This window comes from Melozone crissalis, unplaced genomic scaffold (assembly GCF_028551555.1).
Source record: "Melozone crissalis strain CALT ecotype California unplaced genomic scaffold, PUWL_Pcris_2 ptg000006l_1, whole genome shotgun sequence".
NCBI classification, from domain to species: Eukaryota; Metazoa; Chordata; class Aves; order Passeriformes; family Passerellidae; genus Melozone; species Melozone crissalis.
The window spans coordinates 36,426,994-36,495,394 of record NW_026535784.1 but is presented as its reverse complement, the minus strand read 5'-3'; the positions used below and the strand labels follow the sequence as shown (position 1 = coordinate 36,495,394).

General features: G+C 38.5%; 3 protein-coding genes across 3 annotated transcripts; 1 reads left to right on the top strand and 2 right to left on the bottom strand.

Moving 5' to 3' along the window:
- Positions 1 to 10,292: 10,292 nt before the first annotated feature.
- On the bottom strand, positions 10,293 to 27,023 carry ASIC5 (acid sensing ion channel subunit family member 5). Its single transcript, XM_054295814.1, has 10 exons — positions 26,984 to 27,023; positions 24,598 to 24,904; positions 22,058 to 22,289; positions 20,808 to 20,927; positions 19,732 to 19,881; positions 19,011 to 19,158; positions 17,433 to 17,489; positions 15,174 to 15,342; positions 11,726 to 11,817; positions 10,293 to 11,099 (listed from the first exon to the last, which is right to left on the bottom strand). Exons 1-10 carry the CDS (start codon positions 27,021 to 27,023, stop codon positions 10,900 to 10,902), a joined length of 1,515 nt encoding a protein of 504 aa, XP_054151789.1. The 3' UTR covers positions 10,293 to 10,899.
- A 29-nt stretch (positions 27,024 to 27,052) lies between these two features.
- Positions 27,053 to 46,290, top strand: TDO2 (tryptophan 2,3-dioxygenase). Its single transcript, XM_054295347.1, has 14 exons — positions 27,053 to 27,091; positions 30,176 to 30,273; positions 35,412 to 35,471; positions 35,841 to 35,946; positions 37,049 to 37,139; positions 37,951 to 38,021; positions 39,729 to 39,856; positions 41,502 to 41,688; positions 42,438 to 42,545; positions 43,507 to 43,618; positions 43,745 to 43,802; positions 44,299 to 44,378; positions 44,926 to 45,016; positions 45,753 to 46,290. The coding sequence occupies exons 1-14, from the start codon at positions 27,053 to 27,055 to the stop codon at positions 45,904 to 45,906; spliced, it is 1,383 nt and encodes a 460-aa protein (XP_054151322.1). The 3' UTR covers positions 45,907 to 46,290.
- A 124-nt stretch (positions 46,291 to 46,414) lies between these two features.
- On the bottom strand, positions 46,415 to 55,850 carry CTSO (cathepsin O). The gene is made up of 9 exons (XM_054294489.1): positions 55,719 to 55,850; positions 55,001 to 55,106; positions 53,871 to 54,004; positions 52,651 to 52,818; positions 51,121 to 51,242; positions 49,785 to 49,948; positions 49,230 to 49,322; positions 46,519 to 47,908; positions 46,415 to 46,488 (listed from the first exon to the last, which is right to left on the bottom strand). The coding sequence occupies exons 1-8, from the start codon at positions 55,848 to 55,850 to the stop codon at positions 47,874 to 47,876; spliced, it is 954 nt and encodes a 317-aa protein (XP_054150464.1). The 3' UTR covers positions 46,415 to 46,488; positions 46,519 to 47,873.
- Between the last annotated feature and the right edge of the window lie 12,551 nt (positions 55,851 to 68,401).

Here is a 68,401-nt window from a genome sequence, read left to right as displayed (position 1 = left end):
ATATCTGAATCGTTCCAAGCTCACTTTTGAAAGACAATCATAGGCACAAGAAGGAAACAGGATGGGATGTGCTAGCATCTGATATGAATGGGTGGTGCTGGAGGCCCCAGAACTTTTGCTTTGAACAAACCTTTAGTAAAATCTAAAGCTAATCAATGAGTGTGCTTCAGGCAGTTGTGCACTACAATGTACATTCTTGTACTCTGCAATGTCTATGGCCTTGTCAGCAACACCTCTCTCCATGGAGCCAGAGAAAGGTCTGAGGCATCTGTATCCTAAAATGTGTTTTTCATTCACCATGTAGACAGGTCAACACTTTACTGTATTGTCACAAACTGTAAAATAGTTATTCCATGCATTTCTAGAGCCATCAAATACTATTAAAAAAAAAATAAAAATTGGGTCATGAGATTCTAGCACCGTGAGAACTTGAAGAGAATGTAGTATTCATGTTCTCCAGGCAATCAGCATACTGGTACAAATGGGATCTTTCGGGCAATTATAAATTAATTCTGCCAGTCACTGTGTTGGCTTATCACACCCAAGTAAAGGGAAGTGACTGGACTTACAGTCCTGTTTTATTTTAACAAGATTTTATTTCTCATTATAACAAGATCCTTTCTTTCCTTGAGACAGTCTGAAACTCTGAAACTCTTGTTATTTCGTGCACCAACCTGACCATGGGAAGGGGAGCCAGTAAACAGAGCTGTGCTAATGTAACTGCAAAAAAACCCCAAAAACACAAAAACAACAAAAACCCCCAAAACCAGAACAAAACAAAAAAAGAACAAAAAAGAGGTTCCATTCCCCAGTCTATAGCTGCACGTATACAAGGCACTGAGTTTTTTTCTACTGTCTGTCTGACTTTGGGTGAGACTTTGGAAAAACTGCAACAACACATGCTGTCTCTACCAATTAATTCTTTGCTATTAACAGGAAAAGGCTAATGTTCAGTTTCATCATAATCAACGGGTCTTTTTGCCAATATAACTGTTTTGGAGATAATTACAAGAGTGGAATGTGAAAACAATATTTTGATTATTGTTCTGGGATGAAGATGTGGGATCTCTGTTATAAGGGTTTTGTCCCAGACTGTTTCCCACATGCAGCATTCACATTGGCATTGTTTTCCAGAGGTGATTACCTAATACAGATTTAACACCACAGAGCAGCTGTGCTTTCAAGGGCAGCAGTTTGGTGGGCTGAGGCTCTATCTGTTTGTATGCTAGGCAGCTCTGGCAGGAACCTGTGTGCCTTTTTGTATTGTGGGTTGTCAGGGTCATTCTAGCCTTTAACAACTGATTTTACACTTTGATAAATGTGCTGTCCTGTCTGGTGCTCTAAAAACTGAGTTGTGATTAAAGTGACAGAACTTAACTGAGCCCCAGCAAAAGGCTAAAAATGTTCACACTTCCTAGCAGGTGTTAATCATAATCCTGAACTAATTAAGCTAATAGTCCTTGAGCCTTTGTTTAAAAATAAAACCAAATAATACCTCCCACAAAAACTAAAAGTTCATAGTTTTCAGATAAGGAGTAAAACTCGGAGTTCAGTATTGCTGTCTTCAGCCCCAGTGTCAGTGTGAGCACAGTGCTCTAATGAAGTGTATGAAAAATAAACCACCTTCATAAATCACACTGAAATATGCAGTGTATTAGGTGAAGAAATGCACATCTATTTCTTACAAGTTCTAAACACTGGGTCTAAGGTTCCTGGAAAGAAAAGACAGCTTGTTATGCCTTGTTATTTTCAGATATTTTGTGCAAGTCAACTTAATAAATGTAAGCTTTCCTATACAAAGTGTTCAGAAACAACCTATTTTAAAAAACCAAAAACCCTCATATAAGGAGATTGAAGTGTAAGTATTCTTTTTCCACAGAGGGCATAGTGAAGCATTCAGAGCTTCAACTACCTGTACAAGAAATCCAAGCCTCACTTTCTGTCACATTATATATGCGTTTCTGGGCAATTTTGTAATGATCTAGAGGATAAGAAACTTGCCCACAAAATAAGGATTCATGCCTTTTCACACAGCCTTTCCTACATCATCCTACCCTTCAGGCTTTATAGATGCCATTTGTATATACACAAACACACATATTTGAGTGCTGCATGCTCTTGGGGAGAATATCATGAGTGGTGTACAGACTGCAAGTTCTGAAGTTGGCAGCTGTTGGAAGAATTTGCTTTCCTGAAGTTCTCAATTCTCCAAAGGAAGACCATGGAAATAACTACTGTGTTGCTTTCATCACTGGAAGAAAAGAAAGATCAATTTTGCTTATACAGATAAGTATTTAGTTTTGAAAGAAATTGCTTCTTTCCGTTGCTCATTTTAGAAGTTTGAAAGGAGAGGCTATCTGGGCAAAAGGGCTGGGGTTAATGATAACATTTCTGTCTTTATGAGTGACTCAATCTCACTTTTCACTTGAACCTTATTTTCCAAACCATGCTGCATGGCTGTTGAGGAGCACTGTCCATGCTTTTAGTTCATTGATTTTGTTTTTACTAAGTGCTGAATTTTCACCTTACCCTTGACTGCCCCTGGCACCCTGAAGAAAATCAAAAGCCTTTTCCTTCTTGACTGCTGACTGCTTTGGACTTCAGAAGTCAGTCCAATATTTGTAGTTGTTTCATCTATTACTGGTGCTATTGATGCTACCCAAAACCCATACATCAAATTTCTGTTGAGACAAGTGCTACTGAAAGTGTCTCTGAATTGAAGGCAGGAATAAAAATACTTGCAAATCAGGAAGAACTAATATATTATTTCCAGGCTGTTGCTTATACCTGGAGTATGCCAAAATTCCCTGCATCTGCTTTTATTCTGTTCTGCAGCCTTCAAACTACTTCCATTGTTAATTATGAGGATGTGGAGAAACTGGAAGGACTGATGTTAAAGTCTTTGCTTCTTTCCCTCATCTGTTTCTGTAACATTTCCCCTTCTATGCATCTCAGTTATGCAGATTTGAACTTTGGGTTGCATTTATCAGAGCTGTTTTACTTTCTCAGTCAAGTGCTTGAAAACATTCACAGGTCATTAGAGTTACTAATTGCAGTCACTAGGTCAGGTTGGAACATCTCCTGCTCCTAAACAAAAAACAATCAGGAAAGCTCACTGCTTGTGGAAAAACAAAAAGCAGCTTTATTCTGGCTGATACACAAGTGGGTGAATTCTATCAGTGCACAGCTTGGTGCAAAAAAAATTAGTAGTAATCAGTGGAACAGGATTCTGAGTGGGAAATTAGGCTATGAAAGGAATGGTTCCCACCACCCACCAGCACACAGATTAGTCAGGCAATAACTTTAAGCACTGCCATGGCTTTTTCAGCTCTGCTTCTTTCCTTCCTGCAGGGGCAGGTGGAGCAGATAATCAGGAGGGTGAAGAAAAGGAGGCTTGTTGCTTCCTGAGCACCAGGCCTCATTTGGGCTTCTCTCCTTGTCTGGACACTTGCACAAGCAGCAGCATTTGGGACGCACCTGCCTTGCCCTGGAGCAGAGGCAGTGTGGCTCTGTGGGTGCAGGGGACCTGGGCAAGGTGCTGGAGACCCAAAACCTTGCTGAGGACTTTATCTTCCATCAGCATCCAAAGAAACAACAGTACCAAGCAATGTTGCTCCTTTTCCACTTTTAACAAGAAAAAGAGGGACAGAATTTGGGCACTAACAGATTCTGTAAGCATGGCCAAAATAATTGTTTTGGTTTATGGATCTGAGAGCTGCCTGCCATCTGTTTTCTGTTCTGCTGTCCTTCACCTCCTTGGGGCAAATACTCATCTATTGATGCATGTGAAGTGTGCATTCATTTTAATTACCAAGTCCTGTATATGCTTTATTTCATCAACCTGCTCTTAGTAATACAAAACCAACTGCATGCATTCAGAATACATGGTAGAAATCCATTCCACTTGTAGCTTTCTCAGCAGGAGAGCCATTCTGTTCAGCTGATTGCTGAGCAATCTCAGAAATTAACCCTCAACCTCTTTCTGCTGATTATTTAAAGGTAGAATGCTTTTGAGTAACATAGTATTTATGAATTAAGACGGGGAGACTGGAAAAAAAAGTAGTCAAACTTTGTCCCTGATGTAATCCTGGAGAATTTTGCTAACTTTAACCACTATTGTATAGTTTGTTGTTAATGACATTCATATCGATAAGTAGCTGTTGCATATTTTCATTACAGGGCATCCTGGGTCTGATCTTGAAATTATGTAAATTACTGATCATTTTGTGGCCTTGTTTATATTCTTTATTAAGGCAGAAATGTCAGAATTATGCAGTTGAATTCAGAACTATATTTTTTGACTTTACACTGTGGGAATGTGTTGAGTGTTTTATGTAGGGGTTAATTAATGGAGCTGAAGAGCTGAATTCCATTGCACATTCAGTAGAAGATTATACCTTTAGAAGGTTTATTTCCTGTTGGGCATTATGAAAGACACAGAGGTTGAGCAAGCAAAAGTCTAGCGTTTCCCGTAGCACAGCAACTGTTTGAATCCTCAGCTCTCCTGATTTTCCTCAGAGATATGAGCTATACCATCATGAGAAGTACTCTCTTCTTCATTTGGAACCTACTCCTTCCTCTTCCCTAAAGAGTTGGTTTTCAGCCTTGGATGCATCTTTGGAATTGAATACCATTACTAATTTGCTAAAAATGTTCTTGATTTCAAGACAGAGTTTTCTGGCAATATTTTCTTATTGGCTTATTGTACTAAAAACCTTCTATGGAGTCTGCAGAAACTGGCAATGCCAGGCAGTGGGATTTCAGCCATGTGTCAGCAATAAAGAATAAATAGATTGTTTCCAAATATAGATGTAAATCTCATAATGCAGTATTTGCAAGTGTCACCAGCAGAGCCTATGTGGGTGAGTATTTTCTGGAGCAAACCCAAAGATGTCATCAAAGCAACTGGGTGACAGGAAGTTGCTCTGTCCACATAATTCAAAAGCATTGTTTCTCCACCCTTCTTCATACACCAGGTACAAAACCTCTTTGTCTTCACAAGGGAGGCTCAGGAAAAGTCATGTCTATCACATGACAGTGCTCTTGCTGTTCTCTGCTTGCTATTAAGGCCATTTGTTTTGAGACATTTAAGTTTTCTGCGCAATAAGTAAGAGTGAGAGAAAAGGTAGTTACCATTGCCTGCCTAACCGCACTTTCTTATGTGACCATGTAAAGTGACTTCCCAAACACACATGTGCTTGAATTGAGGAGAAAACCAGGTGCCTTACAGTTTTCTTTGGAACAGGGTCTGTGAGGTACTTCACACAGCAGAGTCCTTGTCTGAACTGGAATACTGGGGAAAAAAGAACAAGGAGCAACTTACGCTTGAGGACAAATTAATTCTCTAAAATCTGGTGCTGTAATGCACTCTATGACTTCACTTCTCTCAGGTATTTTTTTTTTAGAATTATGTAGGTCTCTTAGTAACAGTATGGCCTTCAAAAAAATTTTTCCTCCTACTTGTTACTGTTTGCTTGACTTCCATGTTTAAACAGTAAGCAGCTTCTTATAATTAGTTTTAAAACAGACTTTTGTGATGTTTCTCCAGTTAAACAGGGCTTTTTTTCTCATACCTGGTTTGTTTCATGTAGGAGATTGTTTGCCATTTTTATTCATACATTGCTTAGATGTTTGGAGTAAAACAGCCTCAGAAAATTCCATTTATTCAGATTGCAGGAGAAGATGAAGATGTGATGCAGCACTTCCAGACTAGAGCATGCACAATCTATAAGTGAACAGTATATTTACGTGGGCATGGTCTGAAGTTGTTGGCATTTTAAGGTTGGAAAATTTCTGCTGAACTCTGGATCAAAGTGTGTAGCATGTAATATGAATCCTACGCAATGGGGCTAGAAACGTTTAGGTGCAATTCAGGATTAAACATGTAGCAGGCCAGGTGACCAACAGGAAAATATTTCTGGGCTAGTCCTATTAGGGAGGATTCACAGTAGGCTTTCTAAGTGCTGATGTTCTCTTTGTAGTTCCTGTACACAAAGACCTGTTGGTTACCCCTGGCAGAAGGGTTATATTAAAATTCTTAGCTAAAGTTATTGGGAGTATCAGTTACGGAAACTACATAAGAAATGAGTCATTGTTGTGGGAGGCATATGGGTTCAGTTGAAAAACACCAGAAGAAAATTTTCACTTTTAATGAACTGTTTTTGCATGTTCTGTGGTGTGTGTGCAGCCCTGACAAACCCACGTTTTTTACAGCTTGTGCATGAGAGCATTCCTTGTTGTAACTGTTCCTATTTCTTATCTTCAGCTGATACACAGTGTGTCAGGGGTGTAGCAGGAATGGTCAAGTGTCTAATCATCAATCCTGCCTTGCACACCTGTTTGCCAAGTTCTTAAATAGGTAGAATGAGATAAGGGAACTCAATCCTGTGCTGAGATTTGACATCCACAAGGGACACAACCTGTGTTTATTTAGTGTTCATCTCTTTAACTCAAAATGACTGGCTAAGGGGAGAGTGGCTTTGAGTGTCACAAAATAGGCAGAAATACTAACAAATATGGGCTATCAGCCTTTCCGTTAAGGACCTTTAAGTGTACTGGAAGTGGTACTAAATTTTCTAAAGCTCAGGGTTATTTCTTTGAAAGTAACCCCCAAGAATTAGCAAGGCAAAACTAGATATGCATTTAAGCAGGCTTCCTGTTGCAAAATGACATTCTTCTCTGGAGATAGAAGTGTTCTAGAATTTCACACAAGAAAGAATGGCTACATGTGTGAACCTCTTTCTCCTAGTTTTGTGGAAGTAGTCCTGATCCCAAAAGATGCTAAAAAATACTCAAACCAAAAACCGCAAAACCCCACCATCTTGGGCATTTCTGTCCTGAGACAAGAGATGCGTGGGTGTTCACTGTTTAAACATCAATTGTGTGTGTAGTGGGAAGAGCCATTTGGAAGTTTTTGTGTTCTAAAGAAGCTTTCCTTCTTGTGGTGACTGCTTTCAGTGAGGAAACAGAGGTGAGCATCTCCTGCTGGATGAAGGGACAGAGTGCAAGAGGGTTAACAGTGCAGGATGGCCATAAGCAACATGAAAAAGATGTGACGCTAACCCTGGATCTGCAGCAGTATCCTCACCATACAGAATTTATCATTTATAACCCTGTCATGTTTCAACATTGCACAAGTAATTAATATGGTACGAAATTGGAAATATTTCCTGTATCCTGAGTTTATTGAGCACACTGACTGCCAACACAAAAATGTGTTTAACTCTGGATACAGTTAGTATGACAAGATGTACTAATGTTTATAGCCTAATAAGGGATACTCACTTCTGTGTACAAAAGTATGAAGTTCTGGAAACGCTTCATACTTTAAGAGACAGTGTGAGTGAAACAATATGGTTTATGTTGGTCTGGGAGGTTTTAGAATTGCATGATCATATTTGGATTTCCAAAATATTGAACAACTGTGAGGCAATGTTTATTTGTAAGAAACTTGGCTTTCATGCTGCCATGAGGTACTACTCAGGTGAGGAAGAGTTCTTTTCTGAAGTTTTGCCAGCACCAGATTCACACGCAGTGCAAACACTTGTATTTGGGCTAGGGTGTAGGCACAGCTAACTGCCTTCAAACTTGAGTGATTATATAGGGAAATAATCCTCCTCCCCCCCCCCTGCCCCCCCCCCCCCCCCCATAGTTTCAGTTTAAAGTAGTTGGTGAGGATAATTATTTTACCTTAACCAACACTTTCTTAAGCAACTTTAGATCAGCTGGCATGTTTAAGCTCCTTAAGAAATGCTTTGGTAGGTTATTTTGATGCAGAGTGGGGATGGCTGTGTACTTTTTTTTGTTTGTTTTCCTCAGAAATCCATCTAAACATAGTGCTACAAAGATGATGTCTCTTTAATAATGGCAGGTCTAATAATGGCAGGTTTGTCAGGAGCTCCTTTGAAATATTTCCCCAGCTGATACATCATTAACCAGAGGGAAACAATCTGACTTCAGCTACTCTGAGAAATTCTCTAAGAAGTGCTGAGAAGTCAACTGTGCAAGAGGAGCCTTGTGAACAGCAGCCTAAGGTAAGTGGGGCATCTACTGGTGAAATGTTGCAGTGAATTCATCTGTGCCATGAGAGTCTGCTCCAAATCCTTCTGTATAGGCTGTTCTGTACATTCTACATTTTGCTGTGCCAAATAAGCAAGTGCCAGACCTGTTTCCTGAACTCTGGGAAAAATGAAATTATTTCTTGAATAATTCCTTACTTTCTGGCACTCCTTTAGAGATGGCTGCCATGTACATTGCAATAGTTGTATTGTGAGACAGTTAGAAGAAGGGAAATGAGCTAAAAAAAAAACTTGTCAAAAGGTGTGATTCATATCTTTAGCTATCCCCAACTTTCCCCCACCCCATTCTCTCATGGAAAGTTCTCTGATAGTATTAAGTATGTCTTCCTCATACCAGGGACTCAGTTGAAAATGAATACTATGTATAAATAATACTCTATGTATAAACAACACTCTATGAAAAATACTTACAAAATTCATAAATGAATGTGACACCACTCTATAAAATCCAGAGCTCCCAAACACAGGTCATTATCCACGTAACTAAATTTCTTTCCTTGGTTCTTCAGAAAATGTATGCAATAGTCTAAGATTCTCTACAGCATTAAAGTTTAATGGCTTCTACAGAATGCATTTTAAAATATATTTTTAATTTTTTTTACAAAATTCTATATTGCACATTAGAAAAAGACTTGAGAGAAGCTTGAGGGAGCTTTTCCAATCATATAAACTAATTTCATTGTTAAGACTACCATTTTGGAATCAATTGCTATGGGAAAAGCTTGCCAGTATGTTTTCTTGGAGCATGGATGTGTACTTGTGAAAAGGAAAACTGAATAAATAAGCGACAAAGTCATGCTAAAGTAGGAGATGATCTGATCAAACTGTTAAAATACCCTGCTTCTGCTTTCATTACAGATATGACATTGTCACCCAGTCAGTAAAGCCAGACATTTTCTTTAACACTTTTTAAAATCCTATTGCCATAATAGAGGAGTAGTCATACATCAAAATACAAAAGCACCCTTACTTCTGCTCTGCTGCACAGCACACTTCCTAAATTTAGCTGTGCTGGGGAATCAATTGCTTTATATAATCTTATCACAAACCATTGCTGAAAAAAAACCCCATCCAAGTCTGTCACTTGACCTTGGGCAAAACAAGTCTTTGTGCTTTCTTCAGAACTCCTTCTGCCACGTGTGTTAAAAGAATCTGTAACCAAGCTGTGATTTCAGCTGTCCTTGTCCAAAGTCAGTGGTGTAAGCAAAAGTCATTTTAGTCTTGTTAAACAAAGCAAAGATTTCAGTACGTTCCCTTTCTGGGAAGTGGTGCTTTTTTGGCTGATTTTTTAGCATGTTCTGTGCCTCATTTCTCGTGAACCTTTGGACAGAAACAATACCAGTTTTGTTTTCTTTAGCCCTTACAATACTAATGTTATTTTATTCAGCTCTTATTAATAGAAGCAAACAAAACAAATCATTGTGATTGATAGCTACAAAACACTTTGATCTCTGAAATACAAGGTGTGCTTGATTACTATGTTTAAACTTTACCCTGCTTTTCTTTTTTTCCATAAGTCACATAATACCTGGTTTCTACTTCCAAATCTATAATTTCTTTTGGCTCGAGAATTCCACAGTTAGAAACTGTTTGAGGCTGGGGGAAGTCTTTGGAGAAATATTGCAATATGTTTGCTCTGTTCTTTCCATTCTTCCTCTGGGTTGGCTAATGCACACCTTGAACAGTGGGGTTAGAATAATTTTTATAGCAGTGCTGAGCCAAATGTGCCTGTGCTTGGTAACAGTGAGGGGGGAAAGTCCCAGCAGAAGTGGAGTGACCAATAAATAAGAATTGAGAAAAAAGGTTAGAGGACAAAAATCAAGGCAACTCTTTCTAGGTAGCAAAAACATTTCCTGTGTTTCCTGAATTGCAAATCCTAGGGCTTATGGTGAAGGGAAGCTGTTGCCAATGATGGCCAAGTGGTAGCATTTTCATTGCTTTATATCTGACCTTAAGGACTTGGCTCTTCAGTAAATACACTTATTATTTTTTTTAATCACTGCAGTCTTAAAAAAGTAGAAGACTAAACCACCACTGTTCTATAAGCCCAAATGGATGCAGGAAATCATGGAAGCTTTTCTGAACACTGAAATAAATGTTCAGGAAGCCTGAATCAGTACCAAAGCCACAAAATTCTTACACTGACTCATATTTAGTGAGACTTAGATGAAGCCTTTATTATCATCTTTCATGACATTAAACACTGAACTTGACCTGTGTTTGCCCACTTGCCATCCACTTGGATGCCCTGTTGTTCTCCATAATAGCTGGCAGACTGATGAGATTTTTTGATGTGTTTCACACAGGTAGTATTGTAAATTTTATTGCTATTAGGCACATTCCTAATTGTTCTAGGTGAAGTTACCATATTCTTCAATGGAATATGTTACAATGATAACATACTAGAAGAGTTGCTAATAAGGAACAAGCATTTTAGAATTAGCAATGCTCCATGTTTATGGTAGTCAAGAAATTTCTGTGAGATAAATTGGCATGTGTATTACTTCTCATCACTCAGAACACAGAAGATAAAATCTGGGTTACGAATGCTAAATTGTATCATATGTCAGCATCACTTGCCATGATATTTTAAAAAAACCCCTAATTTGTTAAATCAAAGTTAAAGATTACATTTTTCTTTATATGAGAAGGAAAGTGAGACTTTGTGAAATGCGCTCTTTAAAGTTATTTAGCACAGTTAAATCATTTTAGGGAATAATAGGGAGAATAAGGAGAGCAGTGTAAAATATTACAGTCTCCTTTGTATCTTAAAAAGAAAGGGAATTTGCAAAACCAATTAGTTCCAGACTTCCACAAGCCATTAACATTCTTGTATTCTCCTCTTTTTTCCCTTTTGTGTTGGTTGGTTCTGGGATGGATTGTTCCATTGAGGCATTTCAGGAGCTTTCAAAAGAAGAAAGATGCACATCCAACAGAAGTTAGTAAAAACATACTCTAGCAGTTCTATGATTGTAATCATACTGGCACCACAAAACAATCCAAGCTGGCCACCTACATCAGCTGTAATAGAAGGAAATAAACATGTGTCATACAAAGCATCTGGTTTAGTCTAGCAAGCAAACAAAACCCTGCCAGGCTCAAGTGCTGCATAAATTCAATATACATAATCCATCACTTTAGGAAAACAGAATTAATATTCTTAAGAAAGTTTACTGAAGAGGACTAATGTGTTTTTGAAAATTCTAAATAAAGCAAGTACAACACAAGACATCCTACTGTGAAATGGATACTTAAAATATTTACTTCTTCCATGCCCTTTTAGCTGTTCCCTTGCTTCTCATTCCCATGTTCTTCCTCTCCTCTCCAAATCCCCAAATGTCACTGTTCTTACAGTCCTGTGTGTAACAGAACCATAAACTAGTGCCAAACTTAACTCTTACTCTCATCTGCTGTCCATACCACGGCTTCTTTAGTGGAATGATGGGAGACTGTATCAAAAATTACCACAAGACAGACATGATTATTACTATTACATATAAAAATTGTGCTTCTTGTTCAGAAGTAGTTTTTTATTCATGAAGTGGGAGAATTTTAAAAATGAGGGGAGTTTGTTGTCTGTTTTTTTAAAAAAAATATTATTTTTAGATTAATTATTAATCAATAATAAATATTAAGCATTCACTTACCAAGCAACTCAGAGATAGTCAAAGCCTTCTGCTGCTGTGTTATTTTGTAGCTCAGATCATGATATTTAATCTCAATACGCACAAGGTTTTGCCTAATGACAAATACAGAGTTTACTTGAGACAGTCAGGAGTGCTGCTCATTTTTACCAACATCTGTCAGCATGGTCTGAGTTCAGGGAGAGGGATGGTGTCTTTAATGAGAAGTTAGATGAGTTTTATCAAAATCAGTTACATGAGAGAAGGAGAAACCCCTAAATCCAAATAACAACAGCAGTTTAGCAGGAGTAGATCTTCCCATTGTGTTGAAAAGGTAGCTCTAGATCTGTACTGTGCAATAGACTCATTATTTTTAAGGATCACTGAGAGAAACTTGAATGGACATGTCAAGTAAAGTGTAGCCTATCACTCTTAATTACATGCAAGTGCATATTTAATTGTGCTTATTTCAATTGGGATGTTTGTGCAGAGCAGTGCTCGTCCTAAACTTGGATGTTCAGTTCTACCCTCTGCAAGTAGCTTCACTTATCTAATTATATTCTTGCCTGCTGCAAAAGTGGAAGAGTAGGTAAATCTCAGTTTGAGCAAGACCTGTGTAATAACTCAGGTAATAAAGAGGAGTGAAGAACTCCTCTTTATGGTATCTTGTCTACAGAAAGACTCTGCCTAAGTCTTAAATGGAATATAAAAATAATGGGTTTGGAAGAAAACTGACACAAAAACTGACTGCGCACATAATGTCAATGGCTCAATGTCCAAGTAGAATATTTTGACCAGTGCTGTTGAACATCTTTTTAGTGATACGGACAGTGGCACTGAGGGCTTCTTTGGCAAGTTTGTCGATGACACGGAGCTGTGTGGTGTGACTGACATGCTGGAGGGAAGGGTTGCCATCCCAGGAGCGGGGACCTGGACAGGTTTGAGAGGTGAGCCTGTGCAAACTTCACACAGTTCAGCAAGGCCAGGTGCTAAGCACTGAACCTGGATCAGGGCAAGCACAAGCACAAGTGGCGTAGAACAGAGAATAAAATGAGAGCAGCCCCAAGTGGAGGGACTTGGGCTGTTTGTTGAGGAGAAGCTCAACACAAACCAGCAATGTGCACTTGGAGCCCTTGGAGTCAGCCCGGACTGCATCGAAGGAAGAGTGACCAGAACACTGAGGGAAGAGTGAAGTAGAGGGGCAGAATGGAGTGTTTTGTCCAGTTCTGGGGCTCCCATCATAAAAAGGATGTAGAGAGAGTCCAGAGGAGGCCATGAGGATGATCAGAGGGCTGGAGCACCTCACCTATGAGGACAGGCTGAGAGACTTGTGGCTGCTCAGCCTGGAAAAGAGAATCATCTGGAGGGAAATCACAGCACCCTGCCAGTACCTAAAGGAGACTCACAAAAACCACAGAATGGGACTTCTTACAAAGATATGTAGGGATAGGACAAGGGGAATGGCTTTAAGCCAAAACAGAGTAGGTTTAGATTAGATATTGGGAAGAAAGTCTTTACTGTGAGGGTGATGAGGCACTGGAACAGGTTGCCCAGAGAAGTTGTGGATACCCCATCCCTGGCAGTGATCGAGGCCGTGTTGGATGGGCTTTGAGCAACCTGATGTAGAGGGTGGTATCCCTGTCCACACGGGTTGGATGATCATTAAGGTCCCTTCCAATCCAAACCCTCCTGTGATCCTTCAGAAGTGTTAACAGCTACAGGTTTTTGCTTTGGCAGTGACAGTGAGCTCATTAACAATATTAATGAAAATAAAGTATTTTCTATACAAAATCATCACTTCTATCTCTTTGGGTGAAAATTCTAAAATTCAGGTAGCGCTAATGTGTAAAAATAATCCTTTTCTCCTAGATTCTGTTAGTAAGGCTCCTGCCCTTGTAATGGATTTGCTAGCAGAATTATCAATAAATATTTAACTTTTTCCTCATAACATCTTCAGAAATAATTACATTTCTATGTTTTATAGTTTGAAATGTGTACTCATTAATGTGTTGGCAGGATTCCTATTGGTTAAGGCCTGGTTACAGGGGAATTTCTTGTATGTTCCCTTATGTAATTGAATAATTACTGAGTTGCGCATAATGTTTGCAGACAATAAAGTAATCAACAAAGATAAAATGTCCTGAAGGGATTGTTATTGTTTGTATATAACAGGTTTCATTTTCATAATGTTCATTTGGAACAGACTTTTAATAGGGCCTGTAGATATAGGACAAGAGGTAATGGTTGTAAACTAAGGGTAGATTCAGACTAGGTGTAAGGGAGGCATCTTTTGCAACAAGCATGGTGAAACACTGGAACGGGTTGCCCTGAGAGGTGGTGACTAGCCCATGCCTGGAAACATTCAAGGTCAGGTTGGACTGGGCTCTGAGCAACCTGATGTAGATGATGATGTCCCTGCTCATTGCAGAGGAATTGGATTAGTTGACCATTAAAGGTCCCATCCAACCCAACCATTTTATCATTTGTATAGTTCCTGTGCATGTATAAACATATGCCAGCATATCAGTCAGCATTTGCAGACTGATGGCTTCAAAAGTGAGAAAACCAAAGTCACTGAGAGAATGAAACTCATAGATATTTCAGGAATCAAATGTTCTACAGTTTTTTATAAGCATACTTTGATATTGTATATACCGTGAGTTCATGTAGCACCTGCCTTAATACTTATTTGCACTGCTGACATCTCTGGCTATGAGAAAGAGGCAACTCAGTGTATGAAACTGGATTAAATTTTCCAACTCCTTTTTCTGAGTAGTGCTTTCAATCACACACAACCAACCTGTTTCTCTCTTCTGCTACCTTGTGAGAATTGATGTGGTACCAAAGATTTTCTAAATAACTTCCATAATATAAATAGTGTTAAGGAATTCTACTAGCAATAGAAAATGTTATTAAATTTTTAGCTTTGCTGCTACAATAAAACCCAGGTCTTCAGTATTTACAAAACTTCCTTTGGGAATAGGCTAAAAGGAGAAAAACTTTATGCAGCATCTATTTATGTTTCTTCATTGCCTTAATTTGTGGAAGTGTGAAGATTGGTTTTCTCTAATGAATCCATTGTGAATATGTTTAATAACCCTACTTTTTTATTCCTAATTGAAACAGTGATAAAAAAACTTTGTCATAAGAGATTAGTGAAAGAGAAGGTAATTGAGAATATTAGATTGTAATTGCATTTTCTATTCTTTTTTATACAGTCTTAGGTGTATCTTAGTATATTATATACATACATATATATGTATGTGTATAATACATACATACATCAATATAGACATGAATTAGTATAAATCTTAACCAGTTTGTCCAAGAGATTATGTTATCTCACAGGCAATGTTATTAATACCACACATAAGAATATCTTTTTAAGGTCATATTTTCATCATACACTCTGCTACCATGGTTAAAAGGAATTGATAATTTCTTTGTTAGACAAGGTGTTAAGCAAGATTACCTGATGTATTCTGGGCTCTTCTTCAGTTTTGTAGAAAAATATTTTATGGCTTTTTCTCCTCCAAAGTTTGAATAGGTGACAGTGGTAGGATAATCTGTTTCTTCACATGGGGCAGGGCAAGTGGAATTGTGTGTTCCTACTGTACATAATCCTTTTATCTCTATATTATCTGAAATTTCAGAATAAATAATTTTATACAATATTTCTTAGAAAACACACAGTTTAAAAATTTAAAAAAATTACTTACTAAATTACTTTTAATTGTCTTTCATAAATGCGTAGATTAATTATCCCAAGAAAAGTGGATACTTACCAGTATTGAAGGATTAAATAAGTGTTTGCAACTTTCATTTGGGAAACTGGTGCACAAAAACAAGGGTTGAGATATTTTTCTCACTTTTTCCAAAGAAATACAGCACCTCTAAGTGTTTCTGCCTTCATTGGGGCTTTATGTGCTTACTATTTCTCTCCCACAGTTAAATAAAAAGACAACAGAAAACTTTCCATGTTCTGTGCTAGCTTTTTAATTAAATACTTAGATATATATCCTTGATATTGATGCCTTAGTGCCTGCCCAGCTCATTTCAGTGCACAGAAACAGCTTCCAGAGCAGCTCCAACTGCAGTTGGCTATCATCTGATAACTGTAAAAACCTTGGTAAGATAATTCACTTTACCTTAACCCCTGCCTGCCATTTCGTAATTGGGCTCAAGACAGCTAAGAAGGCTTAGGGAAAGCTTTGTCTCTTCAAGTACTGAAGAGAAGTCATAAAATTCTGCAGGTCTGGCTGCCATGAAACTGGGGAACCATTCGTCTTAACAAGGAATTACAGAAAGAAGTACAGAAAAGAATCATTACAGAAATCTGGCAAGGCTAGAGAAAAACAATGTGGATGAAAAATTGTAAGGCATAAATGTTTCCTAAATCATAAGTCATCACTGTGAGATGAGCACTGTGATCTCCTGCTTGTGATGCTCTATTTGCCCTGTTTGTGGGGTGGCAGAGGCAGTGTCTGTTCATTCTGCTGGTGGGCTTCTCACTTTTGCAAAGCACAGAGGAAGAGATATCTCAGCCTGTTAGCTCATGACTTGAAATACTCTCCAGGGATGCTGGGGTTGTGGATTTTATTCTGGAGAGGCAGCCTTTAGAGCTGCTAAAATAATGCTCTTAGTGGGTCCTGCAGATACTGGATAAGTGTGCTGTTACTTGAGATTTTGTTATCAGATCAATTTTGTTATTTTGTTATCTTACCTCTCTGACATTGTCAAAGGAGGGTCAGCCCCTAAAATGAGATCCCAGAGACCATCAATCTGCAAACCTTCTGGGATCCAGCTCTGAATCCTGGCCATCCTTCAGAGGAATTTGGGGTCATTTTTGCTTATTGCTCTGTGCTTTCTTTGACATTCAGTCACTGAATATCTCTTAAGTAAAATAATATACATCTTCCCTCATGACAGGCTTTTAAGGATCATGGTTATATAAGAATGTGAACTTAGTGGAATCCATTTTAAAATAGCTTACAGGGAAACAAGTAATTGTTGACAGTAGAAGATCTGGCCTGAATATTGCACACACCTTATCAAAACAGTCCCCCCCACCAACTTCTGAGTCTGCTAATCACTCGGAGTCACATTACACAATAGAAACCAAACCAATTCAAAAACAAAGCTTTCTGAGGTTCATGAAAAGTAACTTCTCAGATTACTGTTTTATGTATTTTCCAGTCTGTTGCAGTGACTTACAAATTTCATACCCACTGTGCATAGATTGTTTATGGAAAAGAATTGCATTTCAAGTGCTTTCAAAATTTATATTTTACTTTTAAAAAGATGAAATCTTAAAGCTAGTGATTTCTGTTTTGCCTGTTAACAAACCTGTTATTACTGTACTGTTCACTCTTCTTGCACAAAGAATATAACATTGGATCTAGAAGGATGCTGTGAAGATGTGAAAATGCTAGCCAGAGGCTTGGTAATTAAAAGCATATTAGTTGGATATTCTTCCATTTTAAACCATTTCTGATTGCTAAAATGAATTCTCCTATTAGTTTATATATATACATACATACACACACTTTTCTTTTTTGAGTATTTTTGTGTGTTTTTTTTTTAATGGACATATATTTCATGCTCTGTTTGGTCTCTGTTTTCAGAATATTAAATGAACTGGGATGTACTCCATTTCAGATTATTTTCATTATCGATATTGTCTACTATTTGTAATTGGCTTGGAAATCATGAATATGAAGTTATTACTTACAGACTGCTGGATAAACACATTTGTAAAACTTCAGCAAGTCACATTCTGTTCCATTTCCTAAAAATAAATAAAAATATTTAGGAGCCTCAATTAACCATCTAACCCTTAGCTCTATTTGTACTAAACTGAAATGTAATGTCATCAAAACTTGCTCATCACTTCAGGTTAATGATTATCCAACTGAGAAATCAATTCAGCTGGGCACAGTGCAGTTACCAACACCGGGAAGGGGACAGGCTGAAGAGACACAACAGACCAAGCCAGGAGGCTGCTGATGGAGCAAACACCTTCATTACGTGTACCAGCCTGAACTTCCTTTAAGCTTAAGAGTGGCTCACTCTTGATGTTAGCTTGCTAAAGACAGGAATTTCTGCTTTTCCTAGTGGAAATGAAAAAAAAATAAACCCAAAGTAAGGTAGATTTAATATGAGATTACATCCCACATGTTTCTGCAGAAATTCTGAGCTTCATGCAGGAGTTTTTTGGAGATCTAGGATGTAAAATAGTATGCTGAACTAGAGCAAAATTTTCAGTTGGTCTCAGTTTCACCCCATTTTAAATTTTTTTTCCATCACATGGAAATGTTGTGTAGCAGTTTAGCACACAGTTCCAGAAGGCATTGCTCTCCTTTATCTAATTGTCCTCATATAAAGTTGTATAAAGCTGTCACCCCAGGCATGGGAGACCCAGACTTAATTGTCTTGGCAACGCCTTTTCCATGACAGTTTGCAGAAGGCTGCCAACCTCTTTTCCCAGGGGTTCCCAAACTAACAGACTAGAGATTACATATTAGTGGGTCTGATTTAGTAAGAGCTTTCTGCCTTGCTTGAGCATATTTAAAAAATACAATGAGTCAGTACAGGCTTTCTTGTGATCTAGTGGCTTTCTTGCCCCCCAGTTGTGAGAAAAGAGGTGCAAGAGCAGAGATCTGGGTTCCAGGGTTGCTTTAGGTGACAGTATTGTCATTAATGCTGAAAAGGTGTGAGAGCTCACTGTTACTGCCTTACATTTCTAGAGTGATTAAGCAACCTGGATACTTTAGGGGAGTATTACAGCATGCACCTGGTGCTCCACATTTGAAGCTGATTAGAAGGCTTCATACAGCCCTTTTGGCTTTGTGGAGCCCTTGCTGCTGCCAGGCTCTTTCTGTGGCTCATGTAGGAGTCCTGAGATTCTGTCTTCAAGCCAGCTCTTCTGCTGTGGTTACTGAACACCTGCCTGCAAAGTAAGTTGCCTGGATTATGTGTGAAAATTTATGCCTTCTTATGGGTTCAGTTCCAGCTCCTTAGGAGGTCAGGTTGAAGACTACGGACCTGTCTTGCACTCCTGAGGCATAATTGTTTCTTTCTATTTTTTGGTCTGTATCCTAAGAATAGACAATGACCCAAATGCTAGGTCTAGCCTTGACCAGATATCTTGCTTGTTTCCTTGGAATTTTAATTAATATCAACTGGATATTTCCCTCAAATGTGTGCTCTGTCTATTCAGTATATAGCAATAGCTCTGGCTATTCAATAACACATGAGATCTTCCAGGAAGATGATCAGCGTGGGGTATAATGATTTTCCTGAGAAATACCTGGAAGAATGAATGGCAAACAGCCACACCAGTCCTGAATGTACCGGGCTTTGCATTCCAGCAAACATCCATTAGTACTATAAATCTCGTGGTACTGAAGCTTTATATCAGGCTTGCACTCTCCCCATGGGTATTCTTGGATAATTGACTGTAGGACAATAATAACAAAAGATACAATTTTTTTGGGTCTCTTTTAAACACTGGTATTGCTTTTCCACATTTTAAAGTGCTGCAGGAAGCCTGTTGAAGATACAAGCTGTAACATTGTGATTTAATTAGAGGCAATTACAGTTCATGCTCTTGGGATTAAAAATTCATCTCCCCTCTCTCAAAGCAAAAGTAGGTCCTGATTAGACAGCTTAGTGTAAAATGGTTCTCTACTCCTCTTGAATTCTGCTAGGAATTTGAGAACCCCTTAATGATAGCAGAATGTGTTGGTAGGGGAAATTCTGTGATGCCTTTTATCATTATCTGTCAATGAGGTTGTAAAGTTACAGGAAATAAAGGCTGACTTTGATAGAGACAATTTGATAGAGAAATTAGGAAAACCAGTGATATTCTCCCAAATTTCGCTTGCGTCTGGAGGAAATGTTATTTTTTGGACTCACTAAGGCATAATAGATATTTTGCACGCCAACATGTGTGATTCATTGTTAGTGCTTCAGAAGAGAACAGGAGACAGTAACAAACACCACTCCCAGTCCCTGGGCAGAGCCCTTACCTTCAGCTGGCGGATTGCGACCTGCGCGTGCGTCCCCACTGGCGTCAGCAAACCCAACCCATCAAAGCGCGGCAGCTCTTGGGGTGAGTGGACAACAAAAGTTATTCCAGCGTCAGTATAACCAAGGGTAGGCTCATCAGTGAATTTGTCCTGATACAAAAAGAATTGTTTAAAGTCCTTTTGGCTTTGCTTGCCATCTGAGCTTTTAGCTGTATCTATTGTGGTACTGTGCTGTTTAGTAATATTTTTGGCAATTTACGGGAAAGCACAGAAGAAAACTGACTTGAATTTCCTTTGTTCATTACCTCTGTGGTTTTCCTTACAGTTGCTATAAACTTTTAACCTTTTTATTCTTTTTGGCAACCCCAATTTTAAATACAAGAAGCCATAGGTTAGCATTTACTCATAACTTGGAGATTTGTTCCTTTTACTTGCAACTACCCATCACATTTCACTAAGCTTTCCATTATTCTCTTCAGAACCTTTCACTCCTGACTCATAATTCCTAGAGAAGAAAAGCCAATGTCTAATAATTTATCAATCTATTAGTTTTCTTCCCTGTTCGCACAAGGTGATATTCCCTGTGTTCTGCCTTTTTGTTGGTCAAAGACAATTCTAATGTCAGAAGCAATTTACAGTGCAAAGGTCTTGGCTGGCATTGAGCTGCTGCAGCTGCTCTAACTAAAATTTGGTGCTACTTAGAAACTGACACCAGGTGACCTTCCCTTCTGGGCCTTTTATTAAGATGAACTGCTTGTATAAAATTAAATCACTCTTCTGATGACGTGTTTCAGTTCTGGCTGAGCAGTGCATGTGTATGCTCACTCACAACCTTCTTCCCCTTAGCTGGGGACAGAGTCACTACTAATTCTGTCTTTTTAAAGCTCTATTTTGGTATTTCCTTTAAAATACCCTCTCACTTGGAAATAGTCTTGATTTTGAATTTTGTGCATGAAATTCTGGAGGCCTGTGTAAACCCAATCAAACAAAAATCCCAAACCAAACAAAAAAACCCCCTCCACGAATTTATAAGTTAGTACATGATTCGTTGCTTATAATCCTTAGGATAGCTGTACCTGCTGGACATCAAAAAGCAAATGTAAGCCTCTTCCAGACAAACTCACTCTTCTTGCTGAAAGATCATTGTGATTAAAAGTAAAGCAGTTTCCATATTCAGTAAAGACATGTTCAAAATCCTTCAATAAAGGAAAATAGGGAAGGGTGAAATGAAAGAAAGAACACTTGTAGTTTCCTTAGTTAATTACAATGCAAGAAAGGCACTACTGGGGTTGTTGTTGACTTATTTTGTTTTATTTTTTTCTCCAAAGTTCTCGATATTACAATCAGAAAAGAGGTGTTTAATGAAATATTCAAAAGTATTTCAGCCCTTTCTATAGAAAATGATGTTTAAAGGAGAAATTTCACATTCTTTATTAATACTAATGAGCTGCTCAGAATAATTTAATGAGGTCCTGTGTTATTTCTATACCTGTTACATTATACAGAAATTATATGTTCAAAAATAAATTTTAATTTTTTTCCATTAGCTGCTTAGTGCAGACTGTTTCAAAACTAAACGTCATGTTACATATGAAAGTACAATATTTGCATTTTTTCCTGAAACCACCTCAAAATTTAATATGAATGCATCTCATTGCTTTAGTTTAGTTCTTAGCACTAGTGTCTTCCAGTTAAGAGAAGTCTCTAATGCCTAATTTTAGAATCTACAGCATATCTAAAGTTTAGATTAATCTGAAAGGATATAGACCTGACTTTGTTCATATTTTCTATCTAAGTTGGGAATTCATTTACAGCAGAATTGACATAAAAATGGGATGATCATATTTTTTGGCTGTCATCCCAAATTCCCAAACATGGGCTATTTTCTTTTCAAGATTTAAAATTCCTGTTACCCTGGCTTTCTGTATTCTTGACCTCAAGAACAAAACCACAGAATCAAGTCATGTAAAAAAAACTTGGTTCAAACTGTCCTTCATTGTAGGCCACTGATGGAAAAGGTTGTTAGATTCAGCCTGGGGGGGTGACAGCTTTCAAGGGCGGCTGTCTGTGCAGAAGTGGCATCAGGCAGAGAGCAATTTGAACTGAAATCCCATCTTACAGCTGAGAGAGTCCAGCAGGCTGCCTCTGTAGTCAGTGGGAGAAGTGAGACCCTCAGGGTAATTTAGAGCAGGACTTTTGTTCTCTATTTTCTGACTGTAAAAGAGCATAGGGGAGCAGGTGGCAAAGCTAGACATTTCAAGTTGAGCATAAAGAATATATCCCCTTCCTCTCTGTGCTATTGTTTTAATAAAATAAACATATTTACCTGTGGGTAACATGGCTTTCCAAAAAAATCACATTCAAGCAATGTGCTGCTGTTCAGATAAAACCCATTTTGCCTTGTAAAGTCTTTGATGCTGAAGTTCTGGTTCCCAAGTAGGAAATCATTTAACTCCTCGGAATATTTGTCTTCCATAGCAAATTTTTGGAGAATTGCAGATACAGTGTTCCAAATTAAAAAAATTACTTTCAGGTTGCTCACAGCATGAGCTTGAAACCTGCCAATGAGAAGGAGAAAGAATTGCTTGGGATTCTGTAGTTATAGGACTGATCTGAAGGCTAATTTTGACAAAACTGTGACAAATTTGCTATCTGCCCACAAACTATAAGTGATTCTTACCCAACAGGTTGCAGTTTGATCTCTGCAACATGAACAAACAATATAGTCCCTATCTCTAGGATTGTATCTTCCATATCTGGAAACAGCAAATATCCACCTTCCCATGGCTATTCTGGTCAGTCATATAGGAAGTATTTCTGTTGTCTGTGGTTATTTACTAAACATTAAAACCCAAATTCCCTGAGTAAATGAACTGTCACTGTCACATTCTCTGGAAAAATCCCTTTGCCCAGAATTCTTCTCCTGGGAAGCTGAGAAGCCTTAGAGAAAAAGGAAAATAATATTATCTCATTTGCTTCTCCTGTGTTTTGCTGCTTTGGAATGTGTTTGGTGGTTGTTTCATTGGTTTCTGGTGTGAGTGTTTTCATTCATTGGCCAATCAGTGCCAAGCTGTGTCAGGACTGTGGAAGGAGTGATGAGCTTTTATTTTTATCTTTTAGCCTTTTGTAAGTATCCTTTCTGTATTCTTTAGTATAGTTTACTATAGTATTCTTTAATATAATATAGTATCATAAAATAATAAATTAGCCTTCTAAGAATGTGGAGTTAGATCCATGTTCCTTCCGTTAGGAAGTTAGAGCCATCATTTCTTCGTCTGGAAACCCTGCAAATACAAAAATGAACTATTCACATAAATCAACAACCAGATTAGTAGAACCGATGGCAAGCTGAACAATTGAGTTTACGAGTGGGAAACTAGCTGAGAGGAGCTGTCCCTTTCAGAAAAAAAGCTGTCTTCATTAATTTGGAAATGGAATTCTAAGCACATTTGTAGTAGTCTCATGTGCCTGCTTTACTAAGGCACTGCACCCCACTCCAGACAGTGTACCTTCCCATGAGCTGGTGGTGTGGTGGTTTAATCAAAGGTGATCTTTACTCTTTGAATCCACTAGAAAAGACTCAAAAACATGATGAGACTTTGGTGGTGCTTACCTTACGTACAGCACTAAAGTTCTTTATTGAAGTAAAGTAAGGCTTTACAGAAGTTATAAAGTTATTTTTAAAAATGTATTAACGTAACATATTTGTGTAAGAGATCTTGATGCCCCAGTTTAAGGAAGGTTAGTAGGAACAGCTTTTCACCACTAAATTTGAGTCAAAAAATGAAGACAAAGGGAGTGCTGTGCCTCTTTGTCCTGCTAATGAAAAAACCCCAGTTAATAAGAGCAGGAGGGGAGAGTAAGCACAGCGTGACTGGCAGATGGATACGGCAGCAAACTGTTACTTGGATGGGAAAATGCTGTGCTCAGTGGCTGGCTCCTTACGGTGTGCTGCTGCTATAGTTACAAGAACTGAGGCTTGTCTGTAACAGCCAGCCCACTGCAGCCAGAGAGACTTCTGTCTGCAGTGCCCATCGTGTGGTACAACCCAGGGTAGCTTTATGCAGGTAATGAGGATGTGGCAGAGAGAGGCAGAATGACTCCAGGCCTTTGAGACTTGGGCTTCTGGCTGATTCTGCCAGCAGAAGGTGGAAAATGAGAAAATGTAATTTTTGAGGAAAAAAATGTGGATAAGCTTTCTGTGTTTCTAAAACTGTTCCTAAGTTATGTTTTTGCTCTAAAAATCAGGCCACAATTTCATTAAATTATTTTTGAAGTGGCTGCACTGAATGTTGGACACTGTCTTCAAATGTAGAAATCTGTAGTGAAGCTCTTGCTTAGACACACGATTTCCAAACAACCCAAATGTTTTTGTCCTGCAAAAACTCCAGACATCAACAGGAGTTGTAAAGGCTGAGCACCTCTGAAAAAGGAATATCTGTTTTACCTAAGATTTTTACCTTTGCATGAAGTTCCTGTTTAAAATCATTTGTTAATCTTGTCTTTTATTTTTAACTTGAATGGGGCTGATGGCTGCCCCTTAGTTACACTGAAAAGCAACACTGATACACAGAACACTACTACCAGAGTCTTTCTATTCCAACTTCTGTTGTGAAACTTAAAAATCATGTCATCTGAAGGAAGGGGGAGATTATAAAAGCAGCCTCCCTTTCTTGATTCTTGTATTTTCATCCTTTTTTAAGTATCATGTGGTGGTGAGGGAGGTGAGGGACATGTGGAAGACATGCCCCTCATAGCCATATTTTCCTTGGTTTATGTGATTTGTCCAAACAGGTTGTGAAACCTATCTGCTTTCAGAAGAAGATGTGTTGTGTCTCAAGAGCAAACAACAAACATAATTTGTACCTGTTCAAGTTGCAGAAGGTCACGGCGGGGAATTTGACTTTTTCCGTGTACTGGACCACCACGGCAGTGGTGGTTGGCCAGCTGAGGTAGTAGCTGAAGCGGCTGCAGATCTGCCAGGCAGCAGTGGCGAGGCAGCCCGCCACCACCAGCAGCCACAGCGCCCTGCGGGCCCTGCTCTGCCTGTGCACAATGTTGTGCACACCATGGAACGAAGTGGATGAGGCAAACTCCTCGTGATACTTCCTTCTGTCTTCCCAGTCTGGCAGCAGTTTCTTTATCAAACACAATCGTATCTTTTCCAGTATTCCTGAATGTGGAACAAAGTTAAAATTTTGAAAAAATTAGCGTTTAACCATCACTAAAAAAAAAGGAATCCACATAATTCTGATGTAAATTTTCCCTTTAATTGTAAATTCTCTCTTTAAGTAATGAACTTGATTCTGAGGATGGAAGAGTTGTGTGGGAAGAGATGGGCTCAGTGTTGCCCTGAGTATAAAGTATATCTTGCAGTATTTCAAGCCCACAAATGTTTAAGCACTTTAATTTAAGAGTAGTTTCACTTTTGGGGGAAAGATAGGATTTTGGCATACATCAGGGGTCTCAAACCATGGGCTGCTGTGAGCTTATGTGAAAAGTTAAACATCTCGTTTTTACAGCAACAACTCCATAAAGGACTGGTCCTTCACACATGCTCTGACAAATTAGGTTTAAAATGAATGATATGGAATTATATGAAAGGGAATTTCACTCTTTCACTATTAAAATTTTCAAGATAAGAATTGGAAGTTTTGCAGGTTCAAAAAAATACCCCATCTCATTTTCTTAGGTTCGCACTTGTCTGATGCCATAACTTTGAAATGGGATGGGTTTAGTTTTCATTTACATCATGTTTTCTATAAACTGATATTAAAATAAACCAAACCATTTTTAAAATTTAAAAAGGGCTATAACAATAATGAATGTAGTCAATATCTGGAACTGCAGAAACGTTACATCGCTTAATGCCTAATAACCTTTTGGACATGAATTTAAACTTAATTTTCTCTCCCAAAATATCCAAATAAAGGAAACTTCATGAGATCTTTTTTGTACCTTGTCAAAATTGGATCTCTCTTTTTGCAAAGTGCTTCTTCCACAGAATGCCATCCACTACTTTTTATTTGGCATTAAGTCCATAATAACAGTAAATCAAGAAAGTTTGTGAGACAGTTTTTAATACCCAAAAATGTATTATTTAGATCAGTGTTTAACAGCAATTAAATGCTTGTCTTCTGTTTGTATCCAAAAATTAGCTTTAATTCTTTGCATGTGTGGTAGGTAGAGAATATAGCCTTTTAAAGACTGAGTTACTCAAGGCTATTACAGCTGGGCAAAGGAACAAAGGGATGTAAGAGTCATCTGCCAGAGCCACATCGTGACCACATCAGTACTCTGGGGCCTTTCTTTGGCCCACAGTCTCTGGACCATGATAATGAAATCCCAGGTGGTGCTGGATTTCAAAATGTTTCTGAAGGGAAAGAATTTACTTTATGTTGCTCTTTTAAGGTCTGGGTAAGTACTTTGATCAATATTATGTAATTTACTATGACCTTGTTTTATCCTCAGACAGTTTTCCGCTGCAAAACTGTTCAAAAGTTTCTCTCCTAGCTCTAGTGACTGCTGGAGCCCACTGCAAATCTGTTCAGCCATGTGTGGATTTGTACATCATGCTGGAATGGTGAAGATTTCTGGTTTTGCTGTAGGCTTCTCTCTCACTAGCACATGGACAGTGGGATGAGTTCTTTTCCTGTTCCCCAAAACAGAACAGAGGGAGAAGTACATTCTACATCTCTGCATCTGCAGCCTATAGACTGCAACAAGAGATCACAGGCAAGTCAGATACTTTTCTCCAAGGACAATGCTGTGACTATTTATTTCTCTTATATGCATTTGGCTAGTATAAGAATGATAGCATGTCCCTACATAGAAGCCAAGTGCCATCAAAAAACAGTAGTTCCTTAATCAACAGAGGTGTAACTTTGAATCTAGCAAAAATTAAGCTAAGCTGCATTTCTCCTCCTGTGCATAGCTAGTATAGTAAATAGTAGTAAGTAAAAATTATGTTTCACCCGAGAAAAAAATCTTACTCTACTTCCAGATTTCTGTAGAAAATGCTATTTAGCAATTCCCTAGTTAAAACTGTATTAGCTTTATTCTAAATACACAGAGGGCCAATAGCTAAAGGCTTTTAACATTTCTTAAGTAAGCATACAGATTTTTTTCTTCAAGCTTTTTTGAGGTCTCCCTTCTTTGTTGTATCTTGAAAAGGTACATTATTGCTACTTTTGGACAAGATGACAAATAACAAATCTGTTGGTAAAGTACTCTAACATACCTAGTTACATACCTTTGGCATCCCATTGAATGAATCTCCTGAGCTGGTCCATGAGGCCGTGCTGATTTCAGTAAGGAAAGGATGGATAAGAAGCTGCCTTACCACTGTGATCACTGCCAGGTAATGGCTTTTATAGAACACTAAATGGGAGGTGATTCTCAATGACACATGGGACTGGGTAATTTACCTGCTGGGGTTGCTATGTTTTGCCTTTTATTAACACAGTTTGCAATGTGAAGGAGATAATTTTGATTACAGGATCAGATGTACACCTTTATATACATTTCAATTACTTATTATGCTAATAGTCGCACAAGTGCACTTGGGTATTGTATCACCTCACAAATTTCTTTCATATATTTTCCTTTTGTTTTAGAAAAGCCTATGATCTTTGCTAAAATACTGTGCTGTTCAGAACTAAATAGCTTCTCTTGAGATAAATAAGAAGCCCCTTCCTGGTCTGGAGAGCAGTAAAATGTCTCTCACTAGATTACTAGCAGGAACAGGATGCAGTTTATCACATTTTCAATAGCTGTCTTCATAACCAGCTCCATATTTCTTGTTCTTGTAGACATTTCAGCAAAAATAAGTTGTTACTTCTAAAAACTAACCCTGTAGACAAGGATGAATATACACAGGGTCAATCATTCCAGTAAGGCCTTATGCAAAAGTACAGAGGCTGCTTTTTTGTTAATGTGCAAAATTATCTTGTTTGAAATTTATTTCAAGAAAAGAGCTGAACATCTAATAAAAGTGAATAAAAATACTAGAAGATTCAAACCTGGAATGTACTTCATTAACGCTTCAGGAAAAAATAAGAAAAAAGCCCCCTCACATTCTCTTTCTGATTTCTTTGCGTCTTTCCCTCTGTTGTCCCATTGGTCATCTACAGAATTCTTGGGTTAGTGTATCAGCTTGGGTCCTTGGTGCCTCACTGCCTGGTTGTCTGCTAGTTTCTGGCTGTGTTGTTAATGCTACAAGCAACAAGGTAAAGCGTTGAACTCCATTTAATTATTTCTGGCTGACAAGTTTCTGTGCTCTACTCCTTGGAATTCCCAGCTACATTTATCACTGTTGCCTCACTGGTGGGACTCTGCCAGGGCAGGGTTTGCACAGCACTTGTGTTGACACAAGCAGTTTTTAAGATGTTTGTAACTCGAGCCCAGCTGATGCTCTGCTGAGCAGTTTCTGAGCCCTGCAGATCCATTGACTCCTATGAATGCAGACCACTGTAATTCACAGAACCCAGACAACACCTCTTGCCCGAGTTGCTTGAGTTCATAAAACAAATTATGTTAATCTTTTATACTGTTATGTGTATAGAATTAAGAAGGACAAACTGTAAGTTACTTGGCTCTATATACAGCATGTGATTCAACTTTTTTTTTAATTGTGTTGCTGCCTTACAAAGAGTTGTTATGCTTATGCAATACTTTAGATGAACAAGGCTTATGTTGTCCCCTTGTGTTTTACATAAGAAATTGATTTTGAGAAATTTCTTTCTTTTATGGTTGTTTTATATTAATTCTTAAGTAAATACTAATGGATGAAGACCAACCATCTTATGTTTGTTCATCCTTCCCAAATGGCTTGGACAAACAAGTTCCGGGCTGTAAATTGGTCACAGGCAGCTTACTCTGGCCACTCACTCCTAGCATATGTATTTGATTATTAAAACCTCACATTCCCTAACACTCAATGCAGTAAAGATAGGAAAACCAACTGTTAACAGAGGTGGTCACCGTTTTTTGCATTCACACATAATGTTAATTTTGTACTCAAATTATTATTTGAGGTCAGTCTTAAGTGCCATTCAGTTCTGCTGTTATAGTGCTAAATTAAAAAGTAATGCTGCAGGCAGTGTAACTACATAGTTATTTCCTGACACAAATAGATAACATGATTCTGATAAAGTTAATTTTTTATAGCCTAGTTGCAGCAAAATATCTTCTGAGAATTCTTATGAGTTGCTGAGATAAAATGCATGTGTACACATTATGCATTTGGTGTATATTTAGCTTTCTTTGGACAAAATTGTATTTTTTAGAATATATTAAAGTGTTTCTTTCCAATGCCTGTGACATTGCATCACCCTCTATAAGTGCTTTTTTGACATTAATGCTTCTGATATTTTGCTTAGCTCTCTCTTTTAATAGAAGCATCTCAAATATTATCTGCTTTTAAGTCAGAAGTAATGCATTTACTAATATGGCAGGCTACAAATACTTTTACTCAATTCATACAAAAATATTAGCAGAAAAAGGCAAAACAGGAAAACAACACACTGCCTGGATTGTTGTAATGCATTGCCATTGCCATTCCATGGAAAGCTGGTGCTAACAGTAAATGCAAGCATCTGTCTTGCTCCTCCCCTAGACCATGTGCTGAAAGTGGATTCAGCAATGGGGGCAGAAGGGGCTGCAGCAGGAGGTGCTCAAGGAGAGTTTGAGGACTCATTGAGTCTCTCTCTACATTGATGAGAAATCATGAGCTCTCATCGTTGTTTTCTAATGATTAAAGATAGTAGAATTTCCTTATTTTTTGTTTTCTTATGACGGTGTTATCCTGACATAATTTAAACTGGTTACTCCTTTTCACATCCTGTGGTGTATTGAAAGTTGCTTATTGCCCTTCCTTTTGATAGGATAGTATTTCTCACTTTTCTATCTACAATCTTCTCTTAGTTATACTGGTCAATTCTTTCCATCTTTCTTAAGGGGCCATATTTCCTACATCAAACATTTGTTGTTCTTGCCATCCTCTTTTGAACCCTTTCCACATTGTCTTCATCTGTCTTGAAGAGTGGTGCCCAGGACATAATGTAATGGATAAATGGATTTCTGATGCTGGATAGAAGTGAGGGGTTCCATGCCATGTAGAAAGTTGCTATTTAAAAATTCCAGTGTAAGATTTTCTCTAAAGAACTTCTTATTTGTAAGTTTGGTTATCACGGCTGAAGTTCAAAAGTACTGCTCTTTGCATCACAGAAGCTGCATGTTGTTAATTTCAGTGCATTAAGGTAATTCTGAATTCCAGCTCCTATCTGCCAGCATGCTATTAGACTTTCCAGGCTGCTCTCATTTGTCAGTTCAAGAAGTGCACAACCTATTCCATCACCCCATCTGTTAATGATAATGCTGAATGGGATGAGATGAGCACATTTTTGTCAACGTTTGTCCTAATCCAGCCCTTTGCACTTGCCAGGCAGCTGTGCTGTGGAGCAAACAGCGACACGAGCTGAGCCACGTGGAGGCATGGGAGCAGCTCATGGCTCCAGGCTTGTGCTTCACTGGACCTGACAGGTAACCAGGACTGGGGTGTTCAGGAGGGGAAAAACAGCCTAAAGGATTATATACTTTATATACTAAAGTACTGCACCCTGCAATGTGTGGCTGCAAGGCATTAGTAGGGATAGGTTTGCCTTGGGACAACACTGTGGAATGTGTGCAAGATATGTTGTTTCTCCTAAGTTTACAGTTCTGGCTGGCACTGATCCATTTACATTGATGAAAGCAGGGTGTTTGGGCAACAGAAGAGAGAGAACATTTTCTCCATACTTGGGGAATAATTATCAGTCAAAAATTATCAGCATGTGAAAGAAATGCTGCTGCATTCTGCTGAGCCACAAATGAGAGATGGTGAGGGGAAGGTTGTGCTGGGATGTGTGAAACACAAATGGAAGTTAAAAGTATTCTGGGAAGTGATGACACAGTTCTTTGTGTTTAAGAATTTGAACAAATGCAGTATTTAGAAAGAAAAAAAAAAATCTTTCAAGCACTATCTCATCTCTTTGTTTGTAGTTTGCAAGACCTTGATCTCTGTTCCTCCCCCAGGTACAAATGTCTGATTGGATTATTAATATTGCATCAACTTTAAGCTTGTTTGTTTTAGCCTGGAGTCACCAAATTTTAGTTTTCTTAAAACCAACTGTTAATTTCAAGTGCTAGTTAGATAGTAAGTCCAGTTTGGAAAATCACAAAACACGCAGAGGACACATTTTGGTTCCAAGTTTATCTTCTGCTCTTCACCCTCCTTTCATGTGTCTTTATTCACATATCTCTTACTGTCGTTATTATTGGGTGAGGAAGTGATTTTTGTTCTGTGCTGGCAGAGTAGCCAGCACAGGGAGGTTCTGGCTTAGGACACTGGGGGCTTCACCTCTACAATTTGAGTTGCACTTTGTCAACCAGAACAGTAGCTGCTGCACTCTATTTCACTATTATAGTTGTATGTTTGTTATCAAAATTGTTTCATCATTATAGTTTTATGAAATTACCAATGCAACATCTGTATGTAGAAAAGATATTTTCCTTCTGAGTACTTTGTCTCACAAAGGTCACAGCAGAATCTGCACAAATGCAGAACAGGGTGCCTGGGACTACAAAGGTATAGTGCACCTATTTCTCATTAGCCAGGAATTAATATCAAACAAAAATGAAAATTACTTGATTATTTGTCAGGAAGTTTGAAACTTGCACATGGAAATACTCCTTGACATGATGTGTACTTCAGTTATGGAACTCATTGCTGCAGGTTGTGGAGTCACAGAATCCACAAAAAGGTTATTAAATGCAAGAACACAGAAATCTTAGGAAGTCACGGGCTATCAAAATTGGAGAGTTACATGAATATTCTGGGGAAATTATTGCACTGTAAGCTTGCTTATAAGCTTGCTTTTTAGTTTGTTGGTGTTGGTTTTTTGTTTTGGTTTGGTTTTTTGCTGGTGTTGTTTTGTTTTGTTTTTTAACGTTTGTTTCTTTTGTTCTAATAGCTCTCCCCAATCTTTTACTTTCTCTTTGAAACTTTTCAGCATGGCATGACCTACTTGGATCTTTGACTGACTGCAGGCATTGTTACATAGGTAGAAGCCATGGGTAGCTCCTAGTCTGCAATTGTTGGACCAGAGTGCTGGGAAGCTTCAAGCGTCATTTGTTTGCAATCAGAAGCTCTCTGAGCTCTTTCTTCAAGTTAGCAAACGCTAGACAAACAAATTGATTTGTGAGGATTTTGTAATCGGGGTGAGAGTTTGAGCAGTAGAATGGGTGACACTGTCCAAACCACTTGTGTGTGTACTTGTTCTTCTCCATAAGTGATTTCATGTAGGAAAACTTGAGATTTGGCTTGGGTGAACAGGTCACTTCCAATTCATACTTTTTTTGGATTCACGACAGTGTGTAGAAGGACAGTCTTACTTAGCTGTCCTCATCAGACCATAATGTTTCAGGCACAGAGCCCCACAGTGAGAACATGCCAACTCCTGGCTCTGGCTGTATCCATGAATCATGCTGCAGGCCACCTCTGCTTTACACGGGACCTCCCTCAGCCAGGCTGGGGAGAGGCTCCCTTTCTGCCCGTGTGAATCACTGCTCTCAGTCCAAGCAAGTTCAGTTTGTCCCTGCTCTGCAGCCCTGCTGCAGCCAGTCCAGCCACCCCACATCCCCCTGGGAAGGGCAGGTAAATGGAAAGGGGCCAGGGTGAATTAAGAGGGGTGCTTAACTATTCCCAGGCTTGGTCATGAAGGCTGCGGCAGTGCATTTGAAGGCCACAAAGAGCAGTTTTGGGAAGCTGTGGGGTTTTTTTTTTTGTTTGTTTTGGTTTTAGGCGGTTTTTTTTTTTTGGCTTTTTTTTGGGTTTTTTTTCTGTTGTATGTAACTGTTTGTCTTGTATTCAGCCCAGTCACAAAACAGAACATTCTCACTGTCTGCTGAAGATAAGAGTTCTCTGTGATGAAAAGAAGGTTTTTTATCTGACTTTCACATGTTAGAAGTAAATTAACAAATAACTAAATAAAACTCAAGGGCACACACACTCTTGGTTTTCACAGCCTTGCTCAGTCATCTGCAGCATGAACAGCAAGTTATGCATGTGGCTAGATCTGCTTCTTTCTGGTTTTGAGTGTTCAACATGAAAAAGGGAAGTGAAGGTACATTTTGAGAAAAAAGCAATACCATCATTTAAAATTAAAGTTATGTTTTGCTTTTGGATGCATTCACAGTGAAGAGTTTTTTCATCAAGACTTGTTTATGATTATGCTAGTAGGAGAGATGACCAAGTGGCTATAAATCTCTGTCAGGATATAAAGGACACTCCAATAAAAATCAGGTCCCTACAGTGAGCCCCAAATTTGAGCAGCATGGCAGAAGCACATTTATTTCTAAGGGTGTCTGCAGCCCTGCCAGAGTTCAAGGCTCTGAGCTGATCCAAACCTGAGGGCTCTTGTAACCTGTGCTGTCATCTACACTGCCAACAGACAGTTTCATAATCAGGTCATACAAGCCACTTAAATTATTTTACTACCAAGTTAGTTACATACTTTGAAGCCTTATCATGATGGCTTCAACCATTGTCTGAAAACCATTGTCTGTGGTTTTATTTCAGGGATTTTCAAGTCCTCATCAAGATATCTTTTTCCACTGACCTTGGAGAGTTTTAGATTTATTGTAGTTGCAATGGTTAGAGAGCTGAATTCAGCTAGTGTGAGATTAAATTTTCTTAAATGAATGAATGCAAATGTTATCCATAATATTACCCAGTTCTTTAGGAATTGATCAGTTTACAGCTTTGGGACCAATCAGCTATGAGGTCCTTAAACAAGGAATTTGGCATGTTGGAAACACTGGAAAAAACTTTCTAAATTGCTCTTGTCTGGCTGATTTACTTGTTTGACTGAAGGCTGTCTGTTGCTGCATTGGAAGGGGTGTTTGTGTAGTTGTTGCTTAGACAATATCCCCAGCTAGATTTCAAGTGAGTTTGCTAACCCTGAGTGAATTAATGGTACTATTATTTCCCAAATAGGGAGTTAATGTTTTGTTAAGTAGAGAGTGTAAAAGGGCTCTGCTACTTCAAAGTCCTTTGCCTGCTGGGTAGGCAATGTAAAGGTTGCCTGTCAGAGATCTTTGCACCGGAAGTTTATAATTCTCTGTATTTCACAGAAGAAAATAAAACTGCACAAGAAAACATACATTAAGATATTTTGTGAGGTTAAAAGTTCAATATTTTCCAGCTGTCCTTATTTTTACTAGTTTCACATTCTTTCTTTCTTTGTGCCATGAGAAAAGATAAGAGTTTGATTTCATTATGCAGGCTCAGTCTGGATGTTTCAGGTGAAGATATAGAGGAATGGCAAGATAAACCTTCTTTTTCTTTTGAGATATATGGATGTGCAGGATTTCCACATTTGTAAATCAAGCTGTTTGAGTGCAAATATGTGAAAAGTGGCTTTCAGCATTTGGTTTGTGATGTCCTCACTTTCATCTCTAGTTGTCTGCATTGCTGAGCACATGTAGGTGTGTGTAAGGAGAGGATTATTTTCTTCTGTCAGGTTTTATATCAGGAAGGAAGAACTCCTTGACCTTGCTTGGTCAGTTGCTTCAGTGAAGTCCTACATTTCTTGTGGCTCAACTTTAATTTAAGCTGATTTGTGTAAAGCCTGAGCAATGACATGTGGCTGAATGGGGTATACATCCCATCACCCACATCCTACATCTGCATTTTTTTAATGAGAAAACTACTCTTAAGGGACTGGAACAGCTGAAACCACCACACAGACACCACTAAGCAGAGTAAGTCTTGCAGAGAGCAAATGATCCAGGGTCACAGAGGTCCTGTAGTTTTGTTTGCAGTGAAACGGAGCATTAACTTTTTTTTCAGAAAGGGCTGGCAGGCAGAGAAGAAGTGTATGCTAGTTACATGTTACTTCATTGTGTGTTAAGCTGATGACCAGATAGAATTGAGTAACATTTGTCAATAAATGAGACTGAAATTTTTGTGCAAGGAGATAAAATTAAGAAATAATTCTGAATTAAATACTTGGAAAACCAGCATGAGCGGTTCATTATGTTTTTAGTATTTCACTTAATCTGAGTACATTTTTAAAAAATTATATATATTATTTGAAATATCTTTGAATAAGCACTATTTAGTCTGTCATTCAGGTTTTTTCACTTCTGCCCCCACCCCCACCTCTCTTTTCTTTTTCCCTGTGTCTGATTTTTTAAACTTAGTAGTATCATGATACAAAAGGCTGCAGGTTAAAAACCTACTCTAACAGTTTGTGGTTTTATTAAATATTGCCTTTTCATCACACACAGACCTCTCATTGATTTACATCTTACACACTGCACCATACAAATGCATCCAAAGAAGCAACTGGTGGAAACCTTGCATAAAAAGCACAAAAAGCTTGTGCCATTGGACAAAACAAGCATGTCATCCATTCATTTTTTAACTGGCAGGGAAACACACAGTCCTGGAGAGCCAACAACGCATGAACTTCCTGACCTTTGTGCTGTGATGGTTTCTGCCATTATTGAATAGTGGGGATGGGCTGAGGGCTAAGGAGGGGAATTTGGGGGTTGGCCTTGGCAGTGAGATAAGGCTACATAAAAGGGAGCTGCAGCAGGTTTGGGAACACTATCAGGGTACTTTCCCCCGTGTGCAGCTCAGAGAGTTTGGATCCTGAAACCATGAGCCAGTGCCCCTTTGCGGGGAAGAATTACCTGTGAGTCCTTCCTCTTTCTATTTTGCTCTATAAATTCCATTCAAATGATAAGGTGTTAGTGCAAAATATGAAATCTCAGAGAGGAATTACTTATTATCAGCAAATAGACAGCTGTAGCTGTAGCTATCATTTAGCTGTTGCTAAATAAGTAGAGATCATACAAGGACTTGTCTGAGCACTTGTTATTTTATGTGATGTTACCAGCTGTTACTGTGACAAGAGGAATTTCAGTTTTTATCAAGAGCCTGCTTTACTGGTTCTGTTTATCAAAATAAAGCATTGATTGAATTGTAGATGTTAGTAAAAAGGCAGGTATATTCATAATTATTTAATTAAACAACTCACATATTTACTTCATTTTCTTCTTAGATTTAATTTTAGGAAGCTATCTTTGGAAGATGAAAATAATGACAAATCTCAAGAAGGCATAAATAAAGCCAGCAAAGGTGGGCTTATCTATGGAGAATACCTACAAGTAAGTTAAATGACTTCATGTGTGCTGTGCTGGTTGTTCTTGAGGCAGCCCCTGTGACTGACACTGCTCCCAGCAGTCGGTCACTGACTGAGACACATCTCCAGGTGTAGCAGGCACAGGTGCCCATCTCACCTAGGACCTCAAGGTGGGCTCTCAAACTGCAAGGAATATGGATATTTTGTGGGGGTTGGTAGGGAATTATCCATGTTGGCAAACTGTAAAGTGATACACCACTAAAAGCTTTCTTTGGTCAGCAATTTCTGCACGTCAGCAGGATCTGCGCAATGTCCTTGAACATCCAGAACACTTGGCTGGAAATATCTATTTTGGGGGTAGGGTAAATCTAGGGGGTAGGATGATGACTAGGGGGGAACACAAAAGAAACCCCCCCCCAAAAAATCCTTTTCTGCAAAAGCTAGAAGTAATTAAGAAATAAGTACAAATAAAGTACCATAGATAGTAAAAGAATCCAGAAGTTCTTTTGGGTTTTTATTTTTTAGACAGCGTGAACTGAAGGGAATTACTCTTCTTTTGAACTAAAGTAAGAGTATGTTAACTTTGATTTGTTGACATACTCTTTAGAATTTTGCAAAGATTTATTTGAAAACAGCTATGATTAGATTGTGAATTTGACTAAGAAAAAAAATTTAATAATGTCAGAACTGAAATTATTGTTACTGTCTCAACTCAGAGCTCTTATGCTGTTGTTGTTGCATGATTACTAAGAATTTTACTATAGGAACTCTGTTTTCATGAGACAGAACAGTATAGATCTAAAATTTGGAAAACATGCTGGATATTTTGTTTTCTCTATTTTTTAACCTATGCATACATATATTTATGTAATTAAAATTACCCTTTAAATTATTGTCAAAACTTTATTACTTGAAGTACCTAAATGTTCCATTTCAGGCAAGATTTTTTCTAATTAAAAAGTAAAAGTCATACCTGAGACAATTTAATCAAATTTCTCATACAACCTAGAGTGTGAGGTCTGTATATGTATTTTAAAAATATTGTTCTTAAAAATTAACTGTATGCAGTAACACTACCATTACTGATAGCAGAGCTTTACAGAACAGTTCTTACCTTTATTTTTAAGCTGAATAAAATATTGAATGCTCAAGAACTTGAGAGTGAGAAGAAAGGGAAAAAAATCCATGATGAGCATCTTTTCATTGTGACACATCAAGGTAAGTGGAGGGGTGCAGTGGTGGTTTACTTAGCCAATATTTTTGCCACAGAGAGTTAATTGGTGCTGACACATGCAATACACCATTTTTTCTAATTTCAGACACTGGCACAGCATTATCTTTGTATTTTATCTCTTTTTGTATATGCATACATTCATCTATAAATTGTAAGGCAGTAATCAACTCTTTGCTTGTGAAGCCATAAGTATAACATTTGGATTTGGTAAACTAAGACATGGGTGGTTCTGCTCTTACAGAAATGAAGGCAGTGAAAACCTTGGGGTCATCCAAGCAGGTTATTGTAGGCAAATTTTGGGTGTTGCCTTGTGCCTTCTCTGAAATTCCAGTTTTAGCCATCTAGAATCTGTCAAGAAATCAGCACACCAGTTAGGCACTCCCTAATGCCCATATCCTTCTGTTTTTCAGACTCTGGCACCATGACATTTTCTGTTACTGACAGAAAACACGTAGTTTGTAAGCAGGTGTTGAGTTAGACTTTATTGGAGTATCAGATCTGGATTTTCTCTTTCCTCTTTTTGTAATGAGCAATCTGCAGATGAAATATGTGTTGTGTAAAACATATTTTAAAAAATTTTGTCAGTATTCTCAACTCTAGATTATTTTGCCTAATACTTAAGGTAAAGGACAGAATACTGTAACAAGTAATAAGTTTATGTGTATCTTCTTTTGCACTGGCAGTGCCAATGTAGGCTATTAATTTCAAATCAACATGTAAAAATTTTTTTTTTCCTGGTGCTAAGAAGAAAAAGTAACCTTGAAGTTGATGCTAACACTGTCTTTCTTGTTGTAGCATATGAACTTTGGTTTAAGCAGATTTTGTGGGAAATGGACTCTGTGCGAGTGATCTTTCAAAACGGTCATGTAAGTTAAAACAAATACGAATTTTGGGAAAATTCAGCCCTGATTTTCTCTTGCTTCTTGCCTCTCAGTCTGTTATTAAACTTGGGTTTACTTAAGAACATGTGCTCTTTTTAGAAACAGCATCAAAAGACCAAATAAAATTTGGTCTTATATCCCAAAAGTACAGATTTTTGATCAGCAAAATTTTACTTCCTCCTGAAGTATGCTTTTTGTGTAGATCTCCTTCCAGGGCCAATTTCATTGGCCAAAATGCTCTCATACTCTCTTGCTAGTGCTGAGTAATGGCAGAAACTTAAGTTGGAAATATCTACTGCAGAAAAGGCAGGCTCAGAGGCAAAACTAAAAAGCAGAAGGCTTACAGGTATTTTTATGTTGAAAAGTAATTTCTGCCTTTGTTCAGTTTCTGAAGTCTATATACTATCTCCTTCCATGCAATATCTGCTGTGAGGAGAACTCATTTTTGTGATTGTGTAATAGTAAATCCAACCCTGAAGCAGAATCCAAAGCAGTGTAATACGGCACAAGAATTTCTGAAAATTAGAAATATAAGCAACTCTTCACATTTGTCCAAAGCTAAGCACACATTATAACAGTGGGTAAGAATGGAAAACTCTTGAATTGATACTACATCCACAGAAAAACCTGACAGCATGTAGTTTGAGAAATACCTTACACATCATTAGCATGTGTCTAAGCAGCAGATTTGAAACTAGACCAGATTGAAAGAAGGAACTTTCTTTTCAACGTCCAATGAAAATGTTCTCTGTTGTCCATTATATTCCTAATTTCATTGGCATTTTAGTTTAATATTTTATCAAATTGTAACTTACCATAACCAGTTCTTAAGAAGAATGTGGTGGGGTTTTTTTTGTGAAAAATGAAGCCTTGCTTGTGATCAGAAATTGAAATGTCAATGTTAAGGTCAAATACACAGCCAAGCAATTAGGGAAATGAATATCATCTGCCATTTTTTGTAGTTTGATATTTCCTGGTTGCATGCCCAGATTTCAGAGAGAAGTTGAATCCCGTTGAAACTGAACAGAATTTTAGCAGACTCCTCTGTAGGCAGAGTTTAATTTAGTGAAAAAAAAGAACTTCTGCGTTTTCCATTTAATATTATCTATTTCCCACCAGATGGAGTCTTTTCTCTTCTTCTCTGCTTGCTAATGCACATTTCTGACGAACATGTTTTAGATGTGCTCTCCTGATGTAGCTGTCAGATCATTTAGCTTCTCAAGTTCTAAGTAATTTCCTTACCTGCCTTATGGCTTGCAGAATGGAGCAAAAATAGAAATTATTCTAGAAGTAATTATAATGGAAAATATATAATCTTCATATATATAATATTAAGTTACAATAATATTGCAAATATTGGAAATTATAAATTATTTTTATAATTTAATTTTTTTGACTTCTATTTTAGTCAAAAGCATAGAAAAGAAAAATAAAGAAAACCCTGTATAATAGGCCTACCTATAATGTAGCATCAGTCAGAAAAAAATATATTTCAATCTTTGAAATTTAGAGTTTCAGTTTTAAGTTAAAACCAGAGTGCTCTGTTCCATATGAGATTCTGCTTCTATGGATTTCATAGGGGAAGGACTTGGGAACTACAGTGATGTACAACAGTGAAAAGACATGAAAAAAACTACATAGATCTAGACAAACCACCATTCTGGTTATGATCTTTGTTTGTTTTTTTTACAGGTAAGAGATGAGAGGAACATGCTGAAGGTTATTACTCGAATGAACAGAATTTCACTGATTCTGAAATTACTTGTGGAACAGTTCTCAGTTTTGGAAACTATGACTGCATTGGACTTCTTTGATTTCAGGTAAAGACTTACTATTCCTCCACAGCAATCCAGGAGCTGGTAATTCCCACCCTTAGAACGGATTGTGAATTTTGCATGTGTGCTGGTGTCCGTCAGCAGGCTGAGAAGTCACCTTGGAGAGGCAAACATGACATTAAAGTGCAAGGGTCAGTTATGAAATTGACCCTGACTGTGAGTCCAGCATGTTCTGGAAAGAAGTGCAAGTGAATTGTTGACTCTTTTGTGTAGGGTGCTGCTGACTGGTTTCAGGGTCAAAAGTTAAAACAGCAGAAACAAGAGAAATAGCTCACGTTCATAGTTGAAACTTGGCACTGCAGATTGAAGCCTTGCTCTATGGAAAATCATAGAAGTGCTTGGGGGAGAGACATGCACTCTCTCTAGATTATCAAACAGGTATTTCAGCTGTCTTGGTTTGCATGGTGCTGCCTTGGGCCTGCAGTGCTGGAGGCTGAAGGAAGCATTGCTGCCCCTTGTCCTTTTCCCCAATAACTTCTGCTGTTCAGCAGCAGCTCAGTGCATTGCTGGGCTGGGTGGTTGTACCTCTTGTGCCTTCTGCTCAGGCTTTCTCTGGATCCTTTGGCTTATCTCACCTCTCACATTTCCTTCTCTTCCCTCTCTACATCTAGGCCCTTTCACCACACTACCATGTGTTACAACTTCATCCAGTCTCCCTCCCCTATTCTTCTCCTGCTTGTGTTACTTGAGCATATCTGTCTGCCTTGTGACCTCAGTGCCATCCAGCATCCCATCCACTTTTGCATTTTGGCAGCCTTTCCCTTCTATCTTTTAATGTTCCCTATTGAAAAGAGCAGGAAACTACGAATTTTCTTCACTTGTTTGAATTGAGCATTACCCTACAGCAGGGGAAATCCATGGGCTAATCATCCATTCCTGCTTCAGCTTTTCAGCCACATACTTCTCAAATAAGATTAAATCAATAATGTGTCACTGTCAAATCTTGTAGTCACAATTCAAAATGCATTACAATTATCTTGCAATGTGGGATTTCAGGTTGCTTTTATTAGTAATTGTTTTTCAGCATGGTCAGATGATTTAACTCTTAAGACTCCCATTAATGAGTCCATAAAAAAAAAAAAACTCCACTGGAGTTCTTTTGAGCATTATCCTACTCTATAGAATAAGGCAATATATAATATTGCAGATCTATATATTGCATGTATAGGCTATTATACATAATAATATATAGGAATTATGTTGTGTATCAAGACTATTTAAAATGGCATGTTATTGGCATGTTGTTGCTGTGAAAATTTTTGTAACAGCTTTTTGGGGTGCAGCTGCTTAGTCTATTTGGAAAGGAAATTCTATTCACTGACATTGCCTCCTGTACATCACATGCACAAAGCTGCCCATTTAAAGCACAAATTCACACATTTACGTTTGCACTACCCGTCTATGCACAAACAATACAGAACTAGAAAATGAGATTATAATTGCACTGTAGTTGCATTAAAATTGCTTGGTTATTTTTTCCTTTTCCTAAGTGCAGTCATATAAAAAATTCCTCAGATAGCTATTTGATATTCTTCAGATGTGAAATATGGGGGGTTTTTAGAGAACAAGAAATACCCACCATTGTAAAATAACACCCTGCATTTTTCTATCTTTTCTTCTGTTCCCAAAGGTACTACCTAAGCCCAGCCTCGGGGTTTCAGAGCCTGCAGTTTCGCTTGCTGGAGAACAAGATTGGAGTTCCCCAAAGCCTGAGAGTGCCTTATAACAGAAGGCATTACCGTGATAACTTCAAGGGACAGGATCATGAACTGCTGCTTCAATCAGAGCAAGAACCAACACTACTGCAACTTGTGGAGGTAACAGTGTCCGTCTTAGACCTTGCCTCATTTTCCCCATCTCCCAAGAATGTCCTTCATTAGTGTCAGTGACAAATTCTCCTACCTTAAGAGAAACAAGCACGTTGGCAAATCTCTGTCAATTGTGTTTTGGATTCTTGACAAATTTGGCATTAAAGAGAGTTAATTGTTAGTAAACCAACTGGTTTTTCACAGCATCTTGCTTTCACCTGAAAATTCTGGCTGTTAAACTGGTAAACAGCATTGTGGAAGTGTGAGATAAGAATGTAGATGCACTGTTTCACTTGCATTGCTTTTTGTGACTATAAGCCCTTTTGGGAGAAAAATTTTTAAAAAAGTCCCACTGTTAGTGATGGCTGTTAGAGAGGTTAAAAACTATAGATGGCTCTGTCTTCCTTCTGAGACTTATCATTACTTTTATATATATGTGGAATAAGGTTTATTTTTCTGTAGTTTGCTTTAAAGATATCCTTAGAATGAGACAGCTTCTGTCTGCCAACATTGTTCATGCAACCTGGAACCTGAGGGGGCTGGTATGGCACCATCATGCAGGTGTTAATCATCCACATGGACATGCTGAATTTAGCACTAAGCACTTCTGCAGGATACTGTAGAAGGGCTTATTGCTAAACCAGAATTGTAGCAGTAGAATTTATGTTGCTATAACTTGTAGTTCTAGGATAATGCAGTTGCATTGCTATTGTTTGAATATATTATGATTACTACCACTACTGCTATTATTATTAAAGGCATGGCTGGAAAGAACTCCGGGACTTGACTCAGAAGAATTTGATTTCTGGGGACAATTTGAAGAGAATGTTTTAAAAGGCCTAGAAGAGGAATTTGCCTTGATACAGGTATATAGTTTACTCTTGAACTAACAATAGGCAAAGACATCTGGCAAAATGATATTGTGACATAAATTTAACTTTTGGCTTATTCAAAGTTTCTCACTCACTTCACTTAATCCTCATCAGTCTTTTTCTGCAAGAAGTAGAAAAAAATGCAAATTCTTCAGGAAATAGGAATATTTTTTTAATTTGATGTCTAAGATGATTTAAAGCATGAGATACATCGATGATCAGGATTGCAAAAGGGATGGATTAGTATCAATGGAAGGGCTGAATTTGATTTTACTGAAACTACAACTTCACCATTAATTAGTACTTGCATCTACAATATAAAGTGAATATGAAGTTTGGGCTCCTGAGCTGTGGATATGGAATGTCCCTATTAAGAGCCCATTTCTGTTTAACAGTATATGGCAATTTGCTGCTATGTGATCATTTGAATTGCAATGGCAAATAAGCATCAGAAAATCCCTGATGATTTCAAGACCTGCAGCTTTAAATAACGTTTTTTAATATTTTCATTTTTAATGAAAAAAAATAAGAATTTATCAACTTCCTGAGAATATCTGTTTATGTCTTTCTAACTTATCTAAACTTTTTATTTACAATTTTCTTGGCCCCTGCTCTGCAAAGATGTAACTTTTTTTCCTTGAAAACAAAAAAATCAGACTTCAAACAAATTATGATTAACTTTTTAAGGCCTCTAGACCAAGAAGTGCAATAAATTGCCAGTTTGTTTGAATATTCATTTATCTGGGTTGTGTTGGAATCTGTTTAATTGTACATTTCTTGGTAATTGCACTTTTCAAAGGACAGTGACTCATGTATCTTATTTGAAAATACAGTTCTTACATCTAAGATTCAAACTTCAGAGTATTTATTTAAATAAAAATTGCAAAATGAGTCATTCAAGTGCCTAATTTTCCCTGTTGAATTCTAAAGCTTGTCTTTGTTTTAAATACCAAAGGCCAAAGCAGAATCAGAAGAAAAAGATGACTTATTGTCTGAATTCCAAAAGCAGAGAGACATATTACTTTCATTATTTGATGAAAAACGCCATGAACATCTGCTCAGTAAAGGTAGATTTTATTACCACATGTGAATACGTACTTTGTATGTTTTATACGTGTTATTTATAAATGATTGTTGTAGCATTGAAGTTGCAGGAGAATGAGCAGCCAACTGAGGACACTTGTATTTTGCAGGAGAGAGGAGACTGTCCTACAAAGCACTGAAGGGGGCCTTGATGATCTACTTCTACAGGTGATGTTGTGTCTTTGATGGTGACTGGCAGGAGGAGAGGTGAAGGTTAAGAACAGCAGCACAGGTTTAGTTAGGCTGGAATGGGCTGTGGGAAGGAATCTCTTTCAGCCCTCCACTGCAACCCCGATTAGTCAGATGCAGCTCAAAGGTCAGACCAGGCTGCTCGGGGCCATGTCCTGATGAGTTCTGAATATCTTCAAGGATGGAAGGCTGCACATCCCCTCTGGGCAGCTTGACCAGGTGCTGCTCCTCAGATTGTAACTAGTAAACGCCTTGTTCTACCTGTCCTAAAAAGATCTAGAGTCCTTTTCCAAGTTCAAAAATAAAGGGGCAGATCAAGACTTACATAGCAGAAGCATTTGTTAAAATATCTGATGATATTCCAGTACCAATTTAGGAAAAGCATGCTTTAAGTCACTAAACACTGGTGAAATGCAACTTTGAAAAATACAGCTTATGCTGAGAGGTCTCACTGTCCTCTCTTTCATTTTCCAAGGGAGGAGCCTCGTTTCCAGGTTCCATTTCAGCTTCTTACCTCCCTTATGGATCTCGATGTGCTCATGACTAAATGGAGATGTAAGTTTGACTTTTTTCACTGTGATAAATTGTTCTGTCTCTGAGTTACACCCAGTCTTAGAAATGAGCTTTGGAATTCACGCATTAGGAATGACTCTTTTTGTTTGTACTTCAGCCAAGAGGAAAGATAAAGAGATGCTTCTGTGATCATTAGGTACATAGGTATAGCTATCACTTCTCTGACCTGCTTTAAGTGTACTATCTTATCTAGGGACAGGTATCTATTTTTCAATGTATCCCAAAAATTCACAATGTCATGTCTTTATATGCAAACATTCCTTCTGCCTCCTTCCATACCTATACAAAAGTGAATGTGTAATTCTGTATTCACAGAGCATAGTAATGTGTAATAATTAGTGTGTTCATTCTGAATTAACAACAATTTTATATAATTGACTAAAAAAATGGCAGCATTAACTCCTGCATTGCTGAACACCTAAGAGTTCTGTATCCCTGTTAAGATCTCTGCATGACCTTCAATAAATGTGACCCTGTAGTTTTATTTACATACTGAACATGTGCTATTTTCTCCTGTTGTATCATTTAGATAACCATGTCTGCCTGGTGCACAGAATGATTGGTGGCAAGGCTGGCACTGGAGGCTCCTCAGGCTACCACTACTTGCGTTCCACAGTGAGGTACAAATAACGTGTTTCCCCTGTACCTGCAACAATGCAGCTCACAAACACTCTAATGCTGGGAGACATAATTCAGATGGCTCACTGGAGGCCAGAGGGCTGCTGACTCTCTTCTGGGACTTCAGCACATCTCCCCTTGCTTGTTGTACATTTATTTATCAGTGACATATAAATTCCAAGCCTTCTAAGGCAAAAAAGTCCCTTTGACACAGGCTGGAAGTGAGCCCCAGCTACTGTGTGACAGAGTTTCCTTATTCCCTAGCATGACCTCTAATTGCACAACCTCCTTAAAAGAGGATCTTCGTTGAGGTTTGCTCTCAAAGAGCTGTGAACCACCATGTAGTGCTGTGAGCACCTACTATCACAACCAATGGAACAGAGGGCAGAGCAGAAAGCAGATGTTAGACTGATGTTGAGGATTGAATGCCCATGGTCCTTCTTAGAAAGCTCTCCCACTCTACCTTCATGTCAGGTCAACATTATTGTTCCTAGATAAATTCTGCTAGAGATCACACCCTATGGACTCTGCATTTTCAGAAGAAAGATGTTACTATAGATCCCTATTAAGCCTAATCTTCTATGCCCTAGGAAGTCAGGACTGGATTCTTGCTCTGCAATATTCTGGAGGGTTGGTGCAAGGAATCTTGTTATTTGCATGAGAAGGAATGATTACTGAGGATATAGAAATTATGGCCTTCTATGCTGATGGAAGTATTGTTCCAATTGTCTTTTTCAGTGACAGATACAAGGTGTTTGTGGATTTGTTCAATCTTTCAACATTTCTAGTGCCAAGACACTGGATACCAAAGATGAACCCAAGCATTCATAAATTCCTTTACACAGCAGAATACTGTGACAGCTCCTACTTCAGCAGTGATGACTCTGACTAACCTGCCTTTCTAGGATGTTGCTGTAAACAACCTCCTGACTTTCACCTTCAGTGGTGCTCCCAGCCATTCCCACCAAGATTGTGGGTGTGTAAATATGTATTTATGTATGACAGCTTTGTGAATAGTACAATTGTCCTGTGGAAGAAATTAATTGCTTGTAGAAAAAATAAATCTGTATTGAGATAGCCTGTGTTAAGAGTAAAATGATACCCCAATTCAACCCAGGGCAAATTTAACTCTTGGCTGGCTTTTTAAAGCCTGCACCTAGAGAAAGGGAGAAAAGTACATGCAGTTATGATCATGACTTATTTGTACATATTTTTGTATTTGCTTGTTTGCCTAATGGCTGCTACTAATTTATGACTAGTTAAGGATATAATCAATCTCATCACCTTCAGAAGAATATTCGTTTCTGAGCTCTAGTGCAATTTCAAGAGGAATTTTGGGTTAAACGTTTCCAAAGCTAGATTCAAAAAACTAAGTCCTGAATCTACAGAAACCAAACCATCCTGAACTTATAATACATCAAGAATCATGTTGCTATCTCTTTACGTGTGACTGTAAATCCCTTAGACACAAATACTGTTAAAAATAGCAGATATAAGTACTTACTTTGCATTCCAAATAAAGCAGTATTAAAGCTCATCTTTTGTTAAGTCTCCTTTTAAAGCAAACTATAAAGTTCAAACAAGAGTATGACAGGCATTTAAAGTGATTTTTATTCAAATTGGTATACAATAAAAGGCAACTTTGGCTATAGAATATTGATAAATCACTGCCATCTTATTAAATGGACTTTTGTCTTTTTAAGTGCTCCCTTTGGAAAGACACAAACACTGTAGGCTGGAATTTCTGGTAAGTTCCCTCTACCACAGTACTTCAGGTACTTACACCTGTCAGTAGCACCTCAAGAACACCGGAGGCACATCTGTGTTTCATATTGCTGTGACTACATTACTCCTATCTGTGCCCATTAGAGACTTTGTTTTCCAGTTATGAAAGAGTGCTATCGTTGTTTGTAAGCCACTCAGGGAAGGCCAGACTACACAACACTCAAGAGTACAGAAGACTTCACATTTTTTAAAACTGAAGTTTTCAGCCAAGGAAATTCAGTAAGTAGCAAAACCTGAAGTAAAGAAACATCATACTTGGTTTTCCTTTCATTTAAAATATTAACAATTAGAAGGAATAAATCAGCATCACTTAACAATATACAAGTATAAATACTTGTTGCACTTGTCATAAAAGATATAAAAAACTAATCTAAAAACATGGTACAGTAATTGAGTGCAAAAAATTACAGGATTGCTTTAATACTTTTCATGGTAGGCCTTCTTAAAAGATACAGGTAAAGCATTTGAGGTGAAAAATTCAGAGCATTTTAGAATTACATGTTTCATTGTGAATTCTAGTTACATTTGCCCACAGCTGCAGTTTCACAGCTCAGCAAAGCTGGAACACCTTTTTATTACCAGCAAGTTGCACGTCTGAATTCAATTAATGAGGGAAATTTAACACTCACTCTATTGGATATATTCTGTAATTGCTGACTTTCTAAACTGTTACTCATGATTCTTCTTATACTCAAATGATTTCAAATATACTCTTATAGTATTGATTTTTTGATTCAAATTCCTTCTTATCTGTCATCATTTCTTTCCTTTTAAGATTTTTGTATGGAGTAGTATTCAACACCTGGATAAAGCTTACATTTGAGGCTTCAGTCCATCTTTGTAGCTTCTCTTTGTGCACTCTGCAAATCAGTCTTCTTAATCCTTGAGAAATTTGGCATTCAACACCAATTCACAATAAAAACATTTTTAAAAACTTCAGCCAGGGGTTGCAGGAATTGCCCTTACAGCCATTTCTTATATTTGAAAATGATTTTTTGAATTCCACCTTCATATACAGTGTCTGTCCTCATGATACTTGTGGTCTTTGACCAGTTGTAGAGGCCCACAGGAATGTCAAACAAATACTGCTGAGACTGTATCTGCTATACCTAGAAATGACATAAAATTTGGTTTTAATAAATATAGAAGTGGAGACTTCCCAAAATTCATGTTCATATAATGCCCTCTCCCCTCCAAGCCAGGACAGTAGGAATCTAGGGAATCATCTGCAACCCTTTTATTTCTTCCTCTCCTGGCACTGTGTATAATTGAAACCTAATCTCCTCCTTCCTCTGCTTTTATGTTCAAAATTTTATATCCTGGTGGTTTCAGAGCACCTCTAAATCAGAAGACAACATCTCTGTGGGAAAAGGAGGAACTACTGTCTTTGCTGGATTGCTCTTGTGTGGTACACTACAGAAAACATGAAAGATCCTGCTTTTTGAAAATAACACATCTGTTCTCCCTGCCATGTCTATAATTGATTTGCTGTATCACTACTTGTAAATTTCTCCTTCCAAACTGTTTATACAACAACAGTAAGAACAAAGATTCAGTAACATGAGAAAGCTATGATTGGATACATTGCTTTGATCTTTACTAAGTGCAGGCAAACTGAATATTGTCTATTCTTTATGTGCAGATGATTTAGGTAATCCAACACCTCCTGCAATGACTGAGAGCTGCAGTGAAACACATGGAAGGGAAAGCCAATGGGTTACTCTAACACATAAAATTACCACAGATACACAACACTTCTTATCTAGTGGAACCATCCCACCAATTTGGCTCAGCAATCTGATGCTAAACCAGAGCTTGACTTGCTTTATCTCCATATCTAGCAGAAACTGGGTATTTAATGCTACAGGAATCCCTCAAACACAAAGAAAAAATTCATGCAAACAACAATAGGGCAGGAGATTGAACTAGCACTGAAAGGATATATCGCTGTCCTACAAGGAAAGCCACAAGCAGGGTACACAATTTCCAGGTAGATCAGTTTTTCATAGTTGTTTGTTAAACTGAGCCCAGAGATACTGGCACCCACCAGACAAGGACAGCAGCTGTTTTACCCACAGGGAGTACAGCCTACAAGGATCACACATGACTGGATATTTTACAGTGCCATTACCTCTGCATGGTAAGGGACAAGAGTACTTTGATTATTTGTTTTGTCTTATACAGCTTTGCCTTTACATGGTGTTTTTCAATCATTCAACTACATGCTTTGGTTGAACTAGCAACCACTTCATTTTTTTTTCCATCTGGACTCATTTAACCTCTTTTAAAGCATAGCAATGATTGTTCTACCTCTCTGAGGATCCCATTATATTTTTATTATATATATTATATTATGGTGATAATTAATTTTTATAGCTATTGGAAAACATATCCCAGCCCATGGCCTTTAGCACTTTTTGCCAGACTTACCACAGACATTGCCACCGATCTTAACATGAACGTAGCCATCTATTCCCCACGTTGGGCCCCAAGAGTTCTGTACAATCCAGTAAGGAATGCTACCTGGAAGAGACATTTCATGAACAAGAGACAACATGAGAGTTGGGAAGTTTTAGCCTCCTAACACTCCACAGAGTTAATTAGCATTTCAGTATCTCACAGCTTCTGATGGATGGATGATACAGGCCAGTGAAACCTACTGCTGTTCACATAGATAACAGAGCTAATATTCTGGTATGGGAACACTGGATATGGGCTCTTCTAGCATAAGGACACATACAGCCATGGTCTTGGCTTTACAAGGATGAAGTCCTACAAACTGAAGAAGCAATCACAAAAAGAGTTTTTCTTCTGGCTGATGTGAAGATGATGTGATCTTCACAGAACTTCCAGAACTGATGTGACATCAAACCCAAGAGCTTCCAACAGAAAACCAAGTTCTGGATTTTAATCACTTATCCCACAAAAGGCAAGTTGCAAGTCAAAGAAACCTACTGTGCTGAAGTTCAGCTGGTGGAAACACACCTGTTCTGTCAAAACCAGTGATAAGAACAGCATGGTTTGCTCTTCCACTGGAGCAGTGATATTGTATGATTCCACCGAGATAATCCTGCCAGCTAATGGCATCGACTGTCACTGCCAAAGGGCCCCAGCTGACAAGCATCCTCATCATTTCCTCCTCTTGACCACTGCAAAAGAAGTAAGTAAAAATACCAAGTTACTTAAGTTATCACACTAAAGTGATTAGAGTGATTGTAATCTACTTGTTAAGAACAGTTTAAAAGTCAACTAATTAAACTCTTTCCTCCAAGTTCTACATATCACACACCAGTAATTATATATTTCATATACTACAACACAGTGATGCAAATACAGGACACAAAAACTATGGGATGGGTGTAGATCCAAACACATAACACTATTAAATAGCACAAGGTTTCTAGGCCAAGCCAGTGGCAGTGGAGAGCACTTCATACTTTTTGTACATCACTCTTCTCAATCAAAACAAGCTTTGAACAAACCATTAGTCTGTATTAGAATTTCCCATTGCTTTTTAAACCTACAGAAGTACCTCTTTACCGAATAATACACTAAAGTATGTGTCTCAAACATATCAAAACACAGGACATTTCCACTATCAGACATTTATCATTAGCACGCTCACACAGTTTTATTTATCTGGAGCAGGAAATTTTCATCACTAAAAATATGTTCATTAGATAAATTTGGCAAATACAGACTGGTAAAGATATGATTGATTTTGGTTACTTATAGCTAGAAGTAACACAATTCCTAGTCAAAATAATACTTCTTGCCTTTTTTCAGTAGTTGTACTGCACTGATAAAAAATAGAAATGAAGTTTCTTCACACAGAAACCTAAAAAGCTGAAGTTTTTACAGAGTTCAGCTGACAACACTGTTTCTAAAGTCATGGGCTGGAGAGGATGTGGGTAGATATGTAAATGCATAAATTCTGAAGTAGTTGAATGCTTCCTATTTTTTTCAATAAATTCCACTTACTATTGGTAGGATTTACTGTTTCTGACAAAAGCAGTGTAATGTTCATATGTTAAAAACTGTAACTGACTATGTTCCAGTGTATAGCCAATTTAAAAGACCCAATTTCAAGCCTTCTCATTTGAACAGGCTTAATGATGGCAGTGTTGAGTGGATTCATTGTGGCAAGCCTTAACTCTCAAAGATGTTATGCATTAATCCTTCTCCAGCACACAGCTACAGAACTGATGCAATCAACCTCATATCCTTTGCCTGGTCAATGCACTGTTCACTCCACCTCACTCCATGACTGCTGTTCGCAGAAGGAAAAGGACAGTGAAAGAAAAGAATGAATAAAAGCTACCTGAAGTCATATGCAGCAAATCCTGCTATTGAAACTCCAAAATCTGAGCGCTCAAAATAATGGCACAGTCCTGTCTGAGCTTTGAAAGTGTACTCTGAATCTCTCACGAGTTTTACTTTGGTCTGCAAGAAGGTAATGGAGCAAGAAATTAATGCATTTGACTTTTCTTCTATGCACCTCAAAACATATGGAGAATGACCACATAACCCACTCAAAATTCAGTGTGTACTGGGCAAGATTAGAAGTAAGAATGTCACATTGTGAAATAACTATTTACTAGCTCTAGTTTCCTTGTTCACTGAGCTTCAGCAGGGATTCAGAAATCTTTAAATAATAAACTAAATTTAAAAGGCATCTCTGGTTTAAACTATCCTCATAAGCAATTCTGTCAATTTCAAGACACAGATGTTCATTCATCTCATTAATTCTCCTCAAATGACTTCCACATACAAAATTATATTCTCCTTGGGATAGTTAAAGAAGGAAAATTATCCCAAAAAGTTATATAAAATACTGTAAAGTCCAATTCTGTTCTTAGCATGTAATTCTCATGCTAATACATGACATATGCATCAGCCTTTCATGCTTTTCATGTCTTCTGGAGTACAGCATATTTATGACAGTGACTTCTTCAGCCTAATTCATTTGTGGTTCCTCCGCAGCCAAGAGGGAATGTTCTTTCAGAGGAATAAAAGGTGCATATCCTCTGTTGTTCTTGATATTCAAACTTATACAAGTTATCTAGACTGTTATTAGCCATGGGTATATTACTCTATACGGGTAGAATTATGCTGTCTTAAATTCTGAGGTTTTTTTAATTCAAAAAAAGAAAGAACTCTTTTCATATTTTTGTAATTCAGTCTGAGAGAGTATTTTTTATTTCAAAGATATTAAATGTTTCTGTGTACCCATGTTATTAACACACATTTTGAATTTTTAATGAAATGAAATATTTTAGCAACAACTGAGCTAGAAATTTTGAATGCATTTTCAATGTTCTGGTATTCAAGGGAAACAAAGGTAAATGCCTTTCATTTTATTCTGAGGTTTTCCACATACACTTGTACATAATTTTACAGTGTTTGCAAGGGAAACTACTGAAATTTGAAAGCAGAAAATGTCAGGATCCCTTCTTTTCCCCAGATGCTAGTGCTTTAAATCCACAAAATGCCATATGCATAGGTGGCTCTGTCTACACTGGTACTGTATGCCTGCAAATGAATTCAGGAACATTGTTTTCAGCCCCTGTGGACTGATTTGTTACATTCACAAGAATATATATAGACCATAAAATTTCAATCAAATTTGAATTCTGCTTGAACTAATTCTCACCTGGTTCCAAACTAAATAAATAAGCATAGATACATATACACAATCACATAGGTGTATGCATATATCTACACACACATGTGATTAAAAAAAAAATCTCCGTACATTTCACCTTCCCCATCAGTTTTTTTTTCCAATAAATAAGAATGCTAATAGAGAAGCTGATGAAGCCTTTTGGGATATTTACAAAGAGTTTCAAACCTGGTTCAGCCAGCTCAAAGCGCTAACGGTGGATCCCCCGTTGCAGCCGTAGTTATTGTACGAGCAGTCAATAACTTGCTGCACACTGAGCTCTTCCAGGGTGTTTCTTTTAATTGCATAGGCAGACTCTATGCCACCCACCACACTGAAAGCCCAGCAGCCTCCACACTGAGAGAGACAAAAGGGAAATGGCAGAGAAAGCAAAAGTCAGCTTTCGTTTTGAAGCCTGGTATGAAAAAAAGAGGCAAAAGAGTCTTCCAATGCTCTTCGTTTAATACATCATCCTTGAATTCTGTTTTTAAGGCAATTAAAAAGAAACGTTATCATGAATTTAAAATGCTGAACTGTTTTTCCCCCTATATTGCTCTCTGAATGCTAAAAATGCATTATGGTTGTCTTATTTTTAGGACTCTTTCCTCATGAATTTTTGTTCTTGATGATAGGTCTGAGGATGCTTTTCCTGTGAGATAAGCACCTGTGGTCTCAGAGTGAAATTAGTTTTAGACCACATTAGTAAGTTTTTCTAGAATTTTGTAGAAACAGATTACAGTTTAAGAAATGGTGAAGTGAAATGAAACATAATAGAAAAAAATCTTAGACAATAGCAACCTATGCTGCAATTCCAGGCTCTTTGAACTGTGACATTTAAAATAAGCAGAATTTATTCCTCACGAGGTCCTACATGAAGCATGGGAAGGAGACACTGGGGTTTGAGCAGATTGTTTCTGAACAGGGACCATAACCACTTTGGGACAAACTGTAATTGTGTGGGGTCTGGTCACTTTCCTATCATAAATGCATCCTCTGAGGAATTCACTGGTAAGGATGTGGGTGTTGACCAGCCAAGAGCATTCAGTCATGGGAGGAAAACAACAGGAAAGGATCTACACCTCTCCAGGTGGGATGAGACCAAGTACTGAACTTGGTTCCTTCAGAAAAATACAAAACACACATGATGCAAAATATTTGGAGATTCACTTAACTAGATCAAAAAGATCTAGTAAAAAAATTTACAGTTTTTAAATGCACAACTCCTACACCTCATTCTTTTAAGCCAACACCTCTTTACATAAAATGCTATATGACTTTGTGTCTGTTCAGCTGGCCACTCTTGTGCCAGCGCTCCAAGGAGCCTTCAGGCAGAGCTGGTCCCTGCAAAACCTTCCCTGTGCTCTACAGCCCACTGCTGAGAGCCAGGAAGGGAAAACACCAGGACTTACTGTCTGCTGATTTCTCACTTCTGCAATGACTTTCTTGTCCCTCCAGTCAAATTTCTTTGGCAGAGGCTTTTCCTTCCCCTTTGGCACTTTTATGTATCTGGGAAGTTTGTGAGGCATGCTTCTCAAGTAAATAGCTAAACACAGAACATAAACATATTTAAATCTATGAACAACAACAACAAAAAAAAATCCCACTAACAACTACTTTACTAGAACTCAGAGGTAACTTTGATCTACAGTTGCAACCATGAGATTGTATCTCATTCTAAAATCCACAGAAAATTCATGTATTTTAAAACAATCATTATGCTCCAGAATGAATGTATTTCTACAGTTTCAGAAAAAACAGAAATACTCTCTGTAGGGAATGTGGGTCTGAAGTTGAACAATAACCATAACCACTCCATAAAAAAAATTTTTACGTGAAAATTTCCAAAACATTTTACTAACTTAAAAAATACTTAGTTTTAGTCATGTACAAGGGGAAAATAAGAGGAGAATAAAGTAAGGATTCTGAAACACCTTAAAGTTGCTGGGTTTTCACTAAAAAATATTGTTTAGTTATTTAAAATTAAAGCAAGATGTTAAATCCTCTGATGAATAGAAAATGTAACAACAGACATGAACAGCAAGAAGGGAAATTTTTATAGAGCTTTCTAGGAAAAAAGAAAATCAAGTATGTCACGTTGCTTGAGAAAGGTCCAGCTGTCATTATGCAGCCATGGACCTCCAAGCATTGTTTGGACTGTGGTCAACTTTGTGCTGGGGTAGGGAATATGAACTCACTGCAGAACCTTCTGTATCTTCCTTTTTCAAAAAGGAAGAAATTTGTCTATCTTCCTTTCTTCTGTTGTAATTGAAGAAAGCTTTAAAGAGCAGTGAGAAGAAAGAAAGAAAACCAGAACTGCCTGAATACTAAAACATATTCAGGCTGTGGGTAATTCAACCTTGCAAGACTACAGAACACAAAGAGGATTGTTGTGTCCTCCAGAAGTACTTACAGTTTGGTACCAGCCATTGTAAATTAGCTGACTATCAGCACGGGAAGAATCTGTAAGTGTGAAAGACACAAGGTTCTGGGAAAGAATTAAAAAATGACAGAAAAGGTACTAGAAAACCAGAAAATGTACCTTTGAACTCTTCAGGAAACAGGTGAGAAAACTGATTTATTCCATAGACAGCAGTTGTATTATCTTTTGATAATGAATTCAATAATCTAATTCTTTCGACACTTTCCTGAAGGAATACAAAAAATAATTGTGGGCATTATTGAGTTGGCAGCAGGGAAAAAACTGTAAGAGCAGAAAAAAAAAAAAGGTCAGTAACAGTAAACATGAAATTGGATAACAAGAACTGTTCATCTCAAATTCATCCTGTATCCCTAGCAATAGGAAAGCCATTACACTAACTTCAACTCCAACAGATACCAAAAAACCATTTGTTAGGTGCAAAAAATTGACATGAAACAGACAAAACAGAGCAAGTTGCGTCAAACTCATCTGATGTCCTTCTTTGACAGCACAACAAACCTTGTGGTTGAGAGATATGCAAAAATGTCTCCAGATACGAGTTAACCCCATCACTTCACGAAGCCAAAGAACAGCGTAATGACCTAGAGGCCTCCCCGCCTCCCCCGGCGGCCCGATGTGGCTGGACAGCCGCTCCGGCGGCCGGCGGCGAGCCCCGGGAACGGCACCGGGGGGCGCGTCCGGGCCTGCGGGAGGGGCGCTCCGCCTGCCCCCGCCCCGGCCTGCCCCAGCCGGCCGCAGAGCCCGCCCCAGCCCCGCAGAGCCCGCATCAGCCCCGCAGAGCGCGGATGGCGAGGGCAGCGCGGGCTGGGACACCTACCCGCAGAGCCGCCGCCGCTCCCCCTCGCTCCCGGCCGCCGCCATCCCGCAGCCGGGTGCCCGTGAGGGCGGCACTGCCCGGCCGCAGCAGGCACAGCAGCAGCGCCAGCACCGCCATCGGCCGCCGCGCCATGGCGGGGCGGGCCCGGGAACGCACCCCACCCGCGGGGCTGAGGTCCGACGGCTTCCGAGCGGGAAAGGGGCCGAGCCGGCTTCCTTCCAGCCCGCGGCCGGAGGCTGTCCCCGCTGCCGCTTCCCGCGGGGCCGGCGGGCGGGGCATGGAGGAGCGCCCGCCCCGCACCGCCGCTCCCGCACCGCCGCTCGGGGCTGGGAGCGCTGCTGCGGGTCCTTCTCCTGGCGGCTCTCGGGGACAGCGCCCAGGCCGAGCTGTGCCCCAGAGCGCTCAGCAGTGCCTGGGCAGAGCCGTGTTTGCAGCCATGTTTCCCATGTGGGAGATGGACAGACGCGCAGGGCTGCCAGGGAGGGGAGAAGGGATGCTGAGCGTTCAGGTGTCTGCCAGATTATAAAAACCTTCTCCGAGAGGCTGGTACCTGAGTCAGGTCCTGCTTGGTACCTGCAAGCTGGGCTGCCAGCAGGAGAGGGAAGCAGCAGCAATGCGGGTTACAGGCTTTAGCAAGGAAAGGCACGGGCGGGCAGTGCAGAGGTGCCCGGTGCCCGCAGCCCCTGCGTCCCAGTGAGAGAGCTGGTGCTGAAAGAACTCGCGGAGAGAAACCATGACTTTCCTCAGAGACTGGTCATGCTGGTACTTGGGTAAGCAGGTCAGTGTTCAGCGTTTAATAGCTCCATTAGGCCACTACGAGTTAATAGCGCCCTCTTAGTTAATTTCCATCACCAGAGATTTTTATGCAGTGCCTGTAAATAGGTATTTGTATGTTTTAAACCTGCTGTATGTTTCAGTTCTCTCTGCTGCTTTCCCCCCGCGTACCCTCTTGTTAACACAGGTGTCCTGTCCTGCGGTGCCAGTAGCACACCTGGTAGCGCTGTGCTTGGGGAACAAACCTGTGGGATCACAATCCAGCTTTGTCTCTGCCCTCCTCCCATGGAATTAGCTGAACTGCCACCGGTTTTGTTACAGGGAAGTCTATTTCTGGCTTATAGCCAGTGTATGGAAGAGCTTGTTAGCAGGGCAGATTTTATTGGTTATTCTGACACGGTTCATCACTGTAAACCCAGGATTGGCGCTGGAGATGTTATTCCAATTTATTACAAATTCGTCTTGACAGATTGAGGTCTGGGATCAGCATAGGGACTGAATAGGATGACATAAGAACTGAATGTCGAAACCTTTGTGAGGATGGTTTGAACCTCAGCAGCCAAATTCGGAGGCAAATTCCATCAAACTGTGACTGAGCACTGAGGCCCTCGTGAGAAGTGCAGGTGTAGGGTCTGGCAGGAGTGTCAAAGGACAGCTTGCTGTGGTCACCATAGCTTTGGATGTCCTGGATGCGGGAGGAACAGCAGCCTTAATGCAGCAGTCACATGGTTTTATTCTCTGTGGTGCAGGAGGATGGAACAGGAAAGAACTTACTTTGCCAGTTAATGTAAGCAACAGAAAGATGTTGAAATTATGCTTTATTTTAAAACATAGTTTTCATAAAAAATTTAGGATTTTCCATCAGTCTAACATGATCAACACTCTCTAAATTGGCCTGCTGCCCTTGAAATCTGTTGTTCCAGGATTATGATTATTTCAAGCTGAATATTTTTTCATGTTTTTAATATATAGTCATTAAATTTTAAACAAGCCAACCTAGCTTTACTATAAAAAAGGCATAAACTTTCAGCTATTTTTGGGTTATTATTTGTGTAGACTATGCTGTTTTTAAACAGAAGTAATCCTGATTGGAGGAGCCGTTTTGGTTTGTATGTAGACTTCAAGTGTTACTTTGCCCGTGAAACACATGAGGGCAGCAAAGGACCTCTGAAATGTAGTTACAAACCACACAACTTTCATTTTTATTTTAATTAAAATAAATAACCTCCAAACAAACAAGCAAAAAGAAAAAAATCCCCTCCTATTTTTGGAAAATAGATGTATCTCAGATTGCTTTGCATTAAAAATTCTGTATAGTATAGGAAGAGGAAAACGTTTGTTTCCCCTGGATTTGCTCTCTGTGTACTAAATAGCTGTTTCACTATATCTTGTTCAGGAGGAGAGATTGTAAGAAAAGTCAGTGTCTCCTCTGGTGACTGGCTCGGGGGAAAGAGAGTGTAACAAACAGCCAAAGGTAGGTGACTGACAGCCAAAGTGTTTCAGATGGCTTTCTTTTTCCACTGAAATACCTACCATGCCATAAAAACATTTTGTACCTGTGCTCAGATGAACAAAATCCCACCAAAGTACACAGAGAGCTCAGTCTGCAGGCATGCAGTCCCTGCTCTGCTTTGAATTACTCCAGTGTAAATTTAGCCATGCTTCATTAAGATAAAAGAAAATACACTTGTAAAAATAATATAAGAATAAGGCCTATAAAAAGAATATGGTATAGAGGTGTTTGTTGGGTATCTTGTTTTGGCTTTTTTGTTTGGTTGAGGTTTTTTAAAGGTTTTATTGATGCAATTCTTATTGGTTCATTGACACAGGTAAGCCATATATTAGTTACACTGGTCATCACAGACAGATGATAAAAGTATTTTTATGCTTTTTTTTCCCCCCATTTTTTTCTGATTTAAAATTTTATAACTGTAAATAGCTTTTTAAAAATATATTTTAATGAAATTTTACATATCTCTATCCCATTCTGGCTATTCATTAGAAGTATTTGATGAACTAAAACAATGCATTCCAAGGGAAGAAACAATGATGAATATATATTTAGGAACCTCTAAAATCATTGTAAGATGTTTTCTTTAAATAAGGATATTCCTTCACCAAGAGAATTTGCTTCCCATCAACTGCAAAACACCTATTTATAAAATTTCTCATGATACACCAGTATTATTGGGGGGTGGGTTTTAATGGTATTACAGGTTCAGATTGAAAGATCATGTTTATATTTATTAGTCAGGCTTTTTTTTCCCTCTAGAGATTTTTGCTTAGATGTTTGAAATAGTTAATTAAATCTGGTTGGACATCCTAGCTTCAGTGACCCCTGGTCTTTGTGTTTATAATTAGCATAGCAAACAGGGCAAAATATAAGGAATTACTTTTAAGCTGGAGACAGGTGTGCCAAGGGTGGGTGTTGCTGCTCCTAAGGGCATTAGTGAAATGTATTAATGGACCTTCAGGTAAAAGTGATGCCTTTATAGCACTTGGGGAGGTATTTACTTAGCAGCAGTTTGGATTTCTGTTTTAGGCATACAAGATGTATAACAAATGGAAAAGAAATCCATTTGTGTTGTGTGGTCTTCAGCCTCAGAGGGAAATTGTCTAAATCCAGCAGATGGAGCTAAGTGCCTTTCTTAAAAAAGCTTGTGGGGAAAAATTGTGTTCAAGGATTTGCTTATTTTAGGACCTTGCAGAGGTGTTGTTTGCTAATACAGTTGCACTGGTAACAATTATTAAATGTAAGCAAAGCAAGTGAGAATTGCAATCTCGGGATGAAATGTATTCCTGTGAGGGTAAATGAGTGCTGTTGATGTAGCCAATGGTCAGAAGTTGCCTTTTTTGAGCCCCAAGCTGGACTTTTTAAATCTGTGAGAAGCAATGAAATTTACACATGGGAGCACTTGGGTTTGCAGGAGTAACCAAACCGTGCCCGGGGCTGCCTTAGGTGGATCATGACAAACATCTGTGCTGGCCATGAAATCGCTCCTGGTGGAATGATCTTCCTTTGCAAATAATGGAATAACTGTAGGATCTGCTTCTCAAACCTGACTTTATCTCAGCTGAATATCCTAAACACCAGGAAGTCTCTAGCTCCTTTTAAAAGGTTTTGCTTCAATCTTGTCAGTAAGGATGAATTATGAATGAAGAAGGCTGGCAGTGGAGCTAATATTCAAAATCAAACAGTGAAGCAAAAAATACAAATGCAGAAAGGAGCAACACCTGTTCTGAGTGAGAATGAAGTAAGCGGTCTTGTCAGTTTTAGGGATCTGAGAATTGGCTTTTCTCTGAGAAATCTGATTTGCTCTGCCTTCATTTCCAGTCCCACTTGCCAGTGTCTACAAATTCACATTAAATATTCTCAGCTTAGAAAATTTCTCATAACCAGGCCATTCAAATCTTTTTTGCTTGTTGTCTTTTTGCGTGTTTGTTTTCAGTCTTTTCAGAAAGTGGGTTAAGTGGTCAGCTTTTCAGGAAGAATTTCAGGCAATCTTTGCTGCAGCTTGGCCTAAGGGCGTAACTACAGATAAACATTTTTTCACTCTAATGGTTCTGATTTCTTCCATCAAACTTTTTAACCATGGGATGTGGACAAAGGGCTTATATGTAGAAGTAATGCTGTTTTACAGAGTCTAGTTTCCAGATTTCTGTAAATGTTCCAGTTAGTTTTTTGTATATCCTTCATGAATTCCTCTTCAGTGACTTTGTTGGTAGAGGAATCCAGCAGGAGATTAAGAGGGTTTTCAAAATTCACCTGAAAGGAGAAACCAAATTAAAGGGAAAAAGCACCATTTAGGAATCAAGGTATTTCTATCCTACATAGATTTTTGTTCTCCTTTTTGGAGGATCTGCATCTGCTTGCTGACTTTTTTCATGGGTGATTATAATTCAAAAATGCTGTTGAATCATCCCAACTTTATATTCTTTCTGTTTCATTATTCCTTCTGTTTCACATGCAATAACTTCCTCTTCTGTTTTACTGTGGAACTTAAAGGAATGGATTTCACAGTCACGTTGGTGTGAATCAGTTGTGACTTACTGCTGTGATTATAATGCTATTGAAGTTACAATTTGTCCCTGTAGTGCTTTTTATCCATACAACTCCAATGCTCTTAGTGGGAAGGTCAGCAATGTAAAACCAATGTCAAATTTTCACCCAGGCATGAGATCTGTGTCCATGACTAACCTGTGCACAGAAATAGAGGGTCTGTTTTACATCAGTGGTTGAGTTTTTTATTGTGTAATGTTTTGCTGGAAGTTTAACTTGTTTTGTTGCTTTACCCTTTGGTCTAAAGGGCTTTCATGCAAGAGGAGTGGCAGCCCTGCCTTCCCTGCTGTTGCTTGTGTGAAATGCACGTTGCCACTGTTTCCATACATGCTGCTAAAGAGGATGAGCTTTTCTGAAGTCTTGCAGCTCTGACATGTTAGGAGGGTATTAGGACCCAGCTGCCTGTTGAAAATGGGAGGATTATTATGCAGGAAAATAGATTTAGAGAAAGAGATGTAAGACTATGCCCTTGTTTCCCTCTTTTGTTGCCAAGGGAAGCACACAGCCTGCCATGGTTGTCATCTTCAGTCTGCATCTATGGCTGATATGAGAGTGCCATGTCATTATCCTGGTATTTTAATCACAGAATGGATGAGATTGGAAGGAGCCACTGGCAGTCATCTCATCCAACCTCACTGCTCAAGCAGGGCCCCCTAGACCATGTTTACTGAGGATTGTGTCCAGATTACTTTGAATATCTCCATGGAAGGAGACTCCACAACCTCTGTTGGCAATCTGTACCAGTGCTCATCACCTGCACAGTGAAGTTTTTCCTCATGTGTAGGTGGAGCCTCCTGTACATCAGGTTCTGCCCACTCTCTTGTCCTATTATTTGGCATCACTTAGATGAGCATGGCTCTGTCCTTCTGTCATCCTCCCTTCAGGTACTGAGAGACATTGATGAGTTCCCCTCTCAGCTGTCTCTTCTCAAGGCTGAACAGGCCCTTTTCTCATAAGAGGGATGATCCAGACCCTTCATCATTTTTGTAGTCTTCCACTACAAAACCAGCTTCAGGAGCTCCATGTGTCTCTAGTCCTGAGCAGCCCAGAACTGGACACAACACTCCAGATGTTGCCTCACCAGGGCTGAGCAGAGGTGCAGGATCAGATCCCTCATCTTGCTGGAATGTTCTTCCTAATGCACCCAGGGACACCATCAGCCTTTCTAACCACAAGAGCCCTGCATGTTCATGGACAAGTTGTCCACCAAGACCCCCAGAACCTTCTCTGCTGAGTTGCTTTCCAGCAGGTCACCCCCAGCCTGTCCTGGGTCATGGGATTGTTCCATCTCAAATGCAGGACCCCACAGTTGCCTTTGTTATATTTTGGACAGTTCCTCTTGTTCAATTGCAAGAAATGATTCTTCTTTTTAGAAAGAAACAAGTGCAGTAGGAGTGTGTCATATATACATACATTGATAAAAGTTTGGAGACAAAGAAAAGGTAAAAATGCTTTTGTCATGCAGAAAGGAAGGATACTTCAGGATTCATAAAGGTGTTCTTTTACTTGGCTTAATGTAATCATCCTGTAAATTGGAATTTGAATGTATTTTGAAGTTGGGGGATCATAGGATTATTTTGTGTATGTAAAGGAAAAGTCAGGAAAATTTGGGCTTGTAGTTGTTTATACTTCATGTAAATTTTGGACTTAAACTGTTATTTTAACATAATTTCAAATAAATGTTGACTTTTCCTGTGATGCTTTTTTATGACTGTAAACAAAAGTTTAGTTTCACCATTCTGTGGTCCTAGTGGGAGTTTTAGGTGGTGTAAACAAGGAGGAGCTTTGTGTGTGTGTGTAATTATAGTGATATGAAATTAATGTTATGGTGAGCACGACTGAGCCTTGTATATTTGTCTTGTTACAGACTTTGAACTTGTGTCTACAGCTTGTCAGGGGGAAGGGAGAAGTCCCATTACAGCTTCTAGTTTTCTTCTTACAAACCACTACAGTCAGCCTCCTGTGTGAGGCCATACATGGCAGTGCACTTAGTTTCCTAGATGATTAAATTACATTGTTTTGAAAAAAATTAGATTATGTCAGAAACTGTTGCACAAAAAAAAAAAAAAAAAAAAAAAAAGGGTTTCATTAATTACTCAAATTGTGTGTTTAAAAGGGTAGTGCCAGGTTTTGGGTACTAAGTTCTGACTTATTTTGGTTCATGAGGATACTGAGCTGGTCTTCTGATTTTCCCAGGAAGTAGAAACTTTATGTGTAATAAAAGGCAGATTCTTAATGATGGGGTTAGCATTCTGTTCTGCACCCCACAGCTCCTCATGTGTAGCTGAGCACAAAGGAGAACTAGAGAGGCAATTTCTTTTGAAAATCCTCATCATGGCAAGTGTTACATGTTACCTTCTGAAAGCAACACTTTCTTGTATCTCAGCTTTTCCTTGGAGTATTGAGAGCTCATTCAAGTTGAAGCCCTTCATACTAGGGATGATTGGAGACATCATTCTTTCTAAAGAACACAGGAAATATGTTCTGCTTTTACAAAAGCCCTTGAAAGTATCATTTTTGTCTTTTTTTTTTTTTTTATATATATGTTTTAATAACCAGGCTAGCCATGTACAGAACATCTACAGTGTGTTTGATGTGACAGCTCAGCATCCAAAGGCTATGAGTACACAACATGGTAGAATTTGAGGGAAAGTAATAGATATTTAGTATGACATGAAAAGGATTTAATATCTATTTTAACACCTACATTTAAGTTTCACTTAAAATTAACAACATTACAGTAATATTTTTTTAAGCAACAGTTTTCAAATAGATTGAGGTAATTCTTGAGGGAACGTTTTGTCTGAAGAATGGTATATGTGTATAGGAGATGCTCATGCTAAAGGTGTGGAAGCTTTTTAGGCTTTGAGCCTGTCAGCCCCACTGAGATGCCTGGACTGAGTTTCCAGCATGTTACTGGGTTTTAATACTGCTGGAGAAACGTTGTGTCAAACTATGTTTTTTTTATCTTTGTGTGGTCATTTCTGGGGAATGTAAACATAATGTTCATGGCCAGATGTGGATGTGTGGCTGAGATTGGTACATGCTCTAAGAGAAGCTATTATCTCTGCTAGTTGTTCAGGGTGTGTTGCCAGTTTTAATTTTTTTTTTTTTTTTTTTTTTTTTTTTTTTTTGAGACTGAGAGGTTTATTTTTATTTTGAACTTAACATAATTGAACTTAACATAATTAACCATCTCTTTGGGATGGTTAAAAAGATTGTAAAATCTCTACCAGGCTACCTATGGTCAACATCAGACATGCTGCTTCTTTTGGTTGACCATGAATATACAATAAGGTTAATATTTTCTGTGCTCAAAACAATTTTTCCCATTAGGTTCGTCATGCTTAAGTATTTTAAAATGATGGAGAACTTGAGGAAATTAAATAATGTATAATTTGAGCTGAGAAGAACTGCATCTATTTGGACTATGTTTCTTAACCCAATGTACTTCATTTCAGTGTTGAGAGGATATTTTTAGTTAACACCACCATTCATTTCCAGCCAAAATGAATGCAAAGAGAGTATAAAGACCTACAAAATTAGATTTCACATTTGTAGACTGCAGCAGAAAATGAGCACTAATGAGTGCTTAGAACATTTTTATTATATACCTTTGTGGTCCAGTTTTGGGAAGAATATTCATTACCTGAGATGTCATCCATTTACAGCACAGGCTGTCTGGCCCTAGCAGTTAAATAACTGAGATGTTATTTGCCTTAACAATTCATTGTAATTCGGAGCCAAGGACATGTGTGCAATTAAAATGGACACTAAATGCTGTGGCAAGAGGTGCTTACCTAAGCCCAGCTTCCAGAGCTTTCAGGAACTCATTTTCCCCAACAGGCCTGTCATATTACAGTCTGCCCTTGCTAATTACATGGGCAGGCTGCCTTGAATTGCTTTTCTTTATAAAGAGTATATTTATTTGGAGTGTGCAACCACCCTGCACTAGCTGCACCCTCTGAACTCAGCATTGCAGAGATAATGTGCTTATCAGGGATCAAGTGCTGGGAATGCACTTTTCCTTAAGATTGGTCTTATAGCTGTGGGAGGACTCTACCCGGAGTTCCTTTGATTTGAATCTGAATAGACTTGGGTTAATTTTGCTGTTTTGTTTGAATTTTATTAAAGGGAATTTAATATTTCTCATTCTTCTGTTCTGTTGAGTGCTAGTCTGTCCAGGTGAAGGTATCATCTGGGCTGTGCAGCAGGTGGGGAGCAGCACAGGCAGCCAGCTGGGCAGGGAGGCAGGGCAGGAAAGCAGCACCAGGGAAATGCCCAGAGAGTGATGACTTCCAGGTAGACCTGACCTGGCTGTGTTTTCAGTGCATTTCAGGAAAGGAAGTAAACCCACTGGGTGGAGTGACTTTACCCTTTCATAGCATTAGAAAATACATTCTTGTTGGAGTCAAATATATTGAAGAGAGAGAGCGAATTGTGCCTTCACAGTGAGAATGTGTCCCCTTCAACATTCCCAGTTATATCCTGCAGCAGCCAGGGCTGACTGCAGGCTTGGCAGCCACCCATGTTCCTGGTGAGCAGCTGCTGCAGCCATCCCATGCTCAAGGTACCAGGTAACATGCAGACAAAAATGGAGATATCCATTGTCTTATTTGGATGTTGGGACAAATGGCTGGTACTATCTCATTTTCCTTTTGATAAAGGTGTTGACCATTTAAAGGACCACAAAGTTAAGACTTGAGTCAATGACATCTCATTTGAAAGCCAAATATGCCCTGCACTGTCTTTTCCTTGTTAAGCAGAAGAATATTGCATGAGACTGTATTGTTTTGATCACCCCTTTAGTTTAATCCTCTTGGAAAGTGAAGATTGTTTTCCAACCTTTTGCAAATCAAAATAAGAAAGAAGACAAAGACCGGTAGCTGCTCTGTCTGCTATTAATCCAAGCATAGTTCTCTCCTAAAGTGTAGATGTAATGCCTAACTAGAATTGCAGGAGGTCCTGCACCATGAAAACTTGCTAGGTCATTGGTAAGTTTCACACCCCTCTGACATGCCTGGTTAGCCTTCCTTAAATTTATGGAAAAGCTCTCAAGTGGATTTTAGCCTCTGACTGCTTTTTTTTTTCTGGACTTAAATTGCAGTTATTGAGTTACCACCTCTGGGGACTAGGAAAAGAGTGTTATAACATGATAAAAATCTAAATAATTTTGTCCATTGCTGGCCAAATGAAATATCCCTACAAATGCGCTTGGTTCATTGAAATATCAAACTCCAGATTGGAGCTGTGGTTGGTAATTGTAGAGAAGATAAACTGGTTTAAGTACAAATTTAGCTCTTAAATACTGATTAGTCATCAGAGATGACTCCAATTTTGACTTCAACTTAGTCCTTCCTTGCTTCCCTTTGATTCTTGTAACCACTCTGAAGGCTGAAAATGTCAGGGCAGCAACTGTGTCACTAACCAAAATGCAGCACGAAATTGGGTGTTCAGAGAGTTTTACTGAGCAGTCTTATGTTCTGTGAGTAGGAAAAACAGTTTTGAAAATAAGTAGTCCCTCTGCTTTGGGAAAGAATAATTGAAAAGGGCGATTAATTTATGAATTCTTTTCACTTTCATTTAAAATAAATTACTCTGGAGGCAATTAGGAATTTCTTCCCCAGTAATAAGTTAAAGTGATGGATTGTAGTGGTCTAAAAATGGCTTAGATTTATTTTGGGCAAGTGCAGTCTATCAAATTAAAAGTTATTAATACATTTTCTAACAGTCTTTCAATAAACAAAGAAGCCTCAGTGGTACTGATAATATAAATGCTGCCTGTAAGTGATTTATCTCCACCTCACTCTTTGAGGTCTTTGTCCATGACTTAAGTTCAACTTTTACGTGGTACTATTTCAGGACAAACAATTGATGCTTTTGAGTCAATGAGTTCTGGACAAAAGACATTAATTTGCTGAATAGTTTTAACCTGAATAAAAGATATTTAAACAACTATATATAGTATTTAGGTTGTCACCTTTGAAAATATTCGAAGCAGTTTTACTTTTCTTCCCTGGAGGTACTTAGCAATAGTCAGGAATTTAAAGCACAAGTTTCCTTGTGTTAAAGAGTTAATTTTTTTTCCAATTTGTCCTTTCATGGTGTAAAGCTTTCTAGTCCTGAAGCCTCTTGCATCTTTTCTAAACACAAAATCCAACTAATGGTTTACTGTGGAGTTAGTTTACTATTAATTAACTATAAACCCAGAAGGATCAAAAGTAGGGTTCTACAAAAGGACTTGAACAATATATTTCATCAACTCTCAGCTCATTAATCTGAGGCTAAAGAAAAACCGAGGTGCCCCAGCTGATAGCATGGTGTTTGGGATACTGTGGAGGCATTCAGGTGTGTTCCTGCTGTGAGCAAGGAGAGGACTCTTCCAGGAAAACCAGAGGCAGAGGAGAGGGCATGGTGGAGATGCTGCCATCCCTACTTCAGCCTGATCCAAGCCTGCTTATACTGGCTCCATGATATTCCATTCCCAGTCTAAAATGTAAACTAATTACAGAGAACTTGATGATTATGATGATAATAATAATGTAGTAATAGAAGAAATATGTACATGTATGTAATTTACACAGTGCAGTCTTAAAAACAAATGGTATTTTTTATTATAGAATATAAACCTACTTTATATGTATAACTATATTGTCTAAAGTTATAAGCTTGAATTGCAGTAAGTTTGAGGTGCATATTATCTATAAAAGAGGCATTTAAGAGTTGAAATTCAGCAATTGAAATGTTTTTAAACAGTGTTTTACAATTCTCTTCACAGTTATTTAAAAAAGAAAGTATTTTAGTTAAATATTAATAAGAGTGTATTTCAACAGGTTTTCTCCCAAGGGATTATGGACCCTGGTAGTAAAGACCTACATTTTCGAGGCTGCATTTACAAAACAGAGAGAGTCATACTCAATCTTTACTAAGCACCCATTATTTTAATAGAAGAACCACCACTTAATGTAAAAGTATTTAAAAGGGAGCATGGATTTTTGTTGCATCCTGTTTTTATTTGTCAAGCCCTGTAGTCTGTGGGAAAATGCTTAAAAATATCTCAGTGCAGCATACATGAGCAATATGCTACATGTCAGATTTTAAAAATCTGTAGCTGGAATATAATATCACAAGAAAGTTGGGCATAGAGGTGATCAGATCTTTTAAGATCTGGCTGTCTGGAAACCATCTCTAGGTGTATTTCACAGCAAGAGTCAAGTGGGCTTTTTGTACAGAACAGTAATCAGACACAAAATGCATCAATAAAAGATATTGAATAACCTGTACCACAGTGACATGTATCCGCTCTTAGAGTTTCAGGGGTTAGTTTAAACCTCAATCCTGTATCATATTACCATTTGAAACTTTGTCTGGTCTGATGTGTGCCTGTGCATTCACTCAGGCAGTAGCAGGGATGAGAATGGTATTCTGGGATACTGTACGTAGGATAGAGGTGCTGGTTGAAATAGGTCCCTGTGCAGCTGCTGTGACAGAGACTCAACTGCACCCAAACACAACTTAATATCAGGGGATAGTGATATTATACATAGTATCTAAGTCTTATTTCCCACTACTTTTCCTTCAATCACAATTTGATGCACTCTGTAAGAATGTAGCCATTTAAAGGGTGGTTACAATGGATAGCTGTGAAAACATCAACAAAAAGGTTTTGTTATTCTTGTGCTGTTACATGATAGCTTTCCTGAATAAACAACTGCCTAACCAGAAAGCTGAAGCAGTCCGGGCTTCTGTGCCTTATTTTTGGTCTAAACCAACCCTCTTTCCTTGTCCTATCCCTACATATCCTTGTAAAAAGTCCCTCTCTAGCTTTCTTGTAGACTACTTTTACATA

Bases quoted from the DNA above. Each gene is read 5' to 3' on its own strand.
- TDO2 (XM_054295347.1), top strand. From the start codon at position 27,053: ATGGATAAGAAGCTGCCTTACCACTGTGATCACTGCCAG. The intron at 27,092-30,175 runs GTAATGGCTTTT...TGCACTTGCCAG, and splicing joins ACCACTGTGATCACTGCCAG to GCAGCTGTGCTGTGGAGCAA. The intron at 35,947-37,048 runs GTAAGTTAAATG...TTTATTTTTAAG, and splicing joins TCTATGGAGAATACCTACAA to CTGAATAAAATATTGAATGC.
- ASIC5 (XM_054295814.1), bottom strand. From the start codon at position 27,023: ATGGACCAGCTCAGGAGATTCATTCAATGGGATGCCAAAG. The intron at 24,905-26,983 runs GTATGTAACTAG...TTCCACATTCAG, and splicing joins CATTCAATGGGATGCCAAAG to GAATACTGGAAAAGATACGA. The intron at 22,290-24,597 runs GTACAAATTATG...TCTCATTGGCAG, and splicing joins ACCTTCTGCAACTTGAACAG to GTTTCAAGCTCATGCTGTGA.
- CTSO (XM_054294489.1), bottom strand. From the start codon at position 55,850: ATGGCGCGGCGGCCGATGGCGGTGCTGGCGCTGCTGCTGTGCCTGCTG. The intron at 55,107-55,718 runs GTAGGTGTCCCA...GTATTCCTTCAG, and splicing joins GAGCGGCGGCGGCTCTGCGG to GAAAGTGTCGAAAGAATTAG. The intron at 49,949-51,120 runs GTAGCTTTTATT...CTTCTTTTGCAG, and splicing joins TTTGCTGCATATGACTTCAG to TGGTCAAGAGGAGGAAATGA.